This window comes from Quercus robur, chromosome 8, assembly GCF_932294415.1.
Source record: "Quercus robur chromosome 8, dhQueRobu3.1, whole genome shotgun sequence".
NCBI lineage: Eukaryota > Viridiplantae > Streptophyta > Magnoliopsida > Fagales > Fagaceae > Quercus > Quercus robur.
In genome coordinates, this window is record NC_065541.1 from 7729239 (window position 1) to 7788375 (window position 59137).

Genomic DNA, 59137 nt, shown 5'->3' on the forward strand with positions numbered 1-59137 from the left:
AACTTATGTATTTGTTTTACTTATTTTTGTGTTATTTTGTTTTAGATATGAATGTTAGGGCTTGTATAATTTTAAAATTATTGAATAAGTATTAATAAGTTTAACTGAGTTCATTCTTGATATAAGTGGTGAATTCAAATTAATGCATTTTACATCAGGCGAAAATAGCCAAATACCACGTTTTGGAAAAATTTATGGCAAACTAACATTGTTTCGGAAATATCTAGCAATGTACCACATTTTTAGTACTCAAGTTCCAGAAAATCGAGTTCTAAATAGTACTCGAGTTTAGTGAACTCGAGTTCCTAGTGAGTCACCAGTGTGGCACTACTGACCTGGAATTTGTGTAATTAAAAAAAAAATGTGGTACTCGATATTACTGAAATCGAGTGCTTCTTTATAGTACTTGAGCTTCATACAGTCGAGTACCTTTTCTTTTCTTTTTTTCTTTTTTTTTTTTTTTTTTCATATTGTCGAGTTCTTTTCTATCTCTCTCTCACATAGAGGCACTCTTTCTTCTTTTCTTTTTATTTTATTTTATTTTTTTTATCTCCCGTAGGAAGTCACTCTTGCAAGTCAAAGAAACTTGTCAAGTCAAAGAAAATGGCAAGCATTTATGGCCAAAGAAAAGAAGCATGAATTTGGTTTGCATGTTAGGTGTTGTTCTTGGCCATCTTCTTTGACAATTCATGAAGAACATTTAATGCAAGCTCTTGCATTTCTTCACGCATGAAACTTCTTGAACATCATGCATCTTCCTAACATGGGCATGCAAGCCGTTTAATGGTTTGTTGGCTAATGTCAAGCCACTAAGTTTGACTATTCAAGCCATTCCAATAGAAACAAAAAGTAGAAAAAAAGAAAAGAAAAGGTACTTGACTGCACTAAGGTTGAGTACTATAAAGCGATACTCATTTCAGTAATATCGAGTACCAAATTATTTTTTTAATTATACAAATTCTAGGTCAGCAGTACCACGCTGGCGACTCACTAGGAACCTGAGTTCATTGAACTCGAGTACTATTTAGAACTCGATTTTGTGGAACTCGAGTACTAAAAAGTGGTAGATTACTAAATATTTCCGAAATAGTGTTAGTTTGCCACAAATTTTGCCAAAACGTGGTATTTGGCTATTTTCACCTTTTACATCAAGTAATTTGTTGCATGACTTTCCAAATGGCAAATACATTTTTTTTATTAAAAAAAAAAAATTCATGTGAAAATACAAGTAGACTCGACTCGACTCGACTCGACCCGACCCGACCCGAAACCCGTTTTTAATCCATTTAAAATGACCTTTTTTTTAACCCGATTGACCCGACAGGCTTGTTTCGCCATGTCTAGTCTTGTGGTTGGGGGTGACTAATGACCATTACTGTAGCAGACTTAATCATATTCAAATCGAATTAACGAAAGACTGTAAAGATACGTTTTTTATGAGGAGAGTTAACTTGACCCTTCCAACACGGCTCACATTTCCCTCCTTTCTTGCGTACTAAAAATGAAAATAAGTCCTGTATAACACCCAACAACCCAAACAAAAACCAAACTGAACAACAAGCCTGCCAGACTTCAAACCCATTTCTCTTTCTCAATTTCAAATGGTTTGGCTGATCTATTTCTCCACCTTCATTTTCTCCTTTCTCAATCTTTCATCTGCCGATGACGCGGTAGTCATGGCCAAGCTCCTAGCCTCCTTTAGCACCGCCTCAAGCGGCTGGTCTAACAGCACAGAGTGCTGCAAGTGGACAAACGTTATCTGCAAAGGAAGCAGTGTCACTGAAATCCGATTAATTTCTCAGTCTCTCGCAGGGACTCTTCGGATCTTGGCACTCTCACCCTGCTCGAGTCTCTCTCTCTCCAACAAAACTCTATGGACCAATCCCCTCCTTTGCCAACCTCACTTCTCCCCGACAACTCTACCTTGACAACAACAACTTCTCCTCCATTCCTTCAGGTTTCTTCCAAGGACTCACAAGCCTACAGATCTTAACCTTGAGCCAAAACCTTAATCTCACACCTTGGACCATCCCCACCGAGTTGACTCAGGCCTCTGGTTTAGCCATTTTCTATGCTAGCAGTGCAAACATTATTGAGTCTTTACCAGATTTCTTTGGTTACTTCCCGAGTCTTGACGATCTCCGACTTTCTTTCAGCAATCTCAATGGCACTTACCAAAATCCTTCGGAGTCACATCGTTGAGTTATTTGTATCTGGATAATAATAATTTGATGGGTTCCATTCCGGATGCTTTGACCAACATAACAACACTTAAGGTTCTTGATGTCTCGAACAATAACCTTTTCGGGTCGATACCAAATTTTGGAGATTCTGTGAATCTAATTACGACCGGTAATCCTTTGATTGGGAAGAATGGGAATACGGCTGGAACGGGGTCAAGTGGTACTTCTGTCTCGCCTGGTATAATTGCTGGTATGGTTATTGCTGTGATCATATTTTCTGTGGTTGTGTTATTTTTCTCGATTAAATGTTACGTTAGTAGCAAGCATAGGTAGTTTGGAGGTGTAAAGAATCCTGAAAATGGAGGCACAAGTGAACGAATGTTGAAATTTCGATTGAAGTTCTAGAACAGGTGACCAACAATTTCAATGAAGATAACATTTTTGGTAGAGGAGGTTTTGGAGTTGTCTACAAAGGAGAATACCATGATGGGACTAAGGCTGCTGTGAAAAGGATGGAATCTTCTGCAATGGGTGGCAAAGGAATCAAAGAATTTCAGGCAGAGATTTCAGTCCTTACGAAAGTAAGGCATAGACATTTGGTTTCACTTTTAGGATGCTGTATCAATGGCAACGAGAGGCTTTTGGTATATGAGTATATGCCACAAGGGACGTTAACACAACATTTGTTTGATTTGGGTGAGAGTGGGTGTTCTCTTACTTGGATGCAGAGGATTCAAATAGCAATGGATGTGGCACGCGGAGTGGAATACCTGCATAGTTTAGCTACACAAATTTTCGTTCACAGAGATTTAAAACCTTCCTACATACTTCTTGGGGATGATATGAGGGCCTAGGTTGCAGATTTTGGTTTGGTTAAAATTGTGCCTGATGAGATGTACTCTGTAACGACGCAATTAGCTGGGACATTTGGTTATCTTGCGCCAGAATATGGATGTATCTAAAGCCTAAGATTTTATGTTCTTATGTCTTAATTGAATTTGATAACTAAAGCCTAAGATTTTATGTTCTTGTGTCTTAATTGAATTTGAAAGAGTTAGTGATAAATGGTCTTTCAAAACTTGGACAATCTCCCAAAATATTTGCACAATCCGGGAAAATCGTATCACTGACGTAGTATCAGTATGATGTCGGCCGAAACTTCTTTAATACTTAAGTCAGTGAACTTTCTTATTTGTGTATAATGATAAGGTTGTAAATATTCTCTCATTCCTGTCGTTGACGATGGAATGTTATTAGTAATTTAGTATAGACTTCATAATGCACCCATTGGTCCCAAGATTTTTGCCATTTTTAGAATCATGGGTGTTATGGGAATGATTGGGCCGCAAGTCCATATCACTCTGCTCTTTTATGTCATTTCCATATCCGCCCTCATGCTTCTTAAATCTGCTTATATTCTTTTACTCACACTCTTTGATCCTCATCGTTAATGCATTAGATGCAATGTAAGTCTCTTTATTTCATTTTCCTAATCTTAACAAGTTCATAAAAATTATTTTCTTCATCCTACCTATCCAACTTGATATATAATTTCTTGTAAGTTTTACATTTGACCTTTAGGTTTTTCCTATAAATTCAAATTTTAAATGATTAGAAAAATAGATAAAGAAATATTGAGTTCTATAATTTTTTTTTAAAGCAATCAATACACTTAGTGTGGAACTTTCCAAGCATATTGTTACATTTTTAACACTTTTAGGGTGTGTATATTTGGAGATGAAACAGGGTGCAGTGACAGACCTACGTGTCGGCTGCCCCCCCCCCCCCCCCCTCTCAAATACTTTTTAAATTAACCCATGAAATCAAAACAAAAATCTTACCTAACCATTACTGCATTCCATTTGCCCAAGAAAGACAAAATCCTTGAGACAATGCTTTGGACAATTCACAAAACTGGATAACAAAAGAACCTTTAGACAAACCAACAAAACCATTCACAAATTCAAATAACAAGAAAAACCTTTAGACAAACCAAAAATGCCAACAAACAAATCACAAATCTAGTCTAAACATAAAAAAAAAAAAATACTAACAACACAACAAATCATAAATTTTGACAAAACAAATCTTTGATTTGATATTTTCTTCTCTTTGAAATCATAAATTTTCCTCTCTCTATCTCTTTATGTTGTGGTGTGACTTGTGATGTTGGGCAGCTACTGTGCCTTTCTTAATTTTTAAGTGACAAAGGTGGAAGCTTTTATTTCAAAAACTATTAGCGAGAATGATCATAAGTAGTCACGATATCATCAGATTATTGACAATCCAATAAAAGGGGTACACTATACCTATAGCCTTTTTTAGTTAGAACAAAGTTATTAGTAATATAGATTAATGTGTTGTGGCTACTTCAAGTCAGTCCTAAATTATTAAAATATCTTCTCTAAAAAAAAATTATAATTAAAATTTCATTTATGGCTCTTGCTAAATTAATGAAAAACGTTGCCATTTTTATTTTTGGAGAAACAAACACACACTAGGGAGATGAAACGTTGCTATTAGTAGTATTAAGAAAAAGGGAAATGGTAATCTTTAGTTGTCAATATATCATTATAATGATATTATTATCAGGTATACAATAATGTGAAAATAATAACTAAATTGATTTTTTTTAAAAAAAATTAATGTGAAAAGATTAAAGAATCAATTCAACCCCAATCCAACCAAAGAACCTCGAAGTTTAGAACCACTCATTCTTTTGAAAATTACAGAAAAAATGAGTGGGGATTTGAACTTTTATCGGAAACACTAGAAAGTTTTAGTTGAGCTACAAAGCAATTGATTATAAATCTCTATAATTAATATGATTTTTATTTGATTCATAGATTATGGGAAAGTCAGCTACAATGTTTAATATTTTTTAGAGGAAAAATGCAAATAATACTAATGATGCAACATTGCCAACTTTCAGTGTTGACATACCTATTTTCAAAAATTTTCAAACAAAGAATTTTGGCCCTCCCTAGGTTCAAATTCTGGTTTCATCCCTAACAGGGTAGATGAAAATTTTTGGAGAGAAAATGAGAAGGAAAGTGTGTTTGGTTGGGCAGGGAGGAAGGAAAATAAATGTTGGGGCCTAGGTGGTTTCTCCTTAGGCCCACCAAAATGGGGAGAAAACTGAGTGGGATGCATTTTTTCTTGATTGACAAAAATGCCCATGTGCATGTGCACATGGGCTTTGTCCATTTAATCTCTTTTTTTCTTTTTCTATTTTCTAGGTAGTAACATTGCCTTTTCTTTTTCTTTTTCTTTTGATTTTCTAGGGCCTAGGCATGATAGTCGTTTTTTTTTTTAACCAGATGTGATTTTTTTTTTTAACATGATTTTTATTTTTTTAATAAATTTGGGTGATTTCTCTTTTCTTTTCCTTTTTTGGTTATTTGTCACTTTTCTTTTATTAATTGGGCATCATTCTTTAACGAGGGTATATGAGTAAATTTATTCAAACTCATTTTTTCCATCCCCCCACTTTTCCATTCCCAACCAAACAAAAAAGAGAGAAATTAAAATCTTTTCTATCCTCCTACTTTTCCATCCTTCCACTTTTCCATCCTCCTATCATTTTCTATCTTCTTATTTTTTCACCCCTCCAACCAAACGGACCCTTATATTTTATTTATTTTCTCAATTTATCCTAATTAATCAAATTATCAAAAAAAATCATAAAGAAATTTCAAAAATAAGAAAAAACTTTGAGAGTAGCTAAGTAAATTAATCTAGAAATGAAAAATAAATTACAATTTACATTTACATTTACATTTTATTTTGTATGATATTGCATTATTTTACATATATATTGTTCATACATGTTAACATTTTTTATGATTAATTCCATTCATGCCTTTTAATTTTTTCCAACCTCCAAACTGAAATTTTGACTCTGCCACTATATATGTATAGTCAACCTTGACTAATTTATTGATGATCTATAGACGACCTTACAATTTGAGGGTAGGGCTTCTTGTTGTTGTACGTATATAATCTTTTCTCTTCATGTGCTTGTGTCATACCTAGTATGTTGACACCAATGTTTGCTGTGAATAAATATTTTCTAGTTAGATGTCACTAGTTGAACCATTGATAGTAGTCAGCTTGATAAGTTCCTTTCCTTGTCAACAGCTACAGGAACAGTGACCACCAAAGCGGATGTATATACATTTGGAGTGGTTTTGATGCAGCTGATTCCTGGAAGAAAAGCTGTAGATGATACTCTGACTGATGAGAACCCGCATCTGGTCACATGGTTCTGTAGGATTCTAAACAACAAGGAGAGCATTGCCAATGTCATTGACCAAACTATTAACCCCGATGAGGAGACCTTGGAGAGCATATACAAAGTTGCTGAGCAGGCAGGACATTACACTAGTCCCAAGCCATACCAAAGACCGTATATGGGGTATGTAGTCAACATCTTAAGCCCACTTGTAGGGCAGTGGAAACCTATATGTCCTAACACTTCAAATGGAGTTGAGGACATCTATAGCATTAATTAAAGCATGAGCCTTCCTCAAGATCCACAAAGATGGCAAACGATGTAGAACCAACAGCTCTAGTCCAATTGTCTAAAAACATATTAAATTCTTTGTGAAAAAGCCAAAGATATTGTTAGGTTCTAAGGATTTAGGATTTAAATGTATTAGAACTTCAATGTGTAATGTTGGCAAACCATGATCAAAACTTAGAGTCTAGATTTAGGCTGCTCAAAGTGATTTATGTGTAAAGTTGGAATTGAGTAATTGCAAAAAATTACTATTTAATTTCTGCAAGGCTCGATCGATCGAAAATTAGACTCGATCGATCGAAGCTTGTGCAGAATATTTTTTCTGCAAAATTTCCAACTCAGCCCAAACCCATATGACGTGTAAGGTTTTATGTTTTGCCTTAAAGGAAAAACCCTAGCCACATTTTAGATGTTGTTGATATGTTGTGTGTGTGAGTCTCTTGTGAGATCTAGAGGTGTTTGCCTTCATACACACTTAGGGTTATCAAGATCAAGATTGATGTCAAGAGCTTGGTGATCGCTTCAGTTGCTGTATAAAGAACTTAAAGAAAAACACAAGTGAGAGTACTTGTGGTTGCTATGAATCCAAGAAAGAAATAGTCCGTGGACTCGGAGCTGTCACATGGTCGTGGTAGTAAGTTTTCTACTCAAGGTAGCAATAGGATGTTAGTGGTCTAAGTTGCTATTGTAGAACTTCAATTCTTTCATAGTGAATCTGTTTTACTTTGAGGATAGCTAGGTTAAATCCTTCCCAAGTTTTTTACCAGTTTGGTTTTCTTGGGTTATCATATCGTTGTATTCTTTATTTTCCACATTATTTACTTGATATGATTTACTTGTGTTAACCTAAATTTGAATAATTTATCTAAGTAATCACTTGGCTAAATAACTAGGTTAATCAACTTGTGTTTTAAGGGGTCTAAAAATGCACAAATATGTTTTTCTTTGTGTTTTTAATTTTTGTTCAAGTAATTTTTACGTGTGGAGAGTGAATTAATATAGTATCTCTATGAGAGCTAAGAGTCCGAACTTCTATATTTTGCATTGCAAGAATTTTCATTAGACACTCGGCCAACAAAGGTCATACAATATGTCTCGGTAGACACTGGGTCAATTTAGATTCTCAAACATGTTTAAAACATGTATTTTAATGATTCGGCCTTTAATTTTCTTTCTCTTCATCGTCTGAAACTCAACCCTATTTCTCTCACACTCTTTCAAATTTCAGTTTAACCATAATTTTGATTCCAACATCTTTCACTCATCAAGTCAAGGTAATCTCATGATATTTTCTTGCATTTACATCATAAAATCATGTAGATTCATATCTACGTTTAGGAATTGAGGTTTTCACAAGTTTTGATATTGTGCTTGTGCTTGTGTGTGTGTGGTTTTTTTTTTTTTTTTTTTCAATTGCTTTTTGTCAAATGTTTGTACATAATTGGGTTGTTCACCTTTGGTGCCATTGAGGCCACGTGAGAGTAAATTTTGGACATTTTTATGTGTGATCCTTCACTTAATCCATGGTTGTTTTCATGTTGCACACCGTGTTTTCAACAAGATGCGTGAGTGACATTTTATTGTGTAACCATCATTTGAGTGACGTGATTGATTTATAAACTTTGTAATTGGCCTTAATGCATATTTTTTGTCATGTATTCATGTTCATTTCATTTAGATTGCATCCATTTAGTTAAGTGTCATAAGCATATTCAAACCATTAAGTCATGAATTCTAAGCGGTCTCAGACTTGTTCCTCGTCAAAGATGCTTTTTATTCCACTACCATACCGTTAGATACATTTGAAATGATAAAATCAATAGGTGGAATTAATTAGTGTTGAAAATAATATAACCTTATCTTGGTCAATGGAAAATATTAAACCACATGTGGGTAAGTTGTAATTTTGTCTTTTTCTTAATGCACTCTATTACTATTGTAGTAACATTTATTGTTGGCACTTGTTCAGTTTTTTTTTTTTTTTTGGATAACAAACAAAAACTTCATTAATTAGTAGAAGCCAAAGATACATCATGGAGAAGAGCTTTTTCAATAAAACAAGGACTCTCTTCAATCCAAGCACAATAATCAACAATGCGTAAAGCATATTTAGCTAACAAATGAGCTGGAATATTTCCATTACAACAGACATGGGAGAAGTTCACACTCCTAAAATCATGAGCAACAACTGCAATACCATAAACCAAAGAAGCCACTGAAGATGGTGTTGGGGCAGATTCACACAAAGCTTGTATCATAATAAGAGAGTCACCCTGCAAAAACAAAATCCCGAATCCCAATCTCCCCAGCAAAAGCAATTCCCACTTCAAATGCCTTAGCCTCAGTTTCAATCGCTCCCAAAGGAAGATTAAGCTTCTTACTAAGTACAACAATAAAATTTCCTTCATTGTCTCTGATTACAACGCCTACTCCAACTGCTTTTTAAGCAGAAAACATAGCACCACCTACATTCACCTTATAATTTAAACCCGTAGGAGGCACCCAGTTTTTCTTTGTTGCATTAGACTTCTTCACAGGTAGACTACAAGCTAACCAATATTCATCTAAGTATTGGATACACCACTGAAAAATATGTGCTGTGTTTCATTTCTATTTGTCCATAAAGCCCATACAATGGTAACGGCCAAGGCCACATCCTCATTTGACCATATAGCCACCATTACAATGTACGACAAAAAGTCCATAAAACTTCGAAAATCATTGAAGAAAGTAGATGAGAAAACTGAGTAAAGCCCTCAATTTCTCGAGCTTTAGGACATTCCATTGACAAATGAAACAGAGACTCAGCATATAGCATCCATGGCTGCATTACGGGGCCATTACTCCTCTAGGGAATCCAAACCCCGACCTTCATACTCCTATGAACGTGAACATTCCCGATGCCGATGGGACTCTCGTGAATGCGAATGGTCCCGACGTCTACAGGACTCCCGTGAGCATGAATGGTCCTGATGTTAATGGGAACCGGATCGATCGGACCTACAACCATAGCGATCTCCTCCACTCATAGACCCCCCCCCCCACTTGGTTATCTCGGTCCCTTCTTCAGTGTCTGCCCCTTGCTTCCAACTCTAAATCTGTTATGAGTCTACGCAATCGTTTAAGCTCCTCATCTCTCTCATGCAATTGCCTGTGCCCTGAAGCATCCAATACTGCCTAATTCATTTGCTACGACCCCTCTCCAAGGCCAGACTGTTCTTCCTTGTGTTCACTCTCCCTATCTTCACGCCTTTTTTGCCTTCGCTCTCACCATGTGGATCCCCGAGATGATCCCACTAAACCACTTTCAGCAGAACCTTCTGACTATCTCCCAGACATCTTCTGGGTGTGAGTCTCGGCTGAACCACGGCTTTGTAGGAGATTCCCACAAACGATGCCAATTATGCGCACCCCAAACGAGCTTAAAAGGTCTGTCTCGCTCTTGGGCTCACAATATACTTATAATGTGGGCTTTGGATTTCCTACTTTGGGTGATTCTAACCTAGAGACCCAGCAATATCTTTCCAACTTTTGTATCGCTTTCCTCTCACTCTTTATGACTGTTATTCTTGATTCTAAACTTTCTTCCCAGACTTTCTACAACCCCTTTCCTTTCCTTAGCCTCACATATTTATAGCCAAAATTAGTGGAAAAATCATGATTACTCTTATGGCTAGTGGGAAAGGAGGTCCAATATTGTTATCGCTAAGTGGATGTTTAGTTGGGAGTGGGGTTGTAGTGAGAGTGGTATTGGAATTGGTTCCCACTCAAAGGGGGGAGGGGGTGATGTTTGGCGGCGGTATTTCTCAAGGAGTCGCCAGGCATCCGGGATACGGCCTCCCCAAGAAGTCACACTCGTTGGAGATGGGACGCGCCGGACAACTTCTCGACCATGAATTAATGAGCATATATTTCAACGACCAGCCTAATGGGTTCTGGGCCAAACATGATGTCATAGGATCTGCGCCCATGACCCTAGTGGGCCTTAAGCCTAGTTTCCGATAGGGGTGTTAGGAACCGTGGGTCATACTATAGAGCTTGGGTCTAAGGCTCAAATGGCCCTAGATGCTCGATGCCATACAGTTAACAATCCATTTTAGGAAAGTTTTGACATCACTTTTATGGGAAATGGAAAAACTGTCAAAACATTAATTGCTTTTTTTTTTTTTTTTCTTTTCTCATAAAAATTTTCATTAAATAGATTATTAACCAATGCCCTAATGTCATCTGTTAGCATTTCTCTTATTTAATTTTTTTTCTTCTTTTTTTTTTTTTTTTGGTAAAATGAACTAAAACCCTTAAACTTTAAGGCCTCATTTGGGAGGAGGGAATGGAATGGAATGGAAAGGAATGAAAAGAATAATTTTAGAATATTCTTCCTTTCTCTTGTTTGGAAGTTTTAATGAAGGGAATGGAAAACTCATTCTCTTATTTGAGAGTTTAAATGGGAGGGATTGGAATGGGTAGGAGGAAACACTCATTCCTCTCAATTCTCTTAAAACCTCAAATTTTCATTCCCCCGAAATTGGGAGGAATGGGAGGGAATGAAATTAGATTTAATGATTTTTTTACCAAAACTCCCAAAATACCCCTATATATTCAACCATTTATTTTAAAATAAGGGTCTAATAGTAATATTGTCATAAAATGATTCTATTTCATTTTCTCCATGTTGCTCCCAAACAAGATTACTTACATTCCATTCATTTTTATTCCTTTATTTTAAAACATCCAATCAAGGTTACTTAATTCCATTCCATTCCTTTCCCTTACTTAAATACATTTCATTTCATTCCATTCCTTTAAATTCCCTTATGATCATTCCATTCTATTCCATTCCCTTAAGATTTAAGGAGGATGCATTTAACATCCTCTTCCGCCTTCAACCAATTTTCAACGAATTTCATACACGAAACAAAACTATTCATAAATGGCCTATACATTCTTCTATTATCCTTGCCTCCAAATAATAAATGACAACGTACCCAATTTTGAAATTTTTGATGATGTTCCTAATCCCAATATGATCGCTCTCGTGTAGAAATAGAATAATTAAATTTAGAAATAGGTATGCATCTGTTTCTGTGTCCTACTTTGGCCTTTTTGCATGTTTGGTTCTATGTGGGTGATTGTTTTTCGTTAATTATCTGTACTTCTTGTGCATTGTGCTTGTGATATATTCTTCAGAATGCATGAAACCAACAAACTAATATGCTTTTAAAATAGATATGGTGCTGTAATTAAATTGAAGATGCACGTACAAAATATGAGTTTAATAGATAAAATTTCGATGTCTAAGAAATTACAAGAGTTTGGTCAATTAGAAATCTAACGTTGAGTTATCCACAGACCATGGTCGTACATATGTATGTATTTTTTTTTTTTTTTTTTTTTTTTTTTTTTTTTAAGAGGAATAAAAGTTTGCATTGCAACAGAGAAAACAGATTACAAAGAAGACCGAAAAAACCAAAGAGAACCTGCAGAGCAGGCATTAGTGTAGAAGGTCTGCTTGTACAATGGATTCTAAAAAAGAAGGGGTGACCCCATACCACACCTGATGAGAACCAGTCCTATGGGCAAAATGAGCGAGTTCGTGGGCTGCATAGTTGAAAGTGCAGAAAACAAAGGAGGCTTGGGCTTGGATAATATCCTGTATGATGTGTCCAAATGGAGTCCCAGTAGCAGAGTCATTGATTGCATTGACCACATTAGAGGCATCACTTTCACACATCACACAAGGAAGATGCAACTCTTGAGCAAGCAAGATACCTTGCTCCAAGGCAATGATTTCCACTAATTCCACCGGGTAATGGGACTGAAGGGGTTTGCAAAGAGCAGCAACTGTTTCACCCTTGCAATCTCTAATGATGACTCCAATGCTAGAAATTCCTTCAAGGTCTGATGACGCCCCATCCACATTTATTTTAAATACACCAGGAGGAGGAGGCGACCAACAACTAGAAAGAAGCGGTCTAGAGGTGGAGAGGTCTGTATAAGCTGCATCAGTGAAATCTTCTATGGTATTCCTAGCCAACAACTAGAAAGAAGCGGTCTAGAGGTGGAGAGGTCTGTATAAGCTGCATCAGTGAAATCTTCTATGGTATTCCTAGCCATCTGCCAAACCTATGAGGGGTGAGAGCATTTGCCTTCATGGATGGTTCTGTTTCTATTATGCCAAATTGCCCAGGCAACAATGAAGAAAGATTCTAAAACATGAGAGGGCTTGTGTGCAAGAATGTACATGGCTGAATCAAGAAAGGTCCAATTGTTTCTTTGGATCAACTGCACACCATCAGCCCAAAAACTCCAAACTGGATTGCAAACTCACAGTGAAGCAAAACATGGTGAACGGATTCCAGCTCCTTGTTACAGATTGGGCAGTCTTTGGCTGTGTTAATGCCTCTGGCACACAATTTTTCCCTTGAAGGCAGCCCATTAAAGCAGGCCCTCCAAGCAAAGATCTTAATCTTTGCAGGAAGGTTGAGGTGCCACAATCTCTTCCAAAGGGGCTTGAGAGGATCCCCCATAGAGCTACCAACGTCATCTTTTCCTTCAATCATACAGTGGGCAATATGGTAAGCACTCTTCACAGTGAACTCACCCCGAGTGTTTCCCATCCAAATTAGCTTGTCCTCAGGCAAACTTCGGCTAACGGGAATCCTTAGAATTATGTCTGCTTCAAATGGGAGGAAGGTTGCGTGAATGACATCAGCTCTCCACCATTTTATGGCCGGGTCAATGAGGGAAGAGACCATGGGGAAGGTTAGAAGGTTATTAGTGGGGGTGATGACTTTGTGTGTGGTGGGGGTGGGGAGCCATTTATCATCCCATATGTGAATTTGTTTGCCATTGCCCACTCTCCATCTAGTTCCCTTTCGAATGACTTCCACACTATTAAAAATGCTTCGCCAGGAGTAGGAAGGACTAGAGCCAAGTGTTGCACTGAGGATGTCACCTGAAGGAAAGTAACGCGCTTTGAGGACCTGGGCAATGAGAGAAGTTGGATTTGTAAGGATTCTCCAGGCTTGCTTTGCTAGCATTGCTAGATTAAAAGCTTGCAAGTTTCGAAAGCCCAGGCCACCCTTGGACTTAGGATAGCACATTTGTTTCCAACCAACCCAAGCCATCTTTGGTTCATGATGCTTTTGGCCCCACCAAAAGTTCCTCGTCATGCTTTCCAGATCCTCACATAGGCCCTGAAGGAGCTGAAAACAGCTCATGGTGTAGGTGGGGATAGCTTGGGCTACTACCTTAATAAGAATTTCCTTACCACCCATGGAGAGCAACTTCCCCTTCCACCCCGCAAGCTTTTGTCCAACCCGCTTCTTAAGAATGGAAAAGACTTGTTTCTTTGATCTTTCGATGAAAGACGGAAGGCCAAGGTACTTGGGATGCTTTGAATCTTGCATCGGCCCCAAAATGGAAAAGATTGACTCTTTCAAATCCTGATGAATGTTTGGGTTGAAAAACACCGAGGATTTATCGGTGTTAATTTTCTGGCCAGAAGCATCTTCGTACCTTTGGAAAATTTGCTTAAGCTCTTGGCACTCTTCGATTTTTGCTTTACAGAATAGGATGCTATCATCTGCAAAGAAGAGATGAGTAATGTTAAGACAATTCCGAGAAATAGAGATGCCAGTGAGGAGGTGGTTTCTAGCTGCCTCATGGATAATGGCCGAGAGTCCCTCGGCACAGAGGAGGAAAAGGCTAGGAGAGAGGGGGTCGCCTTGTCTTAGACCCCTAGAGGGAATAATGTTCCCATAGGCCGCCCCATTGATTAGGACTGAATAGGAGACTGATGTGATGCACTGCATAATAAGGCTCACCCATTTTGTGCAGAAGCCAAGTTTTTCCATAACCCGTTTAATGAAGCCCCACTCCACCCTATCAAAAGCTTTGCTCATATCAAGTTTGACTGCCATAAACCCCTCTTTCCCCACTGATTTGTGATTTAAATAATGCATTAATTCGAAAGCCACCAACACATTGTCCGTGATGAGGCGGTCCGGGGTAAAAGTGCTTTGATTCTCGGAGATAATAAGAGGGAGAAGGTTTTTTAGTCTGTTGGCCAATATTTTGGAAATAAGCTTGTAAATTACGTTGCATAAACTTATGGGTCTAAAGTCAGTCATTTTCTTTGGGCAGTTGGTTTTTGGGATGAGGGAAATGTTGGTTTTATTGATTTCAGTCATGGACAGGTTATTATTAAAGACATTCAGGACCAAATTTGTGACACTATTCCCAACAATACCCCAATATTTATGATAAAAAATAGCGGACATACCGTCAGGCCCGGGGGCTTTGGTGGGATGAATTTGCTTGAGAGCCGTGGCCACTTCTTCTCTAGTAAAAACACGAGCTAAACTCTCATTCATATCCTCAGTCACCTTTGTAGGGATGGCCTCAACCATGTTTTCAACCCGAGTGGGGAAAGAAGTGGAGTAGATGGTTTCAAAATAGCCGACAGCAGCCCGGGCAATAGAATCCTTTTCCTCACACCACCGGCCATGATCATCCCAAAGACCCAAAATTGTATTTTGCTTACACCTTTCCGAGGCATAGGCATGAAAGAATTTTGTGTTCCTATCTCCCTCCTTTAACCAATGTGTCTTGGCTCTTTGACCCCAATATAATTCTTCATCCTCTAACAGCTCATTCAACTCCCTTCTTAGATTTCTAATTTTGCCACTCATCTCTCCATTTTTATCTTGCTACATTAGGGCGCTCAGAGCATTCCTCTTTGACTGAATTTTCTTGCTACATTAGGGCGCTCAGAGCATTCCTCTTTGACTGAATTTTCTTAGGAATATGACCATAGACCGAGGAGCTCCAGTTAGATAATTCCGAGGCACAACACTTTAAATTTACCATAAAACCTTCCGGTGTACTCAAGTCCACCCCCATCCCCCAAGATGATTCGATAATGTTTCTGCACTCCTCATTTTTTGACCACAGGGCTTCAAAATGGAAGCATTTGGCGTTGGAAACATGTTGGGGTGGAGAGTTAGTAAAAAACAAAGCACAATGGTCAGAGGTTGAGTCCACGAGGTGGTAAACTCTCACTCCTTCAAAATTCCCAATCCACTCAATGTTAGCTAGAGCTCTATCTATTCTAAACTGAATTCTATTCTCCCCCTCTTGCATATTACACCAAGTAAAATCAATTCCCACATAACCTAAGTCCAGAAAGCTACAAAAGTTCACAACATTTCTAAAACTCTTCATTTGTTGCTGGGGACGAGTGATGCCCCCAACTTTTTCATTAACTGATAATATTTCATTGAAATCCCCCAGGCATAGCCATGGAAGTTGGAACTGACTGTGTAAAAAAGCAAGAAGGCGCCAAGATTCATACCTTCGGTGAGTGTCCAGATGACCGTAAAATCCCGTAATCCTCCACTGAAAATTGCCTTCAGACTCCTTGAAAATAGCATCAATATGGCTTCCCGAATAACTATTGATATCCAGGTTAACTTCTCGAGTCCATAACAGGGCCACACCACCACTACGACCTCTACTAGGAACAATAAGGCCATTTGCAAAACCTATCCTGTTTTTAATTTTCTCCATCCGTTTTACTTTTGATTTAGTCTCCATAAGGAAGACAATCTTGGGCTTCTAGCGTCGCACCATATTGTACAACGCTCGAGCTGACCGGGGGTTCCCAATTCCCCGGCATTTCCAACTTATAGCCCTCATTACTCCCGTCAGTTATATCAATTTTTCCATACCATATTCCATTCAAAGCATATCCAGAAAGGAGTAAAGAAAAACTAGAGATATAAACGGAGCAACAAACAGGACCAAATGCAAGGGAAAAACCAATTCAGATCCCTAAAAAGCCAAAAGGAAATACTACAACAAATAAGGCTACTTACTGCTTCCTTGAAATAGCTGCCCCTAGCCAAATCACACCCAAACTGAAAATGCCCTCACAAGCTGGAGAAAACCTCCCACAAAAAGAAAGGTTGAGCTCCCAAGTCATCCATGAGACACTTGTACACACACTAACCGAAGGGCCCGAAAAGACAAACTCCGAGAGGGCGAGCTGGAGACCCACGGACTAGAGAGAAAAAGTGCACTTGTAGATGCTGATCGGGCCAACTGGAAGGTTCGATTGATAGCTTCCCTCTCTCGCTCTCTCTCAGTCTTCTCTGTTAAAAAACTTCTTTCTTTCTCTCACAATCCGCCAATAAAGAGAGAGCCGACTGACCGTTGTCCCTAGACAAACTGCCCGGACCCACTGGTGAGCAAATTGGTCACCTCCCTAAGTAGACGCGCAAGATTGGGTAAGGAAAAGGGGGTAAGACTAATGATTCTTGGGGGTAGATTGAAAGGAAAAAACAGTTTTAGTTAACGGAGAGACCCACGACGAGAGTGGACGCCTCCCTGAGTAAGCATGTGTGAAAATGGGTTTGAGAAATGTGGGTAAGGCTCTTTTAAGTTTAGGGGTTAGATTGATAGAGAAACATGTTTAGATGAGAGAGTTGAAAGAAGTGCCACACGGAGGTGGAGATGAACCACACAGAGATGGTAAAGAGAGATCACATGGAGGTGATGGGTAAAGACCACACAGTGGTGGAGAGAGAAACTCCTACTAGGGAGAGAAAATTTTTCCATATGTATGTATTTGTTATTTACATAAAAATGTGAGTAAATTATTAATATTTTGGGAGAGATAAATAAATAATGAGTGCAAAGAAATTTTTAATCTAATTTCTTTTCTTAGATTTTTTAATATCAACATTTTTGTTTTCATATATATATTTTATATCATAAAAAATTGAATAAATCATATATTATTTAGTAATTGAAATATTCACAAGTGTAATATAAAAAATTAAATTTAAATAAAGTATTTATACGGTATTAGTCATATATTTTTTACTTCACTGAGATAATCTTTACTTTATTTGTTAAGTTCTAAGGCATTAGGAACTTAATGTATTAGAACTTCAATATGTAATGTTGGCAAACCATGATCAAAACTTAGAATCTAGATTTAGGCTGCTTAAAGTGTGTTTATGTGTAAAGTTGGAATCGAGTAATTGCAAGAAATTACTATTCAATTTCTGCAAGGCTCAATCGATCGAAAATTAGACTCGATTGATCGAAGCTCATGCAGATTGTTTTTTCTGTAGAATTTCCAACTCAGCCCAAGCTCATATGACGTGTAGGGTTTTATGTTTCACTTCAAGTAAAAAGGAAAAACCCTAGCCACGTTTTACAGGTTGTTGATATGTTGTGTGTGTGAATCTCTTGTGAGATCTAGAGGTGTTTACCTTTATACATACTTAGAGTTATCAAGATCAAGATTGATGTCAAGAACTTGGTGATCTCTTCAGTTGCTGTTTCAAGAGCTTAAAGAAAAACACAAGTGCGAGTACTTGTAGTTGCTATGGATCAAGGAAAGAATGAGTCCGTGGATTCGGAGCTGTCACGTGGTCGTGGTAGTAAGTTTTTGACTCGAGATAGAAATAGGACATTAGTGGTCTAAGTTCTATTGTACAAACTTCAATTCTTTCATAGTGGATATGTTTTACCTTGAGGATAGCTAGGTTAAATCTTCCCTAGGTTTTTTATCGATTTGGTTTTCCTGAGTTATCATATCATTGTGTTATTTACTTTTCCGCATTGTTTACATGATATGATTGTTTTGTTTTAACCTAGATCTGAATATAATTTATCTAAGTAATCACTTGGCTAAATTAATTAGGTTAAACAACTTGAGTGTTAAGGGGTCTAAAAACATAAATTATTAATACTTTTAAATTTTTTTTCTCAAAAAAAAAAAAAAAAAAAAAAACCTTTTTAACCTTATGAAATTTTATTTAGAAAAAATTACTTAATTTACAACTTACGATACTAACAAACCAGAGGAATATACTAAATGGTTAACAATATGTAATAGTTATTTGATCCACAAGTAACAAAGCAGTACAACAATGAAGAATCATTTGAGAAACTATTATTCTAATTGATATCTAAATAAAAATAACAAAATACTATAAAATAAGAAAAATAACAATTAATTGAAGAAAAAAATTTACTTAAAAAAAAAAAAAACCTATGCATATTAAACACATATTTTGAAGTGATGAATTGTTGGAACTTAGTAGACAAAACTTAAAGTTCTTAGACAATATTTATTACATATACCAAATAAGTATTTTATTCTGGAGAATATTTCATGTATTTTTTTGCTTAAGTAATGATTTTGAGTGGGACTTTTATAAAATTTGTATAATTTATTTGTAATCTTTTTTTTTTTTTAATTGTATTGGTGAATCCATACTTTTTTTTTGAGAAACAAATACACACAAAAGATAAAAGAAAATGGGTGAATCTAGACTAATCTATATATTTCTATATATATATATATATATATATATATATAACCAAAGCTTTGCTCTCTCCACAATTTTCCACATCAGCATTTTTTATTGATATTTTTTGAATAAAAAAATAATTAATAAACTATTAATTATCTAATAGTGGGCCGTAGCTTCAATTTGATATATATTAGATATATTAAAAAACCTGTCTTTTGTTTCTCAAAAAAAAAAAAAAAAAAAAAAAAAAAAAAAAAAAAACCTATCTTTCTTCCCCAAAAGCAAACCCAATAAAACTCCTAAAACAAACCTAATTAAAAAACCTCTCTTTCTTCCCCAAAAGCAAACCCATTAAAACTCCTCAAAAAAACCTATTTTGCTAGCAAACTAAAGAATCAATGAAGAAACAACAAATCAAGCAAAAGATTGTTATCTATCCTCTTTCAAACGTTGACCCAAGCATGACCATGGGTGTTCCTCTCTCAAACGCAGACCCAAGCTCGACCATGGGTGCCAACGTTTTCAATCTCCGACCCGGCCGCCATATCAGATCATTCTCTCTGGGTATTTCTCAATTAATCTATGACTAATCTCTTTTCCTACTGTCTTCAATTAGGTTTTTTTGTCAATTTAGGGATTTCAATTCCTAACCCTTTTTTCCTCTCAATTCTCTTTTTGTTGAAGTCAAGGAAACACTAATAGAAAATCAAATTCTACAGGTTTTGTAAGAAAATATTGTGGATATGAATGGGTTTCGTAGTGGAGATAGTATTGAAGAGCCTCCCAACCCTCAAAATCTGACAACAATCCTACAGGTTTTGCTTTACCTTCAAGTTCTGATTTATTTGCTATTTAGGTTTTTTTACCATATCCGATTTACCTTAGCTTAATCATCTGTTTGGTTGGATAATTAGTTGGCTACCTAAAATGCCAGCCTTCTGCCTCTTCATTATAGAGAAATAGGGAATTAAAAATGTGTTGATGAAATTTTTATTTCTTGCTTTATAATTAATTCTTAATTTGGTTTGTATTCTAGAGTTGATTGTATTTTGTAGTTTATAATTTTGAATTTGGTTGGAAATTTTTATTATTATTTATGAATTTGAAATTTAAAGCAGTTGAGTATGAGGATATTTGTAAACCTGTAGTTTGGCTTTGTGTGTGGTTCTAATATATATCAAATTTCAGGAAGGGGTTACTCAATATGTGGTTTGACCTATAAAACTTCAATGCTACTATATCCTCCTCCTCTCAGGTTCTCACATTTTTTTATTTTGTATTTTAATTCCTTTTTCTATTTGGTTGGAGATTTGTACTTTTCTTTATTTTTTATTATTATTATTAGTAGCCTTGGTTCGAGTTTCTTAATTCCTATAAGATATTCTTTGAAATACAAAGTGTTTTGCCTGAATTATTATGTAAGCATCCAAATAAGAAGTTGTATAACTTACTGGAAACTCAGATTTAGTTTGTTATTTTCTATTTGATTATTGAATTCCCTGTGGGTTTTTTGTTTGGGGTAGGGTTGGAGTAGATTGTGTGTATCTGTGGGAGTCTTTTTTATATCATTATTGGTTTATTAAGTTTAATCTAAACTGTATATGAAATACTGTGGCTCGATTTGGATTTTGAAGTTTATTTTATAACAGAAGTATTTGCCATATAAAATATTAGCAGTAAATAGTGTTAGGGTATGAAAATATCAGAACACAAGTACCGTTTTACATATAATATACCTAGCTGGCTCTAGTAATTTAGTCTTTGCACATTCGTGATATCATTATAACTACAGCGTGTAGCTCTGGACAGGTGCTTCCAATAATTGGGTTATTGGATTTAATTTTGTGAATTCTTATCTAGGTTCACGTATGGCTGCCAATGTCTAAATTCTTATTGTAATTTATGCACAATTGGGTGTTGGTTACTTGAGATTTTAAGTTTATTTTAGGTTTCTAATTGTGATGGAAATGCCCTATTTTAAACATATTGTCTTTCATTTCTATTTGCTGGGAAATCTAACTAAATATCTAGCACAAACTTTGTGATATTGATGGCTGACAGACCGCTATTATTCTACTGTTATAAGTATGAATATTTGATCTAAATTCAATGTGTTTCAAATCTTGTTATAGTTGCATGAGCCCTTTGTTGCATGCCATAAATGATCTACGAAAATCTTAGAATAAAATGAGAGGTAGCTAAACTAACTTCTAGCTAGCACTTCAAGCCTGTTAGGTTCTAAAGTTTAGGATTTTATGTATTTAGAACTCTAATTTGTATTGTTGACAAACCATGATCAAAACAATGTGTTTAGAAGTGTTTAAAGCTAGCTCAAAGTTGTATGTCAATGTAAAGTAGGAATCGAGTTTAAAGCAGGAAGTACTGTGGCTTTCGGCCTGGCTCGATCGATCGAAGCTTAGGCTCGACCGATCGAAGCTCAGGCAGATCGCTTTTCTGCAGAATTTTCCAACTCAGCCCTATTTGTTTTAAAACGTTTTTAGGGTTTCTTATTTGTCCTAAGTATAAAAGGCAAACCCTAGCCACGTTTTAGTGTTGCTTATATTGCGGTTTGTGTAAATCTCTTGTGAGATCTAGAGGAGCTTTCCTTTACACAAACTTAGGGTTTTCAAGGAGGAGAAATTTTCTACACCTTGATGATCAATTCAGTTGCTGCCATTAAAGCTTAAAGAATACATAAGCGGGGGTGCTTGTAGCTGATGGGAATCCAAGAAAGAAGGAGTTCGTGGATTCGGAGCTTGCACGTGGTCGTGTCAGTAAGTTCTACTGGTTGGTAGCATTAGGAAGTCAAGCGGGGGTACTTGTAAGTCATTTTGTACGAACTTTGATTCTTTCAAGATAGTGGATTCAAGTTTACCTTGAGGATAACTAGGTCAAATCCTCCCTAGGTTTTTACCGGTTTGGTTTCCTAGGTGATCATATCATTGTCTTATTTATTTTCCGTTGCTATGCATGATATGATTGTTTGATTGTGATAACCTAGACTTGGAATTTGGACTAAGTAACAACTTGGCTAATTAACTAGGTTAAATCAATTGTTTTAAGGGGTCTAAAAACTATCAAAGCCTTCAAGAGATAATGGATCCTCTGTAAATAAATTGAATCTATAAATATTGAAGCTGTAATGTCATGTGTTTTGTGCATTGTCCATACCCTCCTTGCTTAAGAAGTTTCCAACAATTACATGTGATAGAAGGGTCCATTGATGGGCCTAAAATTAACAATCTCAATTCTCCAGCTCATCTTTTCAGTTTCAACGTCGACCATTACATTTTATGCATGAATGGCCTTTTTGTGATGGTATGAAAGTGTTTAATAAGGTCAATTTAATTGGCTCTACCAGCCCTGAGATGCAATGCGTTTACATTGGAAGAAAGAAAAGGCCACTGCATTTCAAGCTGAATGCTGAATTGTACAATGTCATATATACATCAGTGTATTCATTATTGTACCACAGATATAAGTTTATATATAGATAATTGTTTTTTTTTTTTAATGAATCCCGTGCATTGCAGGAGAGTATAACTTATTGTCAACAAGTGGAACAAGAGTTTATATTGATTTGGATTCACATTTTTAATGTATTACAATCTTTACAATACTATGTCTAACATCTTTATATAATATAATAGGCTGATGGAAAATAACCAACCAATAGTACAAATGCCAAAGCAATTCAAACCGCAAGTGACAATTCAAGAAGAGATGAACATCAACAGAAGATCCATAAGTGAAATAACAAAAGTTATGTGGGACTCTGGTAATGAGGTAAGAAAAAAGAAAACCTTGAACAATAACATTGTGTCCTTAACATTGCTTTATGTAATATAGACCTGCTTTTACAAAATTTAACTATAAAATTATGAATTGATTGATATCAAATTCAATTTCTAGGAAACTATCTTTACCTGTTAGGGAAAGATTATAAACATTAAGATAGATAATTCTGGTTGGTATTTTATTTGTTGTGAAGTATGTTGTAAAAAGGTAAAATCAAGAGATGAATTTTTATGGTGCGACAATTGCAACAAAAAGGCATGCTTCCCAATCCCAAGGGGTACACAAAATGAAAATGTTTACTTTTTATATTAAAATACACAATAACTAATATGATATTAACATTATATATGTCATTTCTCTTATTAGGTATAGAATTCAAAAGCAATATGCAACTCACACTAACATCTATACTCAAGGAAAACAAAAGGACATATTCAGTGTCTACTACGAAGCAACAAAGGAAGAAAATACAAAAAACACTTTAAAGTTGTCTTTCAATTTATTTTAAATATTGATTAAGTAGTTCTTTAAATTTGTGTTTCATACATTTTATGGATAATTGAGGATGTTAAAGATTTAATTCTTCATTTTATTTTAAACTTATGTTTGATTTCTATTTTTTATTATGTAAATTAATGTTTCATATCAAGATTAATATTTCATATCAATGATAGGAAGCTATAAAACTGGAATCCTAATGTACAAGCAAAGAGGAAGAGAAAAAGAATAGCTTACATCTTTATACACTAGCTTTCCCATGCATCGCACGGGTTAGCGACTAGTTGTAATGAAAATGAAAACTTGCCTTCTATATCGGTCATTAGTGGATTTATTTATTTTTATTTTTTGACAAAGCATGGCTATGGAAATAACGATGCTGCTAGTCAGTCTTTTATAATTTTATTATTAAATAGAATTTCGTTAGTTGATGCCGACTATAGATCTAGATTTATAACGAAAAAAAAAAAAAAAGAAGACTATCTCGATCTAGATGGTCCAAAATAAGCTAAAGTCTTCTACACGTCAAGAAGTCAAGGACACTATCCGAAGATTTTTCCAATGGCCGAAATCTTTGAGCAACTTTCAGCGAGAAGAAAAAAAAAAAAGAAAAAATCTTTGAGCAACTTGCTTCCCAACAAAGAATAGTAATATTCTTTCAAAAAAAAAAAATAGTAATATTTCTATATATTAAAAAATAAAAAATAGAAAGATTTAAAGTTTCCAAGTCAAGTGCTTCTGTTGAGATTTTAATGAAAGAGTATTTGGAGTAATTACACTTTACTACCTTAAACTATATATCAAGTTACACTCTTTACCATGCATGGTTAACACTCTACTTAAATTATAATTAACTTGTGTTACACTTTGCACTCCACCGTCAATTTTGCTTATGTCTTGGATTAAAAACCAAATTAAGTTTAGAATGTAAAGTGTAATCGGGAATATAGTTTAAGGTGATAAAGTATAATTTCTCATTTGTTTTTAAGGAATTGAGAGAAGGGATAATTGTGTCTTTTCACATAATGTCATATTTTTCCATCCAAGTTAATAGTTCAGTTGACGATGTGATGCAAAGTGTAACTTGAGTTATAATTTAAAGTTCTAATTGTGTATTTTGAAAGGTCAGGGTGTAAAGTATAATTTGGGGAATAGTTTATATATAATGGTAAAGTGTAATTTCTCATAGCGTATAGGATACATATATATGGGATGAGACCTACATATGTCGTTAGAAGAAGTATCATGTGATTGTCTCATAAAATACTTTTTTTTTTTCAACCTAAACAACACTCAAGTTTGGTCAACATGACCAAGGGCTAGCTTGTAGCTTAATTAGTACTTTCTTTTCTCTTGTTTCTCATACGATGGAGCATTTCAAAAGCAACTGTAGTATTATCTGTTATGAGTCTATTAGGCACAAAAGCACTTTGTGAGTCAGATATTACATTGGGTAAAATTGGTTTTATCTGGTTAGCTAGAACCTTAGATATAATCCTTGATACAACATTACACAAACTAATAAGGAGATACTCCGTAATATATTCTGGTTGATTTTTTTGGGAATGAGAACAATATGCGTGTGGGGGCCCAAGGACCGAGGAAGGATAAAACCACTGTGACCATCGTTCGTTCATCGGGAGGAAGCACTTTTACCCTGAAGAGGGGGGTCGCCCGTGGAGAGGAGGGGAAGAGACAAAATACCTCCTGGAAATCTGGATGGAGAGAATGGAGTTTAGGGAGAGATTCGAGGTAGATGAAAGAAGTTTCCTATGAAAGCTCATCTATTACCTCCGCATTAAATGATTGGCAATAGTTTTATCAGCTGCATTGATGAGGAAATGACCCCTGAACAGTAGATTCACAACTAAGTAGCTCATTCTACCACCTTCAACAGGAATCTAATGGGACAAGTGTCCTAAGGAGGACTTAGAGGATTGCAAATAGAGGACTAGGATGCAAGAAGCATGGGAGTATATAAAGGAAGAGAACTTCCAGATGAAAGGGGCCGGAAAAAATCAAGAAAAAGATATTAGAACAAGAACAGTAAGAAGAAAGAGAGAGAGAACTATGTGTATCCTTGCATAAAAACATCGTCCTCGGGCAAGCTTGTAAAGAACCATCAATATACTTGTTTTTAACTACTGTTCATTCCTTTCTTGTTTGAATCTTCGGACTTGAGCCCGACTTATTTTATCCACTCTCTAAACAAATTTTTATCAGTTTGGGCCTAGTTAGGTGGTACAGGCTTCACTATTCTAAGTAGATTTGGGCCCCCTAATTTTCGTGTTCTTACAATGTGCATAATTCATTTTTCTTAAGTATCTCCCTGAGTGTAAAACAGATAATATAGTAGCAATACAATATGCCAGAATTTTTGAAAAAAGAAAGGTGACATACCATCAGGCCCTGGTGATTTGGATGGGTGCATCTGGAAAAGAGCAGTCTTCACTTCTTCCTCTGTATGTGTGCAGGTCAAGGATTGGGCCATTCCCTCTGTCGCCACCTGGTCCACTGATTCAATCATATCTTCCACATTCCTTGAATTGGAGGATGTATATAGTTGCTTGTAGTACTCCTCTACTATGTTGGCTATTTTATCCTCATTAGTTTGCCTCACTCCATCCCTATCATACAACCTCACAATGTTGTTCTTCCTTCTTCTTTGGCTCGCCCTTTGGTGGAAGAATTTCGTATTTTTATATCCCGCTGGTAACCATATGGATCTCTATCGTTGTCTCCAAAATACCTCTTCATGGTGTAAGAGTTCATTGATCTCCTTTTTCACCACATGTATCTTCTCAATATTTGGCCCATAGCCGGACTCCATCAATTCTATTAGTTCTCCTTGTTTTTCATCCAGCCAAGTTCTGGTGTTCCCAAAGGTGACTCGGCTCCATGCTATAAGGTTCATTCTACGTTTTTTTTTTTTTTTTTTTTTTTTTTTTTTTAATAAATAGGCAGTACATGGAGCTACCTTGGGGCTGTGTTTGATTCCAAGAATCTCAAATTATTGTCTCACAATCCGTATGGGTTACCCACTTCTCTTCAAACTGCTGGAATTTGTGTCTTCGTTGCTTGGGTTGGGTAGGTGGATCCATGTCCATCAGAATAGGATAATGGTCAGAGTAGGATGTTGGAATGTGTCTCACTTTGGTTCTTGGGAACATCTCTCTCCACTCCGATGTTGCAACTACCCTGTCTAATCTTTCCTCAACAAAAGCTAATCCAACTGGACTGTTCCTCCATGTAAAGCAATAGCCATTGAACCCCAAATCAACTAGCCCACAATGGAGGAGAGTTTGTCGGAATCCCATCATTGCTCCCATCAGTCTAAGGTTGCCACCATTCTTTTCATTAGAGGACAAGATTTCATTGAAGTCACCTAAACATACCTAAGGGAGAGATGCTTGAGCATGTAGATGTCTCATAAGTCTCCATGTTTCGCCTTTAAGTTCTTCCTCCGAGTGCTCATATATCCCTGTTAATCTCCACAGTGAATCATATGTATGAACTCTCACATCAATATGGTTGGGTGAGTAGGTCTATGTGTCTATGGTCACTTCATGTACTTTCCAAAGTAGTGCTAGTCCCCCCCCCCCCTACAGCTATCACATGACATAGCAAGCATAGCAGAGAACCCCAACTCTATTTTAATTGGTTCCATTTTATAGAAAGTCAATTTTGTTTCCATGAGAAACAAAATTGTGGGAGCTTTTTTCCTCACCAATTCATTAAGGGCTTCAACTGCATGGCGGTTCCTAAGCCCTCGATAGTTCCAGCTTATGGTGATCATTGTGATCGGTGGGGCTGAGCATCAGCCTCCATCGTTGGTAAATCAGTTTGTATTGTTTTGTCCCTAAACTTGGTCCACTTACCTTCTTCCTTCCCATGGTCTGTGCTCTCATTCTATCTTTTTTTGCCCACTGTCAATAAGCTAGGCTGTGAGGGTTTGGTTCTTTCTATGGCTGGGGAACGGGTGATTTTTTTCCTCGTGTTTTTTGTTTTTGGGTCTTTAGGTTGGTCACGTGAGGGTGTGTTTAGGGTTTGGGAGTGTGTTTGTGTGGCGCCATAGCTGATTGGGACCGAGAATAACTCAGTTCCTTGATTCTCGGTGATTATTGTGGGCTTTGATTTTGGGGTAATTGATGGTGCCGTATTTGGCATGTCCAGCTATGTTGAATTTCTGATCCATTGTGGGACTTAATTGTTTCGATTTTAGACTTCTATGGACCTGTAACTGCCATATTTATTGTGTGGAGCTGTGATAACGTAACTGGGACGTTATGGGAATGAAGAGATCGTGATTGTTACTCCGCAAATATCAAGTTGGCATTAAACTCATTTTGACCCATCGATTTTTTTGATTTTGGCTTCACGGTTTCATGTGGTGATGGCGTTGCTGTGGTTTGAGGTTGAGCATTTGGGAAGGTTCGGTTTCGACGTGCATGGTTCTATTCCCCGCTTGCTTCCATTGTTCGCCCCCGAGGACCTGCTTTGAGCCACTCACCATACAGTTTCTCTCCATTCACTGTGTCTATCGGTAGCGTACATTCTTTTTGGTTGTGGTCAATGCACCCACAGTTGTAGCACCAACCAACTAATCGTTCATACCTAAAGGCCACTCAAGATGTCTCTCCTTCGGGGCTGATCACTGGACCTCCTCGCTTGAGAGGTTTACTCAATGGGACTTCAACTCATATCCGCAGGAATCTGGATTGGTCCAATTTGAACGCTTTACAATCCACCTCCACCAACTCCCCTATGCTCCTGCCAATATCACTGCTTGCCTCCTCATTAATTAGGTCAAAGGGCAACTCCCACACTTAAATCTAGAAGGGTTGTTTCAGGAATGTCACAGACCTGACTGACATTCCTTTTTCCCATCGTCAAAGAGCCAAAAGATGATTATTAAAGCACCACAGCCCGTTGTTCCAAACTCACATCAATTGCTTGGGGTTTAAGGCGGAAAGGATTTGAGCTGCAAAATTAGTAGCATATCATAACTATCCAAAAAAAAAAAGTTTGGTCAATATGAAGACGATTTTGATTTGATTTTGAATTTTTTTATGAACAGAAATTCTCTACTGTATTTTAAGTGTTTCACTTCATGTTTTACAAACTACAACATTCTATGTGTCTAATTTTTTATAAGATATTATTTGTTTTTTTTTTTTTAAAAGTAGTCAGCTGGCATATTTTTATTCATTTTTATATATGTTCATGTTCAGCTCAGCTGCCATTAAACTTGGGTACATATCAAAATGATGGTGACTTCAAAGATAAAAAAAGTTTGGTACATATTTATCAAAAAAGAAAGTTTGGTAAATATCAAATTGATCGTGACTTTAAAAAAAATTATTAATATATAAAAAAGACCGTGACTTAAAAAATAAAAAGTCACCATCATTTTTATTCTTACCAAACTTTAATAGTGGTTAAGCTGTTCAAAATTTTAAGTACAGAGACGAATAAGAAAAAAAGAAATGACACACATTCCATTTGCATCCATTTTTCCTTCGCGTTTTCAAGCTGGTGGTGGTGGGAGTAGACCAAACTTTTTCCCTATAAAAATCCACATTCCGGCTCTCCATTCTAAGCAGTCATAGACATTTCTTACAATCTCATTAAGAACTATGGGTTGCTTAATAATATGTCTCTCTCAACTCTTTTTCCTCGTGTTTCTCTTGCATTCTCAACCTACTTCTTCATCATCTTTCTCCTCTTCTTCTACACTATCGTGTTCCCAAGAGCAGAGCTCAGCGTTGCTCAAATTTAAGCAACTTCATTCTTATCCAACTTCTTCTTCTTCCAAATATTCTGATGACTGTGATCAAAAGAAAGAGTCTTGGAAGGAGGGCAGAGATTGTTGCTCATGGGATGGGGTTACGTGTGATACAATGGGGAGAGACGTGATTGGCCTTGACCTTAGTTGCAGTGAGCTTCAAGGCACCATTCATTCCAATAGTAGCCTCTTTCTTCTCCCTAACTTGCAACAGCTCAACCTTGCTTTCAACTGCTTCAATTCACCGATTTCATCTGGCTTTGGTCAGTTTGCTAAGTTGGAAAAACTTGATCTTTCTTCTTCTCAGTTTTCTGGTCAAGTCCCACATGAACTATCCAAACTCTCCAAACTGTCCTCACTAGATCTCTCAAACAATAAACAAGTTAGTCTCAATACATCTGTCATGAGGAGGCTTGTTCAAAATCTGACCAAGCTAAGAGAACTCCGTCTTGATGGTGTTCAGATGTCACTTGTTTTGCTTGATTCTTTGATGAATCTGTCCTCTTCTTTGACAGTCCTTAGTCTCAATGGTTGTGGATTGCATGGCAACTTACCATATAACATTTTCCGCCTACCAAACCTAAGGGAGCTCAGTTTAATTTGTAATCCTGAACTCAGAGGGGCTTTCCCAACGACAAATTGGAGCAATCCCTTGATGTTTTTGGATGTCTCTACCACAGGTTTCTCAGGACCATTGCCAAATTTCATTGACAATCTAAAATTCTTAAAGCATTTGGGATTATCTCAGTGCAATTTCAATGGCTTGATACCTGCGTCATTTGGTAACCTTACGCAAATTACTGAATTAGATTTATCAGGTAACAATTTTGTTGGTGAGTTGCCATCATCACTTTCAAACCTCAAGAACCTGTCCTTCTTGAATCTCCGATGCAACAAGTTAAGTGGTAAGATCCCATCATCACTTTCATGTGGGCAACATCCAATCCTTTAAAATACTTTTGAATCTAATGAAATTACAATTTTACAGGATCAATACCCGAGTCCTTTGGAAACCTCACGAAAGTTACTTATTGTTACCTTTCATCTAACAGCTTCATTGGCCACATTCCATCATCACTCTCAAATCTAAAGGATCTCACTTTTCTGGACCTCGGAGGCAACAATTTTGAAGGTACACTTCCAGATTTTTTGACCAAGCTCACAAAACTCACAAATTTAGACTTAAATTCTAACCACCTTATTGGTCAAATTGGTGAATTCCAAAATGCCAAGTCATTGGAGATTCTTTTGTTATATAATAACAGGCTAAATGGCTCTGTTCCAAAGTCAATCTCAAATCTGGTGAAACTTCAGAAGCTTGATATTTCTTCAAATAATCTGAGTGGCACTATAGAATTTGATATGTTCTCAAAGCTCAATGTAATCGATTTTCTAGACCTATCCTATAACAGTCTGTCTTTGAGCATCAACAACAATTTAAAGTATACCTTCCCCAAACTTAAATACTTGAAACTAGCATCTTGCAACATAACTAAATTTCCGTACTTAAGAACCTTGTTCTTAGACACCTTAGACCTATCTAACAATAGGATCAAAGGCCAAGTCCCAAAATGGATGTTTAAAGAGCTAGGGAATTTGAAATCATTAAATCTTTCTCATAACTCTCTGACAAGTATAGAGCAAATTCCAGGAGAGAATTTAGAAAATCTTGATCTTCATGCCAACTTTCTTCAAGGAACTTTTCCTGTTCCACCATCTTCCGTGGTTTTCTTTTCTATCTCAAACAATAAATTGACTGGGGAAATACCTTCTTCAATTTGCAATCTAACCCTCCAAATCCTTGATATCTCCTTTAACAATCTAACTGGTACGATTCCACGATGTTTGGGATACTTGAGTGATTTTCTCTCGGTGATGGATTTGCGAACAAATAGATTCCATGGAACCATCCCTGAAATGTTTGCAAAGTGCAAAAGCTTGAGAACTCTTGTCTTTAATCACAATCAATTGGAAGGGTCATTACCACAATCTTTGGTCAATTGTAAAAAGTTGGAAGTTCTAGACTTTGGAAATAACAAAATAACTGATTCATTCCCCTATTGGTTGGAAGCGCTTCCAAAGCTACAAGTTCTTGTCTTGAGGTGCAATAGATTTTATGGCCAAATTGAAGATTTCAAGGCCAACTCATCTTTTGCTATGTTGCGAATAATTGACCTTTCTCAAAATAATTTTATGGGTCATTTAACTTCCAATTTTTTTGAAGGATTGAAAGCTATAAAAATAGTCAATGAAAGTGAAGTTTCATTGAAATATATTGGGGAAGACTATTACCAAGACTCAGTAATGGTGGTATGGAAAGGGCATGAACGTATGCTAGAGAGAATCTTAACCATCTTCACTACCATTGACCTCTCATGCAACAAGTTCCATGGGCAAATTCCAAAAGTACTTGGAAAACTTCAGTTTCTTCGAGAGCTCAACCTCTCCCACAATAGCCTAACTGGCTATATCCCATCATCGTTGGGAAATTTGTTGCTACTTGAATCCTTAGACCTCTCTTCAAATATGCTCAATGGCTCCATTCCAATGCAATTAACAAGTTTAACATTTTTAGCTGTTTTAAACCTTTCACAAAACAAACTTATAGGACCCATACCTCAAGGCCTACAATTTAATACATTTCAAAACAACTCATACATTGGGAACAAAGGATTGTGTGGATTTCCATTGTCCAAGAAATGTAGGATTGTTGAGCCACCATCATCTGAAGAGGACAACGATTTAAAGTTTACAAGTGGATTTGGTTGGAAGGCTGTGATGATGGGGTATGGATGTGGATTCGTGTACGGGATAGCTATGGGATATCTTGTTTCCAAGTCTAGAAAACCTCAATGGCTTGTAAGCTTGGTTGGGATATCTTGTTTCCAAGTCTAGAAAACTTCAATGGCTTGTAAGCTTGGTTAAAGGAGAATAGTATCTAAAGAAGAGAAGGGAGTAATAATTAAACATCAAGAGAAGGATGAAATTAAAGCAATTAAGGGGTGGTTGATGTGTTTTGAAATAAAATTTCCCTAGAATATTATTGTACTATTGTTTTATATATGCTTGTCTTAGAAGTTGCACAATAATTTGTATGTATAGAAGTTGTTTACTTCTTCAAAGAATAATCGTGCTCATATATGTTGAGCATATATATATATATATATATACCGGAATTCCATGTTTTGTTTGTTTTTTAAGATTGTGTGGCATGTTGGAATTTAGTTCTGGGATGGTCTTGCGTTGGCTTCTAATATTTTCTTTATATCAATGAATAATTGATTTTATATCAGAAGAAAAAAAAATGGAATATTTCAAATCATAATCATAAAAATACTAGAATTCAAAATGAAAAAGGGTTTAAACATGGAAATTAGATATGGTCCTTGATCAAGCATGGAAAAGTGGAAAACACACCCTTATTGAAGGAATGTTGAAGATTTGTCAACTGCCACCCCCCCCCCCCCCTCTTTCTCCAACCACAAAAAGAAAAAAGAAAAAGACCTACTCTGTAGAAACTTCCAATACCCATGAAGGCTTATTTTTACTCCTTCTTTGCCCAAATTCTCAAGGCCAATATAGAAGGTTACAAGTGTGAGAGATTATCGTTAGAGTATGAGCTTTTCTTTCTCTTACCATGGTCATTGAAACCTATTAAAGCAAGTATTTCAAAGGTATTTGGGATTATTTCTTAATGTGTTGTTCGAAAGATTTTATTGTGGTGAAGTTGGTTTTTGTAGAGGTCATTGATGTAAGCTTGTATTTCTCTTAATTTGTATTATAAGCTCAAGTTGTGTGATAAAACTTGAGTAAAAGATCAATGTAACTTGTTGATTATAGTGGATCATTCCAAACACGACTTGTCTACGTAGACTTATAGTGTTTTTGGATTGAGGGGAGTAGAAATAAATGAAATATTGAGGGTTTAATAAATCTTTTTTGGAATTTTTTAAATTGGGGCGGGGGGAGGAAGTATTTATGCCTATGTTGTGTATTCTCCCAATTTTCATTTTATTTTTTTACAAGGTACCTTAATTTTAATTTTTTTTAAATAGGAAGAATTTGGAAAAGAGGGGAGGGATTCCATTTATTTTAAAATTTTAATTTCCAATTTACCCCTATGATGAATTAATAACAGATATCAATTTATATAACCATTCTCTTCTACTCTCCTCACCTACTTAATTTTTAATACAACTAGATGATCATCTGTTCTCATTTTTCTTAATTTTTAAAATATCTATTCTCCTTTTTCTTAATTTTTAAAATATCTACTATAAAAAAAAAAATTTTAAATATCTAATTGAGGGTAACCATTCCTCTCCCGTTTCCTCTCCTCTACTTTCTCCCTTACTCTTTACTCTCCTTTCTCTCCAAACTTCCAAACATACTAATGGTATTGAACCTCTTAAATCTTGTATGCATTGTTTATGCCTTCTATGTGTTTGATAATTTGTCTCTTACGATACCAAAAAAAAAAAAAAAAAAAAAAAAAAAAAAAAAGTCCTCTGTGAAATTGAAATCTATTAATAACTAAGATTCCATATTACATATGTTCTTAGCTTAGTCTTGATATTTCTTATCGGTAACTTCCATTAACTTTGTGTTGGTAAATCCATTCCTGGTTGACAATATTGATTAAGGCTCTTACCAAGAAGTGGTTTGTTTCAACCAACATCTTAGACACTGTAAGGTTGAATTTATTCAACCATCTAATTGGCTTTATTCCGTGCCAAATTTGCTTGTTATTCAGCATTTAGTAACCCTGTATTTAGGTGGGATTGTTGTAAGGGTAGTGAGTGAGATAGTGTGAAGATTGCTCAAGAGTGTGCAAGAAAACAGAGTGTCGCGGCTGGGACTCGCGGGTGGACTCGCGGCTTCAACCCGCCAGAAGATGCACACGTGCCAAGCATGCTGGAAGATGAACAGTCATGCTAGCTGGAGCACTACAGGACAAAACAGGACAACTGGCCATACGGTTAACTCGCGACTGGATCTCGCAACTTGGTCAAGCCGCGAGGTCAAGCCGCGAGCCACCCCTGTTTTGGAAAAACCTAACGTTTCGCATTCCTCTTCACTCCAGTATAAATACCCTTTTAACCCACGATTGAAAGGGAGCTTCCAGAGAGAATTTTGAGAGAGAAACCCTAAAGAAAAACCAGATTGTTTCACCCACAATCTCTACCTTAGAGTCTCATCAAAATCCCTCACTCTCTTCCTCTCCATTGTCAAATCCTTGAGAGGCATTATACCAAACCTGGTTCTCACCATTTTCATCCCTGTGAGACAGACGTTTGGAGTTCTGGGAAGCAGTTAGGAAGGAGCCAATATTCATTGGTTGATGCTACGGTGTAGTAGCGGAATCCGGAAAGCTAGAAAAGAAAAAGGTTCGGCGCAACCTCGTTGGAGCAAGAAGCTTGGAGGGCTTAGGTGCATTGGGTAGATTAGGCTTGGAGGGTCTATTGCTGTCCTTGTATCCCAACTGTATTTTCTAGTGGATTGATTACCGCTTGGAGGGCGGCGGAGAGGTTTTTCGCCGAGGTCTTCGGTTTCCTCTTCGATAACATATCTGGTGTTATCTCTGTGTTTGCATCTTCCTTCCTCTCTATCTCTGCCTTTACATTATCTGCTGTGGTTTATTTTGTTGTGGCTTAGATAGTTGTTTAATCAATTCCATATTATAGCATATGTTAAGTTTCCGCACACTAGTTGTTTGACATATTGCTTGGGTTGGTTAAGTTGGTTTTTGGGGGTCTAAACGTTCAAAAGTGTTTTTGTACACGTTTTTGAACTTTCAATTGGTATCAGAGCGGGTACACATCTGTTTGGTTTCATTACCATTGTGTGATCCTTGACTCCCTTTCTTTTTGAGATGGATAGGTCTCAATCCCTCAATGCACCTCCATATTTTGATGGAAGTAATTATGCATTTTGGAAGGTTCGTATGAGAGCTTTTTTATGCTCTATTGATGAATCCGTGTGGGATGCTGTTGAGATTAGTTGGACCAAACCTGAGGCAGCCAAATCCACATGGGATAAGGCAGCACGTGCTGCATCTAATGCTAACAGTAAAGCACTAAATGCTATTTTCTGCGGTGTGTCTCCAGATGAATTTCACAGGATTTCTCACATTACCATTGCCAAAGATGCATGGGAGATTCTGGAAACAACTTATGAAGGCACGAAGAAAGTAAAAGATACCAAGTTACAAATGCTGACCACTCGGTTTGAGGAGCTCAAGATGAGTGAGGATGAGTCTTTCGACTCTTTCTATGGGAAGTTAAATGAAGTGGTTGTCAGTAAGTTTAACTTGGGGGAGAAGATGGAGGACTCAAAGATTGTAAGGAAGATCCTTCGATCATTATCGGAAAGCTTCCGTGCTAAAGTGACAGCCATTGAAGAGAGCAAGGATCTTGACGACATCAGAGTACAGGAGCTGGTTGGATCTTTGCAGACTTATGAGATGTCGCTGCCAAATCAACGGAAGAGCAAATCCCTTGCTCTAAAGACCACTAATGAGAAGGTGGAAGATCAAGGCTCATTGGGAGAAGATATGGTGGACAAAGATGTAGCCTATCTTGTTAAAAATTTCAGAAAGTTTTTGAAATTCAAAAACAATGGAAAATTTGATGATAAGAGAAAATTCCAAAATTCTGGAAGGGAGAAGAGGGATTTCCAAAGGAAAGATGGAAAAGAATCCCATTCCACACAAGGTGTCACTTGTTTTGAATGCAACGGGCATGGACACTTCAAGAAGGAATGTCCTAATTATTTGAAATCGAAAGGCAAGGTGTATGCCACGACCTTGAGTGATTCAGACTCGTCCGACTCAGAATCTGAAGAAAGCTGTGATGGAGAAGGGAACTATTCAGCTTTCATGACTATTGCTCATGTTGAGTCGTCAGATGAGTTAAATTTGCTTGTACAAGACCTTGGAGAACATAGTGATGATGAATCACTAGGAATTGTTGAAGAATCAGAAGCTGAAGAAGAAGAAAGCACAGCAACTCTTCAAGAAAATTACAACTCACTTTTGGAGAAGTCAGGTGAATACACAAGGGTAGCCAAGGCTGCTGTGAGAAAGATGAAGAAGGCTGAGGAGGACTACAAAAGTCTCCTAATCCGGTATAGGGAGGCCAAATGCGAGATTGAAACTCTGAATGGTGAGCTCTCCGAAGCTTACACTAAAGTGAGATTTCTTGAAAGTGAGGTTGTTCAAGCAAATGCAAAAATAGAGAGGGTCACCACCAAGAAGCTAGATGATGTTATATCTTCTCAAAAGAGCTTCTCAGACAAATCCGGACTGGGATATACCGGAGGAAGTAGTTCAACTGGAAATGTCACTAAAGAAGTGAAGTTTGTGAAGGCCAAAGATCCAGTTGTAGCTGACTCTACTGGTGTGAAGCTCAAGGTGGAGGAGAAAAAGAATGTGGTGGACCAACGGATGCTGAATCATCGTAATCAGTCTGTGGGCATGTCTGAATCTCGTGCCAAGTCACGTCCTCGACCACAAAGAGGTCCTAGAGGAATGTATGTGTGCCATTATTGTGGACTTCAAGGGCACACTCGACCAAATTGCCAAAAGCTGAGAGCAAAGAACAGTGCAACTCCTCAAAGGTCAGGAGGACCAAGAATTGATAGGAGAACTTGGGCAGGGGATCAACCTAGAGAGCAAAATGGAGATCCCGGAATGATGGACGTGATGAAGATGATTGGTGCATTGACCAACTGCTTGGAAAGCTTCTCACGAAGGTTTGAAAGCCCTAACTCCCGTACCCAATCCTTTAAGGAAATCACCCCAAACGCAAGTGACGTGTGGGTGAAAAGGGGTACTCATGCATAAGCATTACAACATGTCCATGCATTAATACTTCCTATGCTTTGTGACTATGTTTGTGTGGTATGCTTGTTGTTTTTGATTTTGGTTGTTTGTTTGTGAATATTTCTTAATTGTGTTTTATCAGTCTTTTTGTCTCTTGAGTCAAAAATCCAAAAATTACATAAAAATTTGAAAATCAAAAAGCTTGATTGACTTTGTTGAGTTTTTGTCTTAAAACTCGTTTTGCCTTGTACCTTTGTGCTAATGGCTTTGTGCATTTTCGAGCATTGCTTGTTTTCATGCACTCATATCACTATGGGAAAAATCTTGAAATCTATGTGATTGTTGTAAATAGATCTTCAAACTTGTCATGAATGATCAGTGAATGGTTATGATGATCTTGAAACATGCATAGACTTGTGTCTGTATCTCTTCCCACTTTTTATTTTTTTGCTAAAAAGAGCTCACCAAATGTAAATCTCCAAATGAAAAGAGATATTGAGCTGCAAAAGCCTGTCGCACATTCTAGTATTTGACTAGGAAAAAGGGTAAGCGACCTTATATTAAAAGTGAAATTTCTTTCAAAAAGGCCAAAGGCCTGTTCTTCAAAGAAAAATGTTGTCTATCCCTCTCACAATGAGAGATGATTGCCTCAAAAGATCAAATGTTATGGCTGAAAGTGGAGTAAAATGAAAAGCTCCAAGTTATGTTATCAAGTTATGTGGGAGGTCATATATTCATATTTCTATAATTGAGATTGGTCACATGATCTAGTGCTAATTGTGTATGCCTTGGTTGAATTGATCATTAAAGCTTCACATTAGACAAAGAACTATCTCATTATTGATATCCACACACAACACACAAGTTTTTGTTCGATAAATGCCATATTCATTTGTGTGATTGTACTTGATAAAATGTGTTTTCACATGCTCAATCTTTGTTAATTCAAGCACAAAAAGATTTTTGAGTGTTTTAGGTGTTTTTGGAAAGTATTTTGTTGAAAAATCTGAAAAATTTCAAAAATACTGTTTTGCCCTGTTTTGGCGGCTCAGTCGCGGGTGTGTCAAGTCGCGAGACTCAGTCGCATCTTCGCTGGTCAGTTTTGGCGACTTGTTCGCGAGTGGAAGGTCCAGTCGCGAGATTCACTCAGAGATTTTCGCGGCTCAGCTTGCGACTCACTCGCGGGTAGACCTTCCAGTCGCGAAAAACACTTAGAAAAATTTTTCAAAATTTTGTTCTTGAGTGCTTTGGCGACTTGAGCTGGCGATTGTGTGGTGACTTAATCCAGTCGCGAAAATCGCGTGTTTTGCAGAAACAGGAGCAGTTTTTAAACTTTTTCAGTTTTTCCCTCGAATTTTTGTGACTGTTCATCTTCTCTCTAAACACTCTCCCTCCCAAACACTCCGTGCTTCCTTTTCCAATCTCTTGTGTTACACTCTTGTAGCTCAAAATCATCAAGTTACAGGTATGGGTTTTCTGTTTTACCCTCTTTTCTTCATGATTTTGTGCTTTTACCCTTGATTTTTCGCATTTGATTGTGTTTTTGAAATGGGTTTATGTTTCGGTCTCTGCTCCTTGTTCTTGCTTAGCGTGTGGTTGCTGTTGCTATAGTTTGTGTTAAATGATTGTCATATGATTATTGATCTTCATCTTGTGCTTAGCTAAGTGTTTATTTTATTTCAATCTGATCTTTGAGCTGTTGAGTGTTTTCTATTGGTTCGTTCTGAGGTTGTGAGTTTTACTGTGCTAGATTTGCATGTTCTAGTGTGTCTATCTGTGGGTAGCTTCTGTTTGGATCAATATATTGCTTGAGTGTCATATCATTTTTCCATTATCTGCCTCAATGTCATTTATCTGCCTTCAAGATAGTTTCACCATGTTGTTCATGTGTTTCCTATCCTAGGCTTGGTTTATCCGTATGTTTGAACTAAATAGCTTGCTGCTTAAGTGTTTGAAGTTCATTTGTTTGGTTGATATCTCTCTCTGTTTACTACATGGTTCTGACTGGTTCTGCACATATATCGCTATATGTTGTTGTGGCCTTTTCTGATTGTTCACAGATGGCTCCTTCACCTCAGAAGAAGAAATCTACTGCGAAGAAGGCTGACAAAAGACTTAAGATGGATTCTAGATTGTTTAGGTCAGTCCACCACTTTGAGAGATACAAGGATAACTTCTTGAATGCAGGAATCATTCAAGAGAGATTTGTGGATTTGGAGGACTTAAGGCAAACTTTTATTCCCAGTTGTTTTGAAGGAAGAGGATGGGAAAAGCTTCTGAGTGGTTTCCCTGTTGTGTGTGAACCCTTAATTAGGGAATTCTACTCAAATGCTGTGATAAAGGATAATGAATTGAGTTGCTGGGTGAGGGGTAAAGAGTTTGTCTTAGATGCTCATGTCATAGATGATGCATTAGGGCTTGAAGGATTAGATGATGAAGAATTTATCAATTACAAGGATAGGAGTGTGTCTATTGAAACAATTCAACAAAGGATAGGTGGGCAGAGAGAAGGGAAATGTTTGAATACCACTGCCTTTCCAGTGGACATGAGGTGCCTTACAATAATTATGATGTTTAACCTCTATCCCATTAGGAAATTGACCACAATCAACTGTGCTAGAGCAGTCTTTCTGATGGATCTCAAGGAAAAGAACTTCATAGACATAAGTTCCCACATTTATGACACCATTGTGGATGAGACTAGAACAACCTCTAGGCCTAAATTGATCTTTCCAAGTTTGCTAATGAGGATTTTTAGGAGTAAAGGAGTTCCAATCCCTCAAGACATCAGTCCCATGTCTACACCCTCTGCAATCAACAAGCTTACCTGCAAAAGGATAAGTGTTAGGCTTCCAGGAGAAGAAGATGAAGGTGATGAAGGAGAGGCTGCTCCAATGGAGACTGAAGCAGAAGCAGCTGGACTTGCATCAACTTCAACACCTAGGAGAAGTGGCAAAAGACACAGAGCTTCAACCTCTGTAGACACACCTCCAGATGCTTTCCAGATCATTCTGGAAAGGCTTGATGGGATCAGGGCAGTCCAAACTGAGCATTCTGACAGGATGAGAGCCATGCAAGACCAGATTGATGTCTTGGCTGCTACACTTGACAGCTTCACAACTCAGCATGACAAGTGACCCTTTGGCCATTCCATGTCAAAAAGGGGGAGAAAGTTCATTGATGATTGAGAAGCAGCTCTTAAGGGGGAGTAATTAGTTGAGGGGGAGTAATGTGTTTATGATTTGGGTATTTTAGTGTTTTTATGGTTTTAATACACTGTGTTTTGGTGTATAACTGTTTCTAACTCTTTTCATATACTCTTGGTTTAATCTTTAATATATGTTGATGATGTTATTCAGGTATTTGTTGGTTTGTACCCATATGCTTATGTAAGCTTTTAGGGTTTTTGTTTTTTTTGCATAGTTTGTAGGCTTTATGGTATGTACCATGCTTAAGTGCAGCCTTTATGCTATGTTGAAATCAGTACTTTAATCTAAATGTTCTGCATTGTGGTTTATGTACTGTCACTCTTGTGCCCTTGTAGGATTGTTCCTAGATGCATATGCCTTGTGTGCTATGCATTGGTTGAGTGTTGAGCATACAAGTGTCTTGCCTTGTGATTGTTAACTTGTATGTCCTTGTGTTCATTCCAAGTGTGAATGAGCACTGTGATCACTACCTTGTGGTGTTCACTTGGTTGATCAAGCCATGGTTTGTTTATTAACTCCATTTTTGCTTGATCTCATATTGCCTGTTTCATATGCATTTATAATTTTCTGCTTACAATGATCATGGTGTATTGTTGTGTTTCAGGAGTTTATGTTCATATGATTCAAGTGTTTCACAGCTTCTAGAGTTAGGTGTGAGTGAGTTTTGATCAACTGTTCCCAACTCACATGTTAAGTCTAGAGTTTGTTTTAGGGTTTTGTCACGGAATAGCCAAAGGGGGAGATTGTAAGGTTGAATTTATTCAACCATCTAATTGGCTTTATTCCGTGCCAAATTTGCTTGTTATTCAGCATTTAGTAACCCTGTATTTAGGTGGGATTGTTGTAAGGGTAGTGAGTGAGATAGTGTGAAGATTGCTCAAGAGTGTGCAAGAAAACAAAGTGTTGCAGCTGGGACTCGCGGGTGGACTCGCGGCTTCAACCCGCCAGAAGATGCACACGTGCCAAGCATGCTGGAAGATGAACAGCCATGCTAGCTGGAGCACTACAGGACAAAACAGGACAACTGGCCATACGGTTAACTCGCGACTGGATCTCGCAACTTGGTCAAGCCGCGAGGTCAAGCCGCGAGCCACCCCTGTTTTGGAAAAACCTGACGTTTCGCATTCCTCTTCACTCCAGTATAAATACCCTTTTAACCCACGATTGAAAGGGAGCTTCCAGAGAGAATTTTGAGAGAGAAACCCTAAAGAAAAACCAGATTGTTTCACCCACAATCTCTACCTTAGAGTCTCATCAAAATCCCTCACTCTCTTCCTCTCCATTGTCAAATCCTTGAGAGGCATTATACCAAACCTGGTTCTCACCATTTTCATCCCTGTGAGACAGACGTTTGGAGTTCTGGGAAGCAGTTAGGAAGGAGCCAATATTCATTGGTTGATGCTACGGTGTAGTAGCGGAATCCGGAAAGCTAGAAAAGAAAAAGGTTCGGCGCAACCTCGTTGGAGCAAGAAGCTTGGAGGGCTTAGGTGCATTGGGTAGATTAGGCTTGGAGGGTCTATTGCTGTCCTTGTATCCCAACTGTATTTTCTAGTGGATTGATTACCGCTTGGAGGGCGGCGGAGAGGTTTTTCGCCGAGGTCTTCGGTTTCCTCTTCGATAACATATCTGGTGTTATCTCTGTGTTTGCATCTTCCTTCCTCTCTATCTCTGCCTTTACATTATCTGCTGTGGTTTATTTTGTTGTGGCTTAGATAGTTGTTTAATCAATTCCATATTATAGCATATGTTAAGTTTCCGCACACTAGTTGTTTGACATATTGCTTGGGTTGGTTAAGTTGGTTTTTGGGGGTCTAAACGTTCAAAAGTGTTTTTGTACACGTTTTTGAACTTTCAGACACTTATACAAATCATCATCCATTTTACCTTCTCAACAATGTGGCATTTGGCGATCTGCCCACAAGTTTTTCTGTCTTTAGTATGGCTTTGATGTTTCTACAAGCTGTAAGTATCCTAATTTATCGCTAGGATGCTCTTACACAATTTAACTTTTTAGGGTTTTTTGGTCAGACTAGAGAGTGTTGAAGTAGAACAACCTCTTACCTTTCCAAAGTCTTCCTTCAAGTTACTTTTACAACCAATCTAGGCAATTACATATGGAAACTTGGGTTGAATCTCATGGTGCATACATTGAAATTGAAGTGAGTTCTAGCGATTTTGAGCTATAATGCCAAAGCCAGCAACTGACATTTGATATAAAATTAATGTAGGCTGCATTAGTTTTTCTAGCCCTTCTAAGTAACAAAAGAAAGGTGATCTCATGAGCATTAAATATCATTTGTGTATTTTTTTACTTCATTTAAGCTACCCCACAATTTCTTTGACCATTTGCTTGGGGAGAGAGAGAACTCTTGCAAGTGACTGTATTTTGTATTTGTAGCCTACATATACTTATGTGTACAAGATCTGCAATTCATCTATATAATACCTAAACGCTTAAGCATAACATTTATTATTGTTATGCTCATGTTGAACCACATCAACATAGCATTTCGGTCCATTCAGCTCTTTTCGGTCCACTTCAATCCATTCAATCCATTCGTTTTATTTTGATCCACTTCAGTCCATCCGGTCCACTTTTGTCCATCCAATTTAGTCCACTTCTGACCAATTCGGTCCACGTTGGTCTATTTCAATCTATTTTAGTCTATTTTGGTCCATTGGTCCATTTCGGTCCACTCTAGTCCACTTCAATCTGTTCAGTTCACCTCAGTCCATTTTGTCCTCTTTGATGATGCTTTAGGAGGAGAGGTGTATGTTAAAAGAGAAGCTGTTTAATTGACAATTATGTCAAATTTTCAGTGTAATATCGATAAGTATCTTGATAAAATTATATTTTTCTTATGTTATTAAAGTTTTGTATATTTTTTTTTCCTAATATTAAGTGATGGATTTGCTTATACATGCTTCCTTCTTTAGCCATTCAAGACGTATAAAGGATAAACCATTTGTATGGAGTACTAGAAAAAAATCCAACCACACAATAATTTATTTACAAAATACCTCGCATTATATTATAATTGAATGTAAAATATATTATATTTTCTTAAAAAAATATACAAAATTAAAAACACTTTCTAATAACAAATATATAGATAGCTTAATTTACAAAATCTAAAATATATTGTATTGACTATACTTTATTAGAAAATAATCATTTCATTTTAAGAAGGGATTGAGACTAATACTTATAAGTCTCATATACTATTTTAATTTTTATATGATGTAAATTTGTTAGGTGTTTGTGAATTTTTTAAAGTAAAAATTTTACTTATGATTCACATTAAAGGATTATTAGTAGGTAGACAAATCCAAAGTATAGCTCTTGTTAGATCTGATATTTTGATTAATTAAACTCATAAAATAGTCCACTCCCAATATTTTTTAAGACTAATATGAGAACTTATAGTCAAGAGTCTTGTAGCTCAATTGACTCTTTTAGTGTTTCTAACAAAGATATTCAGAGTTTAAATTTCTATCTCCCATTATAACTATCGAATTAAAAAAAAAAAAAAAAAACACACATGTGGACACATGGGTCTAGTTAATGAGTGCCCTAGCGCTTTCATTAAGGTTGATTTTTTAATTGCAATCAATTTCCTTTTTATAAGTACTCAAGTCACTTCAACCACTTCCTAATACAAGCATTCAGCCAAAAAAAAAAAAAAAAAACTATACAAGTGGGATTTGTTTAAAGCCTCCTTAATAAGTGTACAAGAGCATAGGTGAACAAAAGCCAACAAAAATTTACGAGTTAAATTTTTCTTGGAGAACTTCTCAAATTCACAAAAATTCACATGAATCCAGACTTCTTTCCCTGAGTTTTCGAGGCTACTGTTAGCTAGAACGATATCTAGTCTTACTGCATTTCCATTATGCGTTTGGTGGTATCAGGGATCTACTCAATCAAAACCATTCTGCAACAGCCTCAACCATTTATTATAAAATGTTGAAGTGAATACTCTTAGCTAAGTTAGCTTAAATAGGAAAAAATTGAGGCTTTAGCTAGTTATAGTGTTACTAAATTGTTATTGAGGCTGGTGTGAACGGGTTATGAGCTTGGTTACCGAAAAGAAAAAAGTAAATGGGAAGACTTAAAATGCAAGTGCAAAGACTAAGACTTAAAAATTAGTGTTTGTGAGATACCCATTACATTAGTGCGGAAGAGGCACCCATTACATTAGTGCTTCTTGAGTCATTAGCCAAAGTCATGATAGAAATTAAGAAATCAACGAACCTGCCCTAAGAAATCAAAGAATCTATGATTGCTTTGTTGAGAAGATAAATAAAAATTAAATAAAATTAAAAAAAAAAATGAAGATACAAGTACAACTATGAGGTAGCTATCATCACCTTTTCATATAAAATATACATCTTCCAGCTCTTCTTTAAAGACATAATATATTTACTTCTGATCTCATTTGGAATTATGAGGTGGTTAATATGGCTCTCTCAACACTTCCTCCTCTTACTGCTCTTCTATTCTCTTTTTACTTCTTCATCATCATCATCTTTTGCCTCTACTTTGAAACCACTGTGCTCCCAAGACCAGCAGTTAGCATTACTCCATTTTAAGCAATTATTTACCTTTTCAGAATTTGCTTCTTATGATTGTGACCTTTTGGGTTATCAGCATTCTTATCCAAAGATGGAGTCTTGGAAAAAGGGCACTGATTACTGCTCATGGGATGAGGGTTACTTGTGATAGGGTGAAGGGAAACCTAATTGGCTTTGACCTCAGTTGTAGCTGGCTTCAAGGCACCATCCCTTCCAATAGTACCCTCTTTCTTCTCTATCACTTGCAATATCTCAACCTTGCTTTCAATGACTTTGATTTTTCATTGATTTCATCTGGGTTTGGTCAATTTACTAGGGAAGAGGAAGTTGAACTAGCTAGGAGTAAAAAGAAGGTTAAGGATGTTCATCACTCTGATTTTGCCAATGATGCTTCTGAGAATATCCATTCCCAGGCTTTTCAGAACACGTGGGGAGCTAACCAAACAACTTTTAAAGAGAAACTGGTGGGGGAAATACCAGGTGCATATGCAAAAGCTTTCGACTTCACGGACTTCCTGGATATGGAAGCAGATTCCGATGAAGAGATGGATGAGCTACGTGAGGGTCTAGTGGTGGTGAAATTATCCAGGGAAACCAAGCTCCGGATTAGGAAGCCATGGGCAAACACATTGATTATTAAGTTGTATGGTAGAATGGTGGGATTTAATTTTCTGCAGAACAAGCTCAATCTCCTGTGGAAGCCAACTGGAAGATTAGACTGTGTAGACTTAGGTGAAGATTTTTATTCAATCAGATTTTCAATGAGAGAAGATATGGAGGCAGTCCTCAAAAGTGGGCCGTGGTTCATTGGCGGTCAGTTTCTCTCTATCTGTCCATGGGAGCCTTTTTTTAAGCCTGCGAGTGCGAGTGTTTCATCCATAACTATTTGGGTTCGTCTGAATAAGCTTCCTATGGAACTCTATGAATTTGAGGTTCTTCAACAGATAGGAGGAGCCATTGGAAAGGTGCTTAGGATAGACACTCACACAGCTATGGAGGCCAGAGGAAGGTACGCTAGGCTCTGTATACAGGTTGATGTCAACAAGCCTCTCGCTAACACGATCCTTATAGGGAGATTTGAGCGGACTGTGGTTTATGAGGGAATACACAAGCTGTGTTTCACTTGTGGAAGAATAGGACACAAGAAAGAGTCATGTTCGTTCACCATTAGAGGTCCTGAACCGCCGGAGGTTGATCAGCCAGCAAGCGTAGGAGAGGGGATGGTACGTCCCAGGAAGCCAAAACACGCGAGGTGCATGGCAAGCATAGTACAGAGCTAGCTAACGGTTCGTTGGTGGACAGTGGTACAGACAAGGACGACGAATTGTATGGTCCATGGATGCTAGTGACACGCAGGAAGGCTGGGCAGAATAGGACAAAAAATTCTGCTAATACGGCAGGTCCCACGTTTGCTGGCTGGGGACCACTGCTGCATGATATGAGACAAAGCCATTTGAATGGGCCTACGAAATGGATGAATGATTTGGGCACTAATAGAACAAATACTGAGGCCTTGGAGAGTAGGGTTGTTGATGGGCCGGCAAAAGTGGGCTGAGAGGAAAATGTTAGTAAGGATAGATTTAGTGGGAGGCTGCCTAACCGATCCAGTGCATCTGTCAAGGGAAAAAAAGAGATGGCAAGAAATAAGGTGACTAAGTGGAATGTTAAGGAAGACACTGGAAGTATTGGGAAACCGGGTTTCAAGAACTCTCTGAAGTGGCCTTCGCTCAACTCCATTGGCGATGGCTGTCTCGCTAAAGATCAATTCCAGTTTTCAGCGGCTAGCCGATCCGAAAGGGGCTTTCAACTTCGGAGACACTCCAGTGAAGGTGGGCAGAGTGGTGATGGGGTCTGTAATACCGACGACCCAAATTTGGGGCTGGATGTCCATTGCACGGTGGCTGGTCCAAGCAATAGGTCTGGTGCCGATGAAAGAGATATGGAGTGCGTGGAGGTTGCTCCTAATTTTGCTCAAGAAAAGTCCACTGTAGCCGATTCAGGGGGAAAGGGGAATGGTCGACCTCATCAAGTCCAAGAATCTTCAAGTAAGCAGATCAATTCTAGGCTTCAACAACCATGCCATGGTGAGGGGATTGATGATGGGTATTTGGATGCTGTTGTCGACGTTGTTCCTAGGAATGGAGATAATAAAGGAGCGACGGAAGATGATGGGATGGAATTTGAGGAGAGTAGTGGAGTTGCTATCTCTTGTTGAGTTGGTCTTTCTTTGCTATCAGGTATCTATGAATATAATAGTTTGGAATTGTAGGGGCACTCTGAAGCCCAATTTTCAGAGTCATGTAACGGAGCTTGTGAGGAATCATAATCCGGGCATCGTGGTGATTATGGAAACCCGTATTGGGGGAATAAGAGCTAAGGAGATTTCGGACCGTTTGCCTTTTGATGGCGCTTTTCATACGGAGACGATGGGGTTTGCTGGTGGCATTTGGCTTCTTTGGAACTCTGATATGGTGGAGGTTGTGCATCTTGCTAATACGAAGCAAGAAATTCATGTGGAAGTTAAGGTATTACCTTCTAACCTATCCTGGATTTTTATTGCGGTGTATGCTAGTCCTAGATATGCTGAGAGACAAATTTTGTGGGGGAATCTGTCCAAGGTTGCTGAATTACATAATTTGCCTTAGGTTATAGCTGGGGATTTCAACGAACCCCTCATGGATGAGGATAAATTTGGGGGTAGGCCGGTTAGCATGCCTAGATCAATTCTTTTTAAGGAGTGCCTAGATAAATGCAATATGGTGGATATGGGGTTTAATGGGCCAAAATATACCTGGTCTAATAGGAGGGAAGTCAGTAGTCTTATTCAGGAAAGAATAGATAGATTTTTCATGAACCCTAGCTGGTGTCTGCTTTACCCGGATGCTAAAATTTCCCATCTCACAAGGTGCCACTCGGATCATTGTCCTGTGCTAATGGAAACTAATCCTAGAGGGCACATGTTCCTAAATAGGCCATTCAAGTTTCAAAGTTTTTGTCTATCCGATCCCTCCTTTCCTGCTGTTGTGAACCAGGCTTGGAGGCAGCCAAGGAAACTTATGGAAGCTATTGACACTTTCGCTAAGCAAGCTACTCTGTGGAAAAAAAAAAACCATTTCGGTAATATATTTCATAAAAAGAGGAGAATTATGGCCCGGCTAGATGGTGTTCAAAGGGCTATGGCCTTGGATCCATCTGCCTCTCTAGTGAGTCTGGAGAATTTTCTTATTAGGGAGTTGGATGTTGTGTTGGAGCAGGAAAAGGATCTTTGGGCTCTTAAATCTCGAATAAATTGGATGGTCATGGGTGATAGAAACACAGCCTTTTATCATGTTTCAGCGATTGCCCGTAGGAAGCGCAATCTCATTACAGCAATCAAGAATGAAGTGGGAGATTGGTTAACCGAGGAGAGAGATGTTGCCAATCATATCAGGGAGGGTTTTATAAAGCTGTATACCACTAGTCAGGAGGCAGCTGCCAGAGGTATTGGGTTTAATCAACATTGCCAAGTTAGACTTACGGATGCTGAGAAGGAAAGCATAAGCCATATGGTGACTGATGAGGAAATAGCCACAGCAATTTGGTCTCTTAAAGCCTTTAAAGCTCCCGGACCTGATGGGTTGCACGCCGGGTTCTTTCAAAGGTTTTGGCACATAGTAGGAGGGTCGGTCAAAGAGGAAGTGAAGGCTGTGTTTAGGGAAAGAAAGGTGCCGGAGTATCTGAATAAAACCAACATTGTGCTCATTCCTAAGAATCAAGGGCTCGAATCCATCAACAATTACGGACCCATTAGTCTTTGTAACTCGGTGTACAAGATTGTATCCAAAGTCATAGTTAGCAGAATTAGACCACTGCTGGATCAGCTTGTTTCGCCTTGTCAAGCGGCTTTTGTTCCAGGAAGAAGGGGGGTGGACAATGCTATTATTGTTCAGGAGATAATCCACACTATGGGGAAAGCTAAGGGGAAAGTGGGTTATATGGCGCTTAAGATTGACTTAGAAAAGGCCTATGACAAGCTTGAATGGAGCTTCATAAAGGGCATGTTGTGCAGATACAATTTCCCGGAAAATCTCATTGAGATTATGATGAGCTGCATATCTTCGGTTTCCACCTCAATCTTGTTTAATGGGGGTAGTCTTGACCACTTCCTGCCTACCAGAGGCATAAGACAGGGGGATCCTTTATCCCCTTATATATTCATTCTTTGCATGGATTTCTTGGGCCAACTTATTCAAGAAAAATGCGAAGAAAAAGTTTGGTGCCCGGTAAAAGCTTCTAGGAGTGGCCCCCCCTTCTCTCACTTGTTTTTTGCGGATGATTTGATGCTTTTTGCTAAGGCTAATGCAGAAATTGCGTAGCCATTAGGGAGGTTCTTGACAACTTTTGTAGTCTATCTGGGCAAACAGTGAGTGAAGCAAAGTCTAGGGTCTATTTTTCCCCTAACATTGACCCTAGTGACAAAGAGGCTCTTAGTGACATTCTTGGCTTTCAACAGACGGAGAGTTTGGGAAAATACTTAGGATTCCCCATCAAGCACAAAGGGGGCAGCAGGCAGGATTTTAACTTTGTATTGGATAGAGTGAAGAGTAAGTTGGCGGGGTGGAAGGCTAACCTCCTTTCCATGGCCGGAAGGATGGTTCTAGTTCAAGCTTCATCGTCTTCAATTCCAGCCTATGTTATGCAAAGCAACCAGCTGCCTGCTAGAGTTTTGGAAGGCATTGATAGGGTGAATAGAAACTTCTTATGGGGTTCAGATGAGAGTAAGGGAAGAATGCACTGGGTGGGTTGGCAGAAGGTAACCAGACCAAAGGAAGAAGGGGGTTTGGGTCTTCAAACTGCAAAAGGTAGGAACACAGCACTCTTGGCAAAGTTGAATTGGAGATTTCACACTGAGGCAAAGGCCCCTTGGGCTAAAGTTCTTAGGTTGAAATACTGCAATCCTCAAAGGCTTAGTTCCAGGAATGCTAATTGCCTGCCGAGTTCCAGAACTTGGAAAGGCTTAAAGCAAGGGGAAGAGACTTTTAGAAAGGGAATCAGATGGCTGCCTGGTTCAGAAAGTAAGCTTGATTTCTGGTATGATAGTTGGTCTACTCTCGGACCATTGAGGAATGTTATTCATAGTCCTTTGACTTAGGAAGCTTCGAAGTTACAGTTTAAGGATGTTGTAGATTATGCAGGCACTTGGAATTGGAGTATTCTTCAAATGGTTTTACCTAGTGAGGTCATTAGTGAGCTTAAAGCTACGCCTACCCCCCTTTTTGCCCAAGTAGAAGATAGACTAGCTTGGAAGTACTCTCCGAGAGGAGGTTTTGACCTTAAGAGTGCATATCTTTTATCCATAGACTATAGAGGGGATGCTCCTTTTAACGGAAAATGGATTTGGAAATTGAGCACCTTGCCGAGAATTCAAGCCTTTGTTTGGAAGTGTATGCATAATAGCATCGGAGTAAAGCAATGTTTGATGAAGAGAGGAATTCAGGTAGATGCCTACTGTCCCCGCTGCCACATTGAAGCAGAGTCCATCCTTCATGCCCTGCTTGATTGCCCTGCTAGTAAAAGGATTTGGCAGCAGCTGGGTAGGCAAGTTACAGATTCTTTTTTCTCTATCCAAAACCTTCAGGAGTGGCTTAGATCAAATGCAAATTCTGGTCAACATCACAGCTCTAGTTCCGTTCCATGGTCTCAGGTTTTTCTCTTTGCTATATGGATGATTTGGAAAGATAGGAACCATCACGTGTTTAGGAATAAAAGTCTGAACCCAAATCTGGACAAAATAATCTTGGACCGTGCCGTGGAGTTTGTTTTCTGCGCTTGCAATCATCCAGCTACCAAAAGGAGGATCTTGAAGAGTATAAGATGGGAGAAGCCTAGTGAGGGGTGGTTGACTCTCAACACTGATGGTTCGTTAACTGGAAGTGGTGGGTTGGCTGGAGGAGGTGGTTTAATTAGAGATGGCAATGGCTCTTGGGTAACAAGATTTGCAAGGAAGATCGGGACTGCTACCAGTTTCTTGGCGGAACTTTGGGCTCTCCGGGACGGCCTTCGCCTCTGTCTTCAAATTCAAGCACAGGATGTTTGTATTGAATTAGATGCAAAAGCCGTAGTTGACGCCTTAAGCTCTCATAGCTGCACTAATACTGTTATCTACTCTATCATGGAAGATTGCAGGCACCTGGTTAATCAAATCCCCCAAACGAGAGTCAGACATGTGTACCAAGATGCCAATAGATGTGTAGACCTTTTAGCTAAAATAGGCACAGGCCTTCAGAATGATTTTGTTATTTTTTCTAATCCTCCTGTGGATCTGCTTTCTATTTTGGAGGATGATGTCTGTGGTGTTTCTGTAAACAGACTTTGTCCGGTTTTGTTGGCTGTTGTTTAGTTTTAATATATTCCTTTTCTACCAAAAAAAAAAAAAAAAAAAAAGATATCTTAACCTTTTAGGTTGTGTGTTTTCTGGCCAAGTCCCACTTCGTTTATCGCACCTCTCCCTATTGGCCTCACTATATCTCTCTCAAAATCATTTTGTTAGTCTCAAAACATTTTTTGTTAGAAGGCTTGCTAAAAATTTGAAGATGCTAAGAGAACTTCATCTTGATTTGGTTGACATGTCTTTTGTTTCACTTAGTGTTGGGAAGATAAACACCTTGAGAAGTTTCCTTGAATAATTAATATAACATATAGAACACACTTTAACCCAAAAGGCCTAAGCCCCAATGGGTATGTGCTCAGTTATGTTATATTAACCACTCATTCTTCTCATATTTATTCAATGTGGGACTTCACTCACACGTGTAGCCCAACAAATCTCCCCCTCACGTGTGAGTCTGCCTCTTTATGGGCTTCAAGACCTCTTTGTTGGCCATGAACAAGTCCTACTCACTCCCCCTTACCTAATGGCTTTTCACTTCATTAGCACGTCATCCATGGGTCTCTCGTACACCATCCATGAGAATCACATGTCAACCCCGCACGCACATCCATGGGAACCCCATACGTCCATGTCCATGGGAACCTCGCACCACACCATTAGTTAGCACCATTAGCAATATTCCTTTGTTGGGCTTTTTTTTCTTTTCTTTTTCTTCTCCAGGATCTTTATGTGTGGGCCATTTAGGCTTTCTTTGTCCCCGTTGGGTAGGGACCATGAACACCTCACCACCTTCGCCGCACATCACCATGGGCTCTGATACCACTGGTTGGGAAGATAAACACCTTGGGAAGTTTCCTTGAATAATTAATATAACATATAGAACACACTTTAACCCAAAAGGCCTAAGCCCCAATGGGTATGTGTTCAATTATGTTATATAACTACTCATTCTTCTCATATTTATTCAATGTGGGACTTCACTGACACGTGTAGCCCAACACTTAGGTCTTTGATGAATTTTTATTTTTCATTGACAACACTTAGTCTCTTTAACTATGAATTGCAAGGGACATTACCAGTTGATATTTTTTTCCTACCAAAAAAATTACACTCACTTTAACATCTAATATTGAACTCAGAGGGTTTTTTCCATTGGTAAATTTGACAAGTCCCTTAAGGTTTCTGGATCTCTCTTACACTAATGTCTCGGGAGAATTACCAAAAGCAATTGACAATCTAAAATTCTTAAGGAATTTGGGATTACATCAATTCAATTTTAATGGCCCAATAATTGCATCACTCGGTAACCATACACAACTCACTGATTTGGATTTATCTGACAACCATTTTAGCGGTGAGATACCATCATCACTTTCAAACCTCAAGATGCTCTTATATTTGGGTCTAGAATATAACAATCTCAATGGTAAGATCCCATAATCACTTTCATTTTACAATGTATGGTTTGTGCAAATTGTTTGAATCTCATAAAATTGCAATTTTGCAGGTTCAATTCCCTCATCAATTGGGAACCTCACAAAAGTTACTCAAATTTTCCTCCAATCTAACTACTTCACCGGCCAAATTCCATCACTTTCAGAGCTAAAGGATCTCAATCTTATTGACCTAAGATTCAACAACCTTAGAGATAGAATTCCTAATTTTTGGACCAACCTCACAAGACTCACCAAATTTTACTTGTCTTATAACCAACTCTGTAAGGTTGAATTTATTCAACCATCTAATTGGCTTTATTCCGTGCCAAATTTGCTTGTAATTCAGCACTTAGTAACCCTGTATTTAGGTGGGTTTGTTGTAAGGGTAGTGAGTGAGATAGAGTGAAGATTGCTCAAGAGTGTGCAAGAAAACAGAGAGTCGCGGCTGGGACTCGCGGGTGGACTCGCGGCTGCAAGCCGCTAGAAGCTGCACACGTGCCAAGCATGCTGGAAGATGAACAGTCATGCTAGCTGGAGCACTACAGGACAAAACAGGACAACTGGCCATACGGTTATCTCGCGACTGGATCTCGCGACTTAGTCAAGCCGCGAGGTCAAGCCGCGAGCCACCCCTGTTTTGTAAAACCTGACGTTTCACATTCCTCTCCCACTCCAGTATAAATACCCCTTTTACCCACGATTGAAAGAGAGCTTCCAGAGAGAATTTTGAGAGAGAAACCCTAAAGAAAAACAAGATTGTTTCACACACAATCCCTACCTTAGAGTCTCTTCATATTCCTCAACTCTCTTCCTCTCCATTGTAAAATCCTTGAGAGGCATTATACCAAACCTGGTTCTCACCATCATCATCACTGTGAGACAGTTGTTTGGAGTTCTGGGAAGCAGTTAGGAAGGAGCCAATCTTCATTGGTTGATGCTATGGTTTAGTAGCGGAATCCGGAAAGCTAGAAAAGAAAAAGGTTCGGCGCAACCTCGTTGGAGCAAGAAGCTTGGAGGGCTTAGGTGCACTGGGTAGATTAGGCTTGGAGGGTCTATTGCTGTCCTTGTATCCCAACTATATTTTCTAGTGGATTGATTACCGCTTGGAGGGCGGCGGAGAGGTTTTTCGCCGAGGACTTCGGTTTCCTCTTCGATAACACATCGCGTGTTGTCTTTGTGTTTGCATCTTCCTTCCTCTCTATCTTTGCCTTTATATTATCTGCTGTGATTTTATTATGTTATGGCTTAGATAGTATTTAACCTATTTCACATTATAGCATATGTTAAGTTTCCGCACTCTTGTTGTTTAACATATTGCTTGTGTTGGTTAAGTTAATTTTTGGGGGTCTAAACGTTCAAAAGTGTTTTGTACACGTTTTTGAACTTTCAAACTCACTAGTCAAATTGATGAATTCCAAAGTAGCAATTCCTTACAAATTTTAGATTGGAAAAAAACAGGCTTAATGGTTCTATTCCAAAATCAATATCTACTCTTGTGAATCTTATAGAGCTTGATATTTCATCAAATGACTTGAGTGGCAGTGTGGAATTTGATTAGTCTACAAATCTCAAGGAACTTCAAACTCTTGATCTTTCATATAACAATCAATTATTGAGCATCAAAAGCAAATTTAATGATACCTTCCCTGCTCTTCAATCTTTGAACTTAGTTTCTTGCAACATAACCGAATTCCCAAATTTCATAAAACTGTCAAAAAGATTAGAAAACTTAGACCTATCTAATAATAGCATTTATATTTAAGTCCCGGAATGGATGATTGAAGTTGGGGAGAATTTGGTATACCTAAATCTTTCTTATAATTTTTTTTATCAAGTATAGAGAGACTTACATGGAAGAATCTAAGGTTACTTGACCTTCAGGCCAATCTATTGCCAGGAAAGCTTCTTATTCCTCCATTGTATACAAAAGTTTTTCTATCTCACACAATAAATTGACTGGGGGTATCCCATCTACGATTTGTAATGTAAGTTCCCTTGCAATCTTTGACATATCTCAGAACAATTTCGGTGGGGCACTTCCACAATGTCTAGGAAACTTCAATTATTCTCTTTTAGTGATGGATTTGCAGATGAATAATTTTCATAGCATCATCCCTGGTACTTTTTTATGGGGCTAAAGCTTGACAACTCTTGTCTTAAATGGTAATCAATTTGAAGGGCTATTACCAAAATCTTTGGTTCTCTGTACAAGTTTAGAAGTTCTAAGCCTTGAAAATAACAGGATAAATGATTCGTTCCCTTCCTGCTTGGAAGCTCTGTCGAATCTAAGGATTCTTGTCTTGGGATCTAATACTCCATGGTCCAATTGGAAATCATAAAACTAGTGGGATGTTTTTCTCTAAACTACAAATTCTTGACATCTCCCACAATGAGTTCATTGGCCTTTTACCAAGAAATTATTTTGAAAACTTGAAAGGCATGAGGAATATCGATGAAGATAAACCTAAACAAAAATATTTGGGTGAATATTATCTTCATGAATATCCAACTGCAACTTATTATCAAGATTCAGCAGTGGTAATAGTAAAAGGATTGGAGACAGAAGTACTGAAAATTGTAACCATCTTCACAGTAATTGATTTATCAAGCAACAAATTCCCAGGAGAGATTCCAGAAGAACTTGGAAGGCTTAAATTTCTCTGATTGCTCAACCTTTCCCATAACAGCCTAACTGGACATATCCCATCATCTTTGGCAAATTTATTAGCACTTGAATCATTAGATCTCTCTTCAAATAAACTCAGTGGGGAAATTCCCATGCAATTGACAAGCCAAACATTTTGGGCCATGTTAAACCTTTCACAAAACCAACCTACTGGATCCATACCTCAAGGTAAGCAATTTGCTACATTTCAAAATGACTCATATAATGGGAACTTGGGATTGTGTGGATTTCCACTATCATGGAAATGTAGTGCTGATGAGCCTCCACCTCCTCCACCAGCATTAAATTTCCAAGAAGACAATAATGATTAATGTTTGGAAATGGATTTGATTGGAAGGCTGTGTTGATTGAGTATGGGTGTGGATTGGTGTTAGGATTAGCTATGGGATATGTTACGTTTAAAATGGGAAAACTGTAGTGGCTAGTAAGGTTGATTGAAGGAGATAAAAAATGGAAAGGTGACAATGCCCAACAACCAAAGACCCAAGCGAAGAAGAAGTTAATGTGTGCTCTGAGGTAAGTGTGACAAAATCCTCTTTGAATTTATATTGTGTGGTTTTGTATAAACTTATCTAAGAAGTAAAAACAGTATTTTTGTGAAGTTCATAATCTGTAATATTTCTCTATCTTTCATGCAAGGTATTGTAGAAAGTGATGAGGACCCTATTCTCTACTATGAGTCAGAAAAGATTACTAGCTTTGACTTACAGGTGTTCATTAGAATGGCAACTATCAAGGAGTGGATCATGCTTGTATGAATTATGGTGTCGTTTCCTTATTCCTCAAAAAATCATTTTCAGATTTTATGTATGTATATTTGAGAGTATTCTATGTGTTTGTCTTAAAATTGTGTCGTGTGTTGGACTTAATCTTGGAGCTGGTGTTGTTCTTAGTTGGCTCATCTTTATGTATGTACTAGTCACAAACCAATGCAATGCAAAGAAAAACTTTGCTTAAAGGTATAAGCCGATTTTATTTGTCTCAAGCTGAAACAAATAAACTTAGGTTCTTTATATTTTTATCTAATGGCTAAAGCCAGAGAATAGGATGCCCCAAACAAAGCCAACTGTGTAAAAATAAATAAAAAATAAAAACTGGTGAAGAAATGGAAAGTCACCACAAAGAAAATAAAAGATAACAAAATGAGAAAGATAGAGAAATATGAAGGTCATAAGCGTGTGAATATCAAGATAGCAAAGTGCTTGTTAATAACTTATTATTATAGAAAATCACCAGAAAACGTAGCCATCTCTCTCTTCCAACTTTATTCCTTCAATCCACTGTCTATACTTATGCAAAAACTCGTATCTAAAATAATCAAATAAAGGAAAACAAAAAATAAAAAATAAAAAAGATGTATTTGCATACAACAATTACAAAATAAAGAAATAACACTAATAGCCATCAAAAGCAAAATTAGAGGCAAATCTAATTGGTTTATCTCCTTCCATATGATTGATAAATTTATCAATGGTTAGTGTCAGAAATCATGAGTACAATTTACAAACAAGTACTGAGGAAACAAAACAGAAAGGGAAATAAATAAAAAGGATGATGGATTTCAATTCTTACCTAAGCTCACAACAATAGCAATAGTTCATGTCCCTTCGGGGCATGCATTGGGCATTGTCTAGGAAATGGAATATAAACACCAAGAGAAGCCCCACAAACTCCATAAAAATGTAAAAATAAGTCACATAATTCTAACACACATTTCCACAAACACGTGTAACAAACGGGAGATCTAGTATCATATACCTTTTAATAAGAAAACAAACATGGGAAATCCAAAATCTGAGACACAATAACAAACACACACAAAAGTTGTAAATAAAAAAGAATCCATTCATTGTTGCTCTTTTAATCACAATATCTATCACTCTCTAATCTCTATCTATAAACACACTTAGACATGTAATATTAAAATAAAACTAAAGAAAAATTAAAGAAATAGAAAAAGAAAAATCTTTCGTTTGAACATTGAATCAAATATGTAGTTTTGATGTAAAATTTTCTGGTTGCTACCAATCAAATATATGTACTCTCTCTCTCTCTCTCTTATTTTTCTTTTTTCTCCTGAGAATCCTCTATTTGTGTACTCAAAAAACAAAATAAAGGTATGGTGAATACTGTAGCAATATATATACCCTGTGCTATTAAATGAAAAGCTGCAATGTAAACGACTGGTCGTATTTGGTTTGGTCTGTTCACATTTCACGACAAGTCGCTTATAAAATAGCTTGTGCCGTTTATGTTCAGAAGATATTATGCTGCAACTCGTCAAGTGTTTCTATTGTAAATAGCTGTAGTTTATTGTTCAGTTATATTAGTGGCCATGTGTCATTCTGTAATTTGCTCTTGTAGTTGGTGGAGGTAGTTGCTTCTTTTCAATTTTCTGTTATACTGTGCGGTTTAACATTGAGAGCTGTGTCTTCAAATGTAAACAACAGAAAAACAAAACAAAAAAAAAGAAGAGAAATTTGATAGAATTATAGTTAGACGATTAAATTTCACAATTTTCTAATAGCTTAAATTTCAAAGATGATAATTTAATATAGTATTAAAAAAATGTCAATTTAACAGATGTTCTTAAGACAGTTGTTAATAAACTATTTCAAGAAAGTTTTTAGTATCACTTTCATGAGAAATATTTATATATATAAAAAAAAAAAAAAAAAAAAAAAAAAAAAACTCTCAGAAAAATTAATTACTTTATCATTTTCCTATAAAATGTTCCTTAAAATAGTAAATTGGTAATTTAACCAATATTTCAAGCAATTCTCTTTGCTTCCAATACTTTGAACAATTTATCTTCTTTAGTCATAAGTTTTTTTTTTTTACAAGATAGAATTTCTACTTTAGCATAATCTAAGTGTATATGTGTGTGAAACTCCTTTATGAAGACTTGAACCTTGGCTCCTACTCCCTACACCCCACAAGCATTTATACTTATAAAGTGACCACCACACCAAGGGTGTGCGGTGGTCTTTAGTCATAAGTTATAACATTTAGTTTATGTATTTAGCACTTTTTAATAAATGGCAAAACATTTAGTGAAGCACTCTAGAGAGTGCTCCATTCAAATAAGCATTAAATGGCAAAACATATATTAATGTTGCATATTCTACAAGCTTATTGTTCTAACCAGAAATTTGTTACACTCACTTTGGAGCACTCTCTAAATTCAGCAAATTGACGTCGATTGTAAAAAATAAAATAAAATTGTCCTGGCTCCCCAGCAATTTTGTAGAATACGTTTCGCTTGAATTTTTGTTCAGTTCTTTGGGAATGCTCTAAAATGGGATGAAAGACCTAGTGAATATATAATTTAGTAGTCATAAATATTTTTGAGAAAACATTTTCTACTAATTACTTTGATATCTTTGAAAAGTATCACTAAAATTACTCATGATCTAGAGTCAGAGTCGGGGTTTTTTTTAGGCCTAAGGCTTTAATGATGTTTTTTTTTTTTTTGTTGTGATATTCAATTTACAGTTTTTTTTTTTTTTGGTTGCATTTTTTAGGCCTAAGGCTACTAGTCCTCTCTCTCTCTCTCTCTCTCTCTCTTTTAATTCATTGTTTTTAGATAGATAAGTAAGATTCAAATTATAGACATAAGACACTTCAAAAAATGTCATTTACTCATTACTACTTAACTATCATTTCAACCCTTTTTTACCTTCTAAATCAATGCATGGATTGAAATAATCTTGTTTCTCATAGCAAGTCAGAGATACACAACATATACCTTTTTCTATTTCTTTGGTAAAGTACACAACATATACTTAGTGGTGGGTATTTAGCATTTTCCTAGTTAATGAAAACATAAAAATATTTACTTACCAGATTCTCTAAAAAGAAAACATATAACTTTTAATGAAATGGAAAAACATGCCTCCTTTAATTCACTGCATCATGCTT

At 37.3% G+C, this 59137-nt stretch overlaps 2 protein-coding genes, 1 long non-coding RNA gene and 1 pseudogene across 3 annotated transcripts; 3 read left to right on the forward strand and 1 right to left on the reverse strand.

The window, feature by feature from the left end:
- The first annotated feature begins 1502 nt into the window (after nucleotides 1-1502).
- Nucleotides 1503-6756, forward strand: LOC126694397 (receptor-like kinase TMK4; annotated as a pseudogene).
- Nucleotides 6757-8711: 1955 nt separating this feature from the next.
- LOC126695786 (uncharacterized) lies at nucleotides 8712-16275 on the reverse strand. The gene is made up of 4 exons (XM_050392601.1): nucleotides 15574-16275; nucleotides 12996-15416; nucleotides 12260-12742; nucleotides 8712-8978 (listed from the first exon to the last, which is right to left on the reverse strand). The coding sequence occupies exons 1-4, from the start codon at nucleotides 16273-16275 to the stop codon at nucleotides 8712-8714; spliced, it is 3873 nt and encodes a 1290-aa protein (XP_050248558.1).
- Nucleotides 16276-20222: 3947 nt separating this feature from the next.
- On the forward strand, nucleotides 20223-23434 carry LOC126693902 (uncharacterized). The gene is made up of 3 exons (XR_007645565.1): nucleotides 20223-20292; nucleotides 22688-22823; nucleotides 23202-23434. It is a non-coding gene; the product is annotated as an uncharacterized LOC126693902 (long non-coding RNA).
- A 5535-nt stretch (nucleotides 23435-28969) lies between these two features.
- LOC126695787 (receptor-like protein 7) lies at nucleotides 28970-32128 on the forward strand. Its single transcript, XM_050392602.1, has 2 exons — nucleotides 28970-30023; nucleotides 30107-32128. Exons 1-2 carry the CDS (start codon nucleotides 28970-28972, stop codon nucleotides 32011-32013), a joined length of 2961 nt encoding a protein of 986 aa, XP_050248559.1. The 3' UTR covers nucleotides 32014-32128.
- The last annotated feature ends 27009 nt before the right edge of the window (nucleotides 32129-59137 follow it).

What these genes read in the sequence shown, in the direction of transcription:
- LOC126695786 (XM_050392601.1), bottom strand. Translation starts at nt 16,275, where the DNA reads ATGGAGAAAATTAAAAACAGGATAGGTTTTGCAAATGGCCTTATTGTT. An exon ending in TTGGAGTTTTTGGGCTGATG is followed by an intron (nt 12,743 to 12,995) that starts GTGTGCAGTTGA and finishes GCTTCTTTCTAG; the next exon opens with TTGTTGGCTAGGAATACCAT. An exon ending in ATAGGACTGGTTCTCATCAG is followed by an intron (nt 8,979 to 12,259) that starts GTGTGGTATGGG and finishes TTGTTTTTGCAG; the next exon opens with GGTGACTCTCTTATTATGAT.
- LOC126695787 (XM_050392602.1), top strand. Translation starts at nt 28,970, where the DNA reads ATGGGTTGCTTAATAATATGTCTCTCTCAACTCTTTTTCCTCGTGTTT. An exon ending in CCGATGCAACAAGTTAAGTG is followed by an intron (nt 30,024 to 30,106) that starts GTAAGATCCCAT and finishes ACAATTTTACAG; the next exon opens with GATCAATACCCGAGTCCTTT.